Below are 72,089 nucleotides of genomic sequence, written 5' to 3' on the forward strand. Positions count from 1 at the left end.
CTAGTGAAAGAAAATTCCAGTGTCACAGTTCGTGGAATGAAAATTCCATGAGGGGTTCGAAAGCATACAAACAATAAATTTAATGTAATCATTTCAAAGAGACTTCTCATTTTGTTTTCAAAAAGGAGTTTGTTGTGGTTTTGGTTTGGTTTGGTTTTTTGTTAAGACATTTGATATAGTGGAATCGATCATGTTAGAGCCAAAACTATGAGGTAAATGACAGAGAAAATATTCACCAAAGCCTATGGACGTGGATTGACTGCTTTCCTTTCATGTTAGGACTCAAAAAGCTTCACAGGAGGGGTCAAGTGGCTGGACTGTTCTCGAGCATCAGTGAGGGGGCAGGGGCACAAAAGAGGAAGCAGAGGATGCAGCAGCGTCCAGTCCAGTGCTTCTCCTTGCCCTGGAGGGCGCAGGGTCCACATGGACCCAGGCTCTGTGGGCCGCAGCAGCAGGGAGGGGTAGGGCAAAGCAGCGCTCTCACAATAAAGAGCCCTGACTCAAACGACTGACCTGGTGGTAGTTAACAGAATTCCCTCCATGTGTCCATACAGTTCAAGTCCTCAGACTTTTTAAACCAGTGAGTCTCATGAGAACTGTTGGCCGTTCCTTCGACAAGTTCTGTTTGGCCAGAGTGGTTTCCCCTGTTTTTATCGTTTGCCTACAGTGATAGATGGATGGCCCTGGACACTCGAGTTCCTTCTTACCCGGTTCCCGCTGCAGAGGGCACCCAAGGAAAAAGAAGACTGGGATGACCTCTCAAGCTATCACATTTTGCCTCAAAAATTGTATTCAATGTGGTAGCAACACATTCCAAAAGGAAGGTGAAAGAAATGGAGGACCATCTCCCACACGCTGACATTATCGTCCATAAGCGTATGCGACAGAGCAAGCCAGTTTTCCCCCCAAAAGCTTAGTTGCTGTCATTTAAGAGCATCCTAATTATGCCGATTTAAAAATCAGTTTCCTGTTTTAAACTCCGGTTGTCCTTTGACGTAAAAATAAATGTAACTTGACAGGAACATTAACCAGCTCTTTCGTTGGCAAGGGAGGAGAGCCGGCTGGCCTGCCGCACTGGTCCCCCAATCTCGGCCTGGGTGAGACTCAACGAAAACACTGAACAAACGCTGATTATCAGGTCCATCCATAGAAGCTCCGATTCAGTAGGTTTGGACTGTGGCTCAGGAATCTTTTCAACAGCGAAATACAGGTAATTTTAACGTAGGTGGGCCGCGAATCTCTCAAAAACACTGGCCTTAGAGAATGTATTCTCAGAGGGTAGCTGTGTAATTATAGCTCTATCAGTGTATAACCTTGGCAGACCGTATGTATATATGAGCCAAAAAACCTCAAGTGCCTTGCTTATGAATCCTCACAGAGCAACACTGAGGTGGGCAGGGGACAGGAAATAATATTCTATAGACAAGCCTGAGTAATTCACCCAAAGTGACTTAATAAGTCGGTGTTTGAACAGCTGCTGGGACCAGAGCCTCCAGCCTCTTGAGCCGTGTGTGTGCTCTGCTGCCACAGTCATGAAACACGTGCTGCATTCCATGCTCTCAGTCCCTCTGAAGTAGTAAATGATTCTTCTCGTACATCTATCATGGCTACACCTCACGTCAAGTACCATCATCTAATTTGGAAATGTTGCTCTATTGTACAGGCACTTGTCTGTACTTGCTGCTGTGCCCTCTGCATCCACTCCTCACCCTTCACCCCTCCAAAACCTGCCTCCCTTCCACCACCCCGTTAAACAGGCTTCCACCAAGGTCGCTCACGATTTCCTTGTTGCAAATTCCTAAGGACAGCCTTTGGGTCAAGGCTATGGAAGAACTGGAACTTTCTATCTCACTTCCCACAACATAATTCTTGAGAAGACATGAAGACTTCTAACAAAGGATAAAAATCTACCACTTCATTAAGAAATGAGGAAGCATGGAGTAAGTAAAGCAGAAAATTTGAGGAACTCTTGAAAGGTTAACAGCAAATGGATAGGCTTGAGGGAGGATAGGAATGGAGAAACAGGGGCTGAAACACCACACAGAAGAAAAGATATAGAGGTTTTGGATACTTCGAAGTAGAAAAACAGTAGTTTAAGAGCTTTGCCTCTCTTGTTCCCGTCCATTCTTTCACTCAGCTGCACAGCCTCGCATTTATACAGGCTAATACTTGAGAACTGTTTTCCAAAACAAAGCGGAAATTTTAGGGGAGTTTTCTTTTAAGAATAATGGGGCCTAAATTATGTTACTACTGAGATAACATAAATACCAATTTATGTCATTATTGAAATAAAAACATAAATAGCAAGAACTACTAAAGCTAATAGAGTGCCTACTAGGTGCCAGGCCCTGTTCTAAGCAGCTTACATGTATTGACTCACTTATTCTTCACAATAACTCTACAAGGTTAATCCTGCTACTTTTTCCATTTTGATAAAAAACAGAGACATCAAGTGGCCTGCCTAAGGTCACACAGCTAATGTCATGGTGGAGTTGCAGTAGAAGTTCACATTGCTCCAGAGGTCTGTGTGTTTAGACAGAGGCACTCCAGATCTCAATAACAATCACTGATGGGGACAAAACGCAAAACAGATGGACCCAGGAGGGAAGCACATGAGATGCTATACTGTGTGGACCTTTTTATTCTGGAATTTGGGTGGGGTGCTGTTTGGGCCAGTTATACATCCCAAACAGTTGACAGAATTCATGCTCACCACCTATCCCAATCAGCCCAGTCCTTCATGCAGAAATACAGACAATAAAAGACAACACATTTTTGAGGAAAAAAAAAAAAACAAAGAAAAAAAAAAAAGATCAACACACTGTATACCCGACCCCGAAGAAAAGGAAAAAATACAGAGAATAGAGAGAACTTTAAAAGATGTAAAAGCACCCACAGGGATACAAAATAATGTTTAATTCATAAAAGAAGAAAAGTCTACTAATTAAAAAAAAAAAGCAATCAGAGGAGAGTTCTTAGAAATTAAATACATGATTTACTGAAATTGAAATATTCAGTACACAGGACAAATTTTAGAATAAACATCCCTGAAGAGTAGATTCATAATCTGAAAGATAATTTTAGGTAATTTTCATAAAACATAGAGCTAAAAGACAAAGAACTTGAAGAACTTTCTGTGTCTAAGGGACACAGAAACCTAATAAAAGCTCAGTGTCTGTTTTAAAAAACTTTGTAATGATAAAACCAAAACAATAAAATCAAAAGTAATATGCAAATTTTTCTAGGCTACCTAAAGGCATAGGACTCAGATTGAAAAGGGCTTATCGAGTACTGAACAGTAAATAAATTCTGTAATATTTTATTGTATCTCTAAGCATAATGGATGTTATATTATTCACTGTACTTTTATATCTGTTTATAACATTTAATCAGGAATTTAGCTATTTAGACAAAAGACATTGTACTTATTAAAATGAGTAATATGTTTTCTCATAGCAAACCAGTCAACTTCTCTAGCACCTGGGAATGTCTCAGCAGGAAATGTCTAATAGTAATTGCTCACACGATGCTTTAATATGCCTGGAACGAGAATATAACCTCCTATAATGATTATGAGTAAGCACTTTATATTCCAAGGGCCTCCTGAGACCAACAAAGGAAATTCAAGTGGAAAGCCCCATCCAACTGTCAGGCCCCTGTCCTCCCGGGCTACCTGCTCCTCTGAGTAGTGGGGGACAATTACATACACTCTCACAAAGGGCTCAGACCATCTTTGCTCCTGTACTTGGATTAATGAATAGAACCATTTACTGAAAACCTCTCCCAGGCACCGGCGCTAGAGGTCAGTCAATGGTGGGAAAGTGGGAGTTGGGGAGAGCAGTGTTCTCCTTTGAGGTCTGATACATTTCCCTTCTACCAATAGTAAATGCGACAGAGTCACTATCATGCATAGATGTAGACAGTGCTGAGAGCACACAACTAAGGTGTCAGATGAGGGGTACGTACCAAGATGGGGTTCTGAGACCCAATGAAACCCAGGCCAGCTCAGGATTAGTTCTGTATATCTAGTTACAGGACTGAGGTTCTGTGCAGCCATGGAAAAGGGACCCCAAGAACCTCATGGTTAATCATCTTTAGAGCTGACTTCCATAGAACAGTCCTGGTCTTATCGAGTGGGTGATCACATTATGGGTTCCAGAGAAAGTGAAGTGTCAACTCACAAATACACATCTAGGGAGAGACATTTGCTGCTGTTCTTGTATATCAGTTTGGATTTGAAACATTGCTTTGTTCTCTTTATCTGTAAAATAGCCTTTAATATATCTGTAAATAAGCCTCCCAGTATGGCTGATTGTGCACTTGGGGAAAAAATCATAAAGGCTGGTGGGGGACAAGAAAGGGGTTTCCAGGTTAAGGTGCAGAAACAGAATTTTCAAGGGCTGCAATACTTCCAAGGGACATTCCTGGGTTTCTGGTCAAGATCTCAGGCACTACCGTTCCTTTCTAAAGTCATCCCAGAAAGTGGCCTGTCTTGTTTCCCCATCCATAACCAAAGGTTGCTTCAAAACTTAATTCAGGAATGGGGCACCTGGGTGGCTCAGTTGGTTAAGTGTCTGACTTCAGCTCCGGCCATGATCTCGCGGTCCATGAGTCTATCCCCGCATTGGGCTCTGTGCTGACAGCTCGGAGCCTGGAGCTGCTTCAGATTCTATATCTCCCTCTCTGTCTGCCCCTCCCCTGCTCACACTCAGTCTCTCTCTCTCTCAAAAAATAAACATTACACATAATTTACAAAATAAACTTAACTCAGGAATTAATTATTCATTTAATACAGAAGAAAATAGTCTCACAACTTTCCCCAGGCTCTCTAGTAAAAGAAACACATAGTCAGCCCTGCTGAGGTTTTTTAATTGTTTTACATTAAAAGAGTTAGAGAAGACATCTATCTCAATGCCTGTTTTCCTTATTTTGATCCTATAGGCCAGGATTTCCCAGTGCGGCAGGAGCGCTGGGCCGCCCTCCTCAGGGTCATCTGTGTCACCTGCCGAAATAAAGATGGATGGACCATATCACTAGGGATTCTCATTCACTAAGTAGGAGGTGGGGCCCTAAAATCTAAGTTTCTTTCAAAGTTCCACTGTTAATTTTTAGGTATATATAATTTGGGGAATGATCATAGAAGAAATAGACAATATCTCTGTACATACTTAAAGTAGGGGCTCAGGGTGCACGTAGGACTGAAGATGCACCTACACTTCAAAAAAATATATCATAAAAATTTCAGCAAGGCTTCCAAATGAAGGGATTTGAAAATGATATAGCCTTCGCACATTTGTATTTTGACACTCAGCGTTATGTTAGAAACAGTGTGCTGGAACTGGCTTGTACAGCTTTGTTAAGTTTTCAGGAATTTTGCCATTCTGTTGTTAAACTGTTGATAGCTTGAAGTCAACGATGGTGGAAATACTTACACCATGGAAATCAGGAAATGCTACAAACCAGAGGATCTGCCCCCTGGGGTACTTCTTACAAATTTACCATCCACCCCCGCTGGTTTAAGAGGCTGTAAGGAATAGTGTGTTATAAATATAAACATTTATACAGTACTATTTCATTGCTCTTTTAAATATATCCAGTTGAATTTAATACCAAAAATATTTGATACTCACTAGCCATTACCCATGTAGAAAACACAGGACATTCTCTTTTTTAACAGACCACAATTTCACACTATCCCATTTTCTCACTGAACTTTTGTTCCTTTCCACATGTACCAGAAAATGTTATTTAAAGATTATTTTTTAAGCTTGAGACTCTTTTTCATCCTGTCACCTTTCTCTGTATAGAATATGTACAGAAATTGAAATCGGAGATTTTTAAACTTTTCTATGATCAAAAGGCTCTAAGTTTTAAATGATTTTTCTTCTGGATTGAGTTATCAGTACTATTAATAGTAGTAGACAATTAATTTAAACAATATACATATAAATAATGAATAAATAATTGTTAATTGTAAAAAGCATTTTTTTGGAAATGCATCTTTTCATGAAATGGATGGGGCTGTTGTGATTAGTCTACATGTTCAAAGATAAATATTATCTATTGCTAGAAGGCCTGTAGCCTAAACTTTATTACCCTTTTTCCTTATTTAATAAAAATACTGGGAGAAAATACTCATTTAAAAATAGATAAGAATGAAAAGGATTCAGTAGCATTCCTTAATTCCCTAAATTCCTTCTCAGTTACAGACCAAAAATCACATGGTGCCCTAGCTATAAAAAATAATTCTTTGATGTAATATGATGACCTCATTAAGTTATCTTTCAGTTGTGTTGTAAGCAAATACAGTAAAACCTTGGTTTGCGAGCATAATTCGTTCTGGAAACATGCTTGTAATCCAAAGCACTTGTATATCAAAGTGAATTTTCCCATAAAAAAATAATGGAAACTCAGATGATTTGTTCCACAAAATGTCCATATAAAAATGATTACACCACTGTAATATAATACAACATAATAAATAAAATACAAAACATAAAGAAAAATGAACAAATTAACCTTTGTGGCTGGTGTGAAGGAGACAAGAGAGAGGAGGGTTATTGTGTAGGATGACTTTCACTATCACTAATGGAATCACTGCTATCTATTGGCTCAATGGAATCTTTTTCCTTCCATGCAACTTTAACAAGGAACCCGTCCAATGATAGAATGAAGCAAAGCATTCCTAAGCTTACTCTTGTATGGAAAAGCAAAGAACTGTCCATAGGTGCTTTGAAGTGACAAAAAATACACTAATGCCAGTTGTGGGCATCTTCCAAAGTTCTGAAAATTCACTGATTTCTGCCAAACACTGGAGCCAGAGACTGAGCATCAGAGCATGGGAGACTATCACGCACAATCCCCAGTGAGAAAGAGAAAAGAACCATTGGCTCAGTTGTGATCATGCAATATTCGGCATCATGCACTACTAGTATTGCACGACATTGCTCATTTATCAAGTTAAAATTTAGAAATGTTTGCTCATCTTGTGGAACACTCACAGAACAAGTTACTCCCTATCCAAGGTTTTGCTGTACTTGGAAAACTGTTACATTTCAAAGGGTTTGTCTATATAAATTCGTCATTCCCTTTCTCACTACCAACTGCATTATTTTTGTTCCTTCATCCCTTCCTTTCCTTCTGGAGCTTCTCTCAGTCTGGACAGTGCTCCATGGTGAGAATAGGAATGGGCGAGGACTATGCCCCCCTTTCCATTTTTTAATAAAGTACAAACTGGGTGACTTTGGAAAGATAGGCAAGGAAGGGGAATTCTCAGACTGGCTCACATTAGTAACGAATAATGAAAATTGAAGATTTAGAAATAGATTTCCATAAAACTATCGATGTGGTCTCATGGCCCTGAGATAATCATCATATACATCCAGGAATTTGTGAACCCCACTTTGAGGACTGTGGCTCTGCAGCCTACCAAGGGTTCAGTCATGCAGCCAAAATCCATTTGACCTCAATAACTAGGTGGCCTGAGCCAGCCACCCTCCCAGCTCTCTCTTTTCGGAGGCACTGAGTAACCTCACTTCTCCTGACTTCTTGAGAGTTGCACGCAGCACTTTTATACTTAAGTGTTAGCAGCTAACCCAGGTCTGGCCCTATATAAATTACAGAACTAACTTGCAAATGAACAATTATAGACAAGTTTAACTTTATTGGCTGCAGAGATAAAGCGTAATTTCCGGGATGAGTAGTGACTACTCAAATTGGGTGGTTCTAACACCCCATTGCAATCTTAAAAATTCGTCAATGTCTTTCACCAGTTTTTCTTTCCTCCTTTCCCAAATTTCCATCTATTCCAACAGGGAAAGGAGTAGGAAAATGTTGCTGTAAGTTCTCTGAAGTAGTGGAAATCTTTCTAAAATATGCCCCTTTATTTTTAAGCACGAAATTTTCCAACTATTTAGAGTAATGATGCTTAAACTTCCCGTGCCCTAAGGAATATGATGAGAGACCGGACATTTGGCCTCCTTAAAAATGCATTTTTGCAAATACGCATGAAATGGGCCTTCAACTTCAAAGGGTGTTGTTGATTCCATGAAGCTCATGCCTGGGCCCTAGTTAAGAAATTCTTTGGGCAGTATAATAAGAAATCTAGAATCAGATCATCTCTTATAATATATAGTGTACAACATTTCAAAAAAATAAAATATGTTTCAACAACAACATCAAAACAAAGTTTTGGTAATTACCCCCCAAGAAATTGGGTAGGATTTCTTTAAAAGTCAATTTCCATAGTACATATGAAATTTTTCAATACATAGTGGCTGCTTGCTATAGAAGATAAAGCATGGGACTTGGAATCAAATATACAGAGATCCTGATTTTTGTGCCTCATTTTATTGCCTCTATGCCTTTATATGCCTCTTTATGACTTTGACTTGTATCTGTAGTTTCTGAGCCTTTCACATTACTTAATGGCTAAATGTGGATAATATCCCCATCTTGCAGGGCTCCTGAGAAGATAAAGTAAAGCAATAAAATAAATGTCTAGTGCCATTTCTTGAATGTGAGAGTACTCAATAAGTGGTAACTCTTGCTTTTTAATTTAAATTAACTATTTTAGAAACTTTTTCATTTCATAAAGTGAGGTGCACAAGTAGTCTGTTCTTATCAAATGCAAGGTAGTAGAAAAAGGGGGATTTGTGGAGTCTTCAACGAGGCCCAGATACTCCTTGGTGGATATTTGGAATCTGGGCTACCTATTTTTGGATCTTATATTCTTGTTGTGGAACTAAAGCCACACTGGTGAGCTTAGATGAAAATGAGCATGCCAGGATTTACTCTGACACTCATGCAGTAGGATACCTCTGCCAAATTCCTGTAGTATTTAATGAGAAATATTGATATCATCTTTTTTCAGATCAACGAGGATAGTAAGCCTCCTCAAAGTCCTGGTCCTTAGGCAACAGAATGGATCTGTTATCAGTTTAGTGTTATGTAGTCAAGATTATAAACAAGGGTGTAGTTAAAAACCCTCAGCCAGCAGAGTGGCTTTGGTATAAATTTTTAAGAAGATTGACCTTCTCCTTCAGGTAACTACTCATTCCCTCCAAGTGACACATCACAGAAGGTTTATGCACTTAATAATTTGAATCACACAGAAGAGAAATATGAAGACTAAGTAGATCTTATTTCTTTCCCCGCCCCCTGAAACCAGTGAAGAATTATTCACCAAATGGTATTTCTGAAAGTTTTGACTAACCTCGATTTTAACAGAAAAGCCAAATATCTCTGATGGCAAATTTTAAGCCAGTGGAAAATTGAAAAGATCAAACTTCAAACCTCTCAGCAAGACAGTTTTGAAAGGAAATGCTAACAGACCTACCGCTGGGTGCTGCTATGATAAACAGATGAACCCTTCCGAATTTGCCTCAATTCCAGTTACACCCATTGGCCAGAGCCATTATTGGCTAAATCCTGCTGCTGCAACCACTAGGCACTGATGAGAAAGATGCCAGAAATAATAAGTTTGGGCTTAGGCAAAACCCGGGAGGAAACACTTGATGTCAGATATGAGCTTGCCATTGTTTTGAAGGAACTTAGATGGAGGAAGGAGTAAATTCCTGTGTGTTTCAGACTCGATGTACATATGCTGACTTATTTTCCCTGGCTATTCACAACTGCCACAAGACCATTTTTTCTGGTATTTAATGGTGACATTCATTTTCTAGGCTGCTATCCAGGGCTATTCTAGTATTAAGGCTGCTTTTTAAAATGATAAATATATGAAATAATAAAACATCACACAGATGTTTATGAACATTAGCCAACTCATTTCATATCATTGTGACACTATAGCCACTCATGGGAAATTCAGTTTGCTGGAGAGGACAAATAACCTCCTATACCTCTCATGCTTACACTCCATTTTTATCAAGGACAGGAGTAGGGAGGTAGCAAGAGAAGAAGTCTCACAAAATACATGTACACTCACTGTCTGCCTGTGTCCCCATGGTGTCTTCGCAAAAAGTATAGCTGCATGCTACAAAGAATGAAGAGACCAGTAGCTATATAGACTGTGGAAAGCCAATAAATATTAAACTTACCTAGAAACATGCAGTTTCTGGACTGGGATTTTTCTATTTAGCAGCCACCAGCAATTTAACTTGCCATTTATTAAGGCTTTGTTCAGTGGAGCAATTCTATCTGAACTGTATAATAATATTTATATCACTATAGTGCCAGTGAGAACCATGGACATTCAGAGCCAGAAGGGATGAAGAAATGATAATATTGAACAAATACAACTAAAAATGTATTCAAAAATTACTTAGCATATATCTGCTATGTACCAGACTCTGAAACTACAAAATAAATATCATTGTCCCTACTCTTAGGGAGCTCACAGTCTAGAAGGAAGAAAGATTCACATAGAACAAAATTATATTACATTATGACCATACTCACCAATAGAGGCACAGACATAGGAACACAAAGGAGGTAATAACTAATTTTTTTTAACATCAGTTACAGCTTTCCCGGAGAAGGTGGACTTTTGTTCAGTTGGGAAGGATAAAAGATGTCATCCAGCAGAGAGGTAGAGGAGAAAGATGCAGGGAATAAAGCCAGACGGAAAAAACATTCCAAGAATAAAAAACAGCATGAGCAAAACAAACAAACACAGAGGTGTCAACCTACAGGTTGTATTTATGTAATGTGAGTAAAATCTGAGTACGCAAAGTATAAGACACGTGACAGAGAAATACCACTTACTACTTTGCTAAGAAGCAAATAGTGAAGAACCACAGATGATTATGTAGCAAAGGAGCTACATAATTGTATCTGGCCTTTAAAACATGAACTCTGACGATAGCATTAATGGTTGAACTGAATAGGGAAAAGTAAGGAAGAAGCTCTAAGCTTACCCAATGAGAATGCAAACTATACTGAAATCAGTTCTAAATTGAAGCAATGAATGAAATCAATTAACAAGGGACAAATGAAGCCTTACCCTCAACAGGATCCCATAGCTCCTGTTTTCTGTCCGATCCTACATACTGATAATCAGGAGCCATGTACGGTGTTTGAGGAAAGGTGTATCATAGACAGCCATAAGAAGACATGATGCAGAGCTGCAGGTGGGAAGTGTGCCCAGCAGGACTTCACTATTGTGAAATGTTTGAATAAAAACTCAGTTGTATGAATTCCAGGTATTAAACAATTTGTCAAATACCTGGCAGCCAGCACAGCTGGCGCAGTGATATACCTGTGATACCAGGGCAATTGCCACAGGGCTGTTGCACTTCCTGCATCCACTTGTAGGCCCCAACAAGGACCTTTCTTCCAGGGACAAAGGATTGCTTCATGATTGAAGGACTCTCCAGCTATCTCCTTGTACTTACCTTCTAATGGTTTTGGTCAGCATTGTGCTTGCCTGCCCGGCTCCTGACTATTCCTAATCTGACACCCAGTCAAGCCCCCTGCCTTGCCCACATCTGGCTCTCTCATTTGGAACTTCTTAACCCAGACCCCAATCTAGAATTGTCCACGGTTGTGATATAAAAAAAACTAAAATGACTTAGAGATTAAAAATATGGCTCTATAAATTTTTAGTGGTATGATTTGAATTAAAGGCAGTTAAAGACACAATTATGGTTGGCTTTTACCTCCATTTTCCCAGAATCATACTCAGAAATATTTCTAGTTGTTCTGAATGTTTTGCTAAGTATTCACTGCCTCTATTATGAAAGACATCTGTCTACATTTTTTTCTTTTCCTTAGCTTAATAAAATGAATGAAAGAGATTTATCTGAAATAAATAATTTTAAAAAGCCTATTAAAGAATCTAACAGAAAGAATCTTAAATTGGGAGATTAGAGGCCATCAAGGATGATCTATCTCCTAAGATATAAATATTATCTATAAAATCACTGGTAGGTAATTCCTCAGTTTCCTCCTGGACACCATCATTGACAGCAATTCACTTCTACTTAAAAATCCCCTTTCCATTTATTACCTCTGATGGTCAAAGAGATCTCACTCAATGGAGCTGAAACATCTGTCTCCCAACCATTGATCCTGTTCTGCCTGTTGAAGCCATATAGAGTAAGTCTACTCTCCCATTAATAAGACATAGATGTAGATATTGGTGTATATATAGAAATATATGTATAGGTATATATTTGAAGAGTATAAGTATAATCACCTAAATTTATATTTTTCTGAGCTCTATATGCCCCATTCCATCAACCATTCTTCAGATGATGAGGCTTTCAAATCCCCCCACCATCTTGGTCACCCCTCCTGCGGAAACTCATCATCTTGTCAATGTCCTTTTAGTATTTCCAGAGTATTGTGAGAACATCTGGAGATGATACTTCTGTTAATTCTGTGTAAGATCTATTTTTTTGCCATCTGTGTCACACTGTTGACTCATTTTAAGCTTGGGGCCAAAGGAAACCCTTAGGTCAACTATTTACCAAACTATCTACTCTTAAACCATATGCTAAATATTTTTCCTACTAACAAACTAATGGGAAAGACTTAGGACTTGGAATTAACTCATCAAAGCAAGACTCACAAATTTCAGAGAAGTATATTTCCACTTGAAATTCTCTATTTTTAAGGCAATTTACTTTTTTCCATTTGGCAATATCATAAAATTGAGTAAAATGGTATTTGGTAGGGTAGTTTGCGTTCTGACATTACAGTAGATATCATAAATATATAGCTAAAAGGACTAAAATTATTTAATTTTTGAATAAACTTTATCAGAATTTTTTTTTTGAAGGACAGAGAGCATGAACAGGAGAGGGTCAGAGAGAGAGGAAGACAAGTAGGCTCCAGGCTCTGAGCTGTCAGCACAGAGCCCAACGCCGGGCTCAAACCCATGAACCATGAATTCATGACCTGAGCTGAAGTCAGATGCATAACCAACTGAGCCACTCAGACACCTCAACTTTATCAGAAATTTCTATTGAAAATTGTTACCCAAATATTTACTGGGTAAAACTGAAAGGTGTGAAGCACTCTGATATCTTCCATTCACTAATATACTATTTATTTTGCTTGGTTCAAAATTGCTATCCTGGGACCAAGGTCAAGGCTGTGTGATTTGCTGAATGAGTTTAAGAGAGTGCTTTCTCCATTGTATGTTAAAACCCCATTAGCATACACTAAAAACTATTCACATCTGACCATCCTTGGAGTGTGCATTTTGTGGGACAAATACACATTTCACTCTGGCTCTGTCTGATAAGTACAAACACTTTGATGATATGTGTGGGAAAAGAAACTCTTTTCTGCAATGGGCCAAAAGAAGTCATCTTTTCACCATCAAAAGAAATTGCATATTACATTTATCATATGTATTATATACATATATGTACATATATACATAAGGTATATATGTATACCTTAAAGGAATAGTTCTAAAAGACAGTGCAGAGGCAGTTTCCCACTTTCATTTTCTAGAATTGTATTGCATCATTATGCATGAAAGAGTTGTAGCTACCGAATGCTGTGATTTCCATCCTGACAAATACCCCATGGTGAAGGATAGATATCTCCTTCCCATATCCAATTCCCAAAACATGTGCTTTGAAAAGATTCATTAATTTAAGTGTTGAGAAAACATTAAGATTTACTATTTGGCTCCGTAATGTTCAGCACTTTGTTAAAAACATTTGGCCCATTTTTGAAACAGAATCTCTTTGAAGAAATTGACTTACTTTCTCCAGGAAAAAAAAAAAGTCCCTTCCCAATATTACTTTGCTTTTTCTGAAAAAAAAATTCTTTCCTTTGAGAACATGGGATCTCTGATGCTCTCATGCCCCTGGTAAGTTCCCTGTCCAATTACCTATCATCGCCCAGCTGTGATTCACACCCTGAACTTAGATTTAATGGCTAAAAAAAAATCACATCCAGAATAGTTCAGATGAAACAGGTCAAAGGGACAGAGCACGGATAATTTCCAAGCACACAGATGTTCAACAGAGACAGTTCAGAAACTAGCATGGAAATGTCATTGCATTGGTAATCCCAGCGCGCTGCAGCCATTAACAACAGAGCAGTCATTAAACAATGTGTGTTCACCTGTTTACTCTGGCCTGTGACATTGACATTCACCGTGTGGTTGTTTTTTCTAATTACACCACAAATTTGCCAATTCATAACTGCTACAGATTGCTTTCTAGACACTGAAAAATCCATCTGGAAAGGAGATTTGTTGAAGATTTAATAATAGAAAGGAATGTAATGGTGGTTCCTCTGATGGTTCCTAGTAGTTTACCATAACACTCTATAAAAATATAAACTTGAAGACAACAGCCCTCCTACCAAAAGTATTCCCACCAACAATAACTTTGGAGGCAAAAATGGCAAAAGGAGGAAATGGAACAAAGCAGAGGAAATATTCAAACTGGTTACAAAAGAAGGCTGTGTCAAATGAGTGTGAAGTCAGAGTTCACCAGAGCAACTTGTGAGCAGAAATCAAAGGTAACCTTTCCAGGCTGAGGTCACACATCTTACTTAAGCTCTGGCCACATAGTGGAGATTCTGAGAGACCTCCACCTGGTCACCTTCTGATTGTTAGCATCCACAGGGCGACAGACATTTCATACATCAAGCCACTGTCCAATATTGATTGTATAGGGTTGTCATTCTAGGTGCTCCGAGAAATACAAAGATCAGCCAGATTTCTGTTCTGGGTCCTACACTACTCAAGGGGTCTAGAAGGGGGACATAAAACAGGTGCGTAAGTAACAGTAATGCAGGGTAAAATCAGCCAAGAACTATGAAAGAGGCATACATTACTGTGGGAATTTTAAAAGGGGTAGGGACCACTAAAGCAAGGAAAAGGGGAGAGAAATCTGGAAAAGGCCAGTGTCAGCTTCAGGGAGGAGATGGCATTTTCTAAATCTGGTAATTCACTGGTTGACCTATTTGTAAATCTTTTAACATTCTTCTCTGTATTGTTTTGGTGGTCTCTTCAGATTATAGTGAGTAAACGCAGAATATGGTCTGTGTCAATATAGTGCATTGTCAGGTAATATGGTCAATGCTTCTTGATGGAGGTATAATTAAACTTAGCTAGTACAACGTGTAAGTCCTTGCTAATCATCTTAGCTGCACTGTCCAGTGTGATAGCCCATAGCTGTTCATATTCAAATTAATTCAATTAAATTGAGTCCTTCAGTTGCATTAGCTGAATTTCAGTGCTCGGTAGCTCTCGGTGGCCAGAGGTTACCATATCACACAGAGAAGGTTTACAGAGTTCCATCGTGGCACAGGGTTCTACTGGGAAGTACTGAAGGATTCGTACTTTGTCTTTGTGCACTTTGTCTCAATGATTTTCAGGCATCTCCACATGAATAGGTACAAAATGTCGTAAAGTATATTCAAGTTAGATATAAATACCATGAAAAAGATCATGGAGGCCTAGAAAAATAAAGTGACTGGATATATTATGTAATACGATTTAAAATGATGAAGAGTGGAATTCTTTGAGTTTTCGAAAAATACCTTAGGACATTTACCTTTGGCAACATTTTAAGGCAGGAAAATGAATATATCAGTATCCAAGAAGAAAAGGAGTCTACGATAAGAGTTTAGGAGTAGAGGGAAAGGCGACTAAAGAAAAAGCAAGGTCAGAAAGCTGAGTACTATGAATTAGTGAAGAGAAGAAAAGGGGCAATAAGAAACACACTTTAGTTAAATGTCAGAAGTGCTTTTTTTTTTAGTGGAAATGATAGAAACAGAAATGCTCTGGAGGTAGAGAAGAAATATTTTCTGTGTCCATTATTCACATTATCTAATTCTCTGGATGTATCTAAATCATCTACAGGAAGACCACTTCTGCAAAATAATTTCTCTTGTATGCAAAAAGTGCTTGTTATAAATTTGTCTGCTTATTTGTTTTAATTAAAAGGATATCTATACGTACTTTTAATGCTGTATTGAAATTAATCTTTTAACCTCAACATTATAAATTACAGTTTTAAAGCCCCATGGGATTAAAATATTATGTCACAGATCAGTGGAAGTTTTCTTAATGATTCATAGCAAAACATAACCACCTGAAACTAAGCAAAAGTTTTCTAATGGGAATTCAAAGAAGACATAATAGTTTGCCCCATTTATATCTCTATCCTAATTAAAACAAACTTTGAAGGAACAGTTTAGGATTAAAATACATTTTAGGCAAGAAATAATTTTGTTTCTCTTGTTTGTGAAGCTGAGGAATGTGTATTTAACATTTCTTTAGAAACCAGTAAATTATCTATTTAAAAGAACCAACTAATGCTCATTCTTATTGATGAATTGAGGTTAAAGAAATGTGTTCATTTAGAAGAGAAAACCCAGGACACATAAACTCTAGGGATATATTTCATGTTTGTTAATCAATGGAAGTGAGATTTATTTAAAATCCGTGTTTACAAAGAAGCTCACAATTTTAAGTTGTTTGAGTGAGAAATAAAAACGTATTTTGAGGGTGCCTGGGTGGCTCAGTCTGTTAGGCGTTCAACCGGCTCAGGTCATGATCTCGTGGTTTGTGAGTTCCAGCTCCACGTTGGGCTCTGTGCTCATGGCTCCGAGCCTGAAGCCTGCTTTGGATTCTGTGTCTCCCTTTCTCTGTCCCTCCCCTGCTTGCTCTCTCTCTCAAAAATAAATAAACATTTAAACTTTTTTACTATATTCATATAAAGGATCATAAATAATGAAGAAAGTTTATGGTCTTAAGTATTATTGAAGGTCATTTATTTCTTAATGTATGTTCTCTTATAACAGGATATTTTCATATTTAAACATAGCATCATATGAATAGTCAATAGGAAAATGGTACTTCATGAAAAATTGAGGGACTAAAGACCAAATATTACCACTATTATGTATTCTATATTTAAATAGCACTGCCAAGTTTTCAAACCTCTTTTTATATACTATTGCTTGCATTTAATCCTCACAAAAATAACATCTGGGAATTATTAGGTACTTTCTATAGATGGAGAAACTAGACTTACAGAAGCTTGGGAAGTAGTAGGATCCCCCCAAATCAACAGAAAACTTTCCTAGTGGGAAGCCCAGTGGATTGAGCTAAAATGGAACATTGGGATTCTGATGAACCTGGGGTTCCAGATTTTCTGTTCATAATTCTATTGTGGTAAATATTTAATTGCCACTCAAAAGGATGTCCAGTTTATCTTTTTCAGAGACATGGAAGGATTATACTTTGTATCCACCTTTCAAACCCTGTCACAGCCACATAAACTAGTTAAACCAATGATATGGGAGTGGAAGTGATATCACATCCTGGCAAAAGCATTTAATTGCCAACACAGGCTTTGTTCCATGGAGCACAACTCCTGGATCCGTAGCAAGAACAACTTACTCATTGTGTGGAGTCTCTGAGATATTTTAATTGTATAACACCATAGCCTAACATAGCTCATCCTGGCTGAAATATTTTTCATGATTTAAAACCTAACTGGGCCCCAATACTGTCACATATCCAAAATACAGTTTTTTCTTTCAATTACTATTAAAAATATTTGATGGATGTTTTGGTTCACTCAAAATAAATCCTCTCTAAATCTTTTCATTCCCCTCTACTTTTCATAACAAATCCAATTATCCCCCATTCGATTTTAAGAGACTTCTTAGCATCAAACTACAAAGCAGCCATCTTTGGTTTTGTCCCTGTAAACAAGGACTATTTGTGGGGGTTCTTTCCTTCTCTTAATTTCTCCTCCTTCCACTTTTCACTAGAATGTAGACTTAGCTATTCTGTAGCTACCAGCCTACTGTGACAAAAACGAAAAAATAACAAACAGCCTTCACTACTAAACTGTCTTACAGTGGGTTTTTTTCTTAAGTTTATTTCTTATTTTGAGAGAGAGAGAGAGTGCACACATGTGGGTCCAAGCAGAAGAAGGGCAGAGAGAGGGAGAGACACAGAACCCTAGCAGGTTCCATGCTCAGCACAAAGTTCAATGTGGGGCTGCATCCCACCAACCATGAGATCATGACCTGAAGAGAAATCAAGACTCAGATGCTTAAATGACTGAGCCACCCAGGTGCCCCTATACTGCATATTTTTTAAACAGAACAAACTGCAGCTGAGATCATAAGGATGCTTCACCCATCAGGACTCTAACTCAAGCTAGCTTGGGCAAAAGGAGGGACTTCCCTGGAAAAGTGAGATCAAGAAAGAGCTAGATCAGGAGAAGGTGGCAAAGACAGGGAGACCATTGTTCTTCAAGAAAACCTGAACCAGTGATAAAATGCTGGCAGATTTTCTCCTCCCCTTTGTTTCTATTTCTCTCCCTGTTCCAGCTTCTTTCTCTATCCTTATAGACAACTGTGTTCGCATGATGGTGGTGGCTCACACATTTTATATCTTACACATTTCTCCTTCTGGAGGATATTCTTTCTCAATTACAGTAGAGCTCCCAAGGAAGACCTCACGTTGGCTTAGTTTGGGTCATACATCTGTACTTGAACAAAACAACAGTGACAAAGAGGAGATGGTACCTAGGATGCAGGTGTCCCTTGAACTATGTGAAAGACATTGGGGGGTGGCCCCACCGATGAGAAGACAGCCACCTGGGTAGACAATACCGTAGATTCATAAAACAACCTAACTTTTTTGCAAACAGTTGAATTTGATTTTAGTCTATATAATTAAGAACTTAAGTGTAACTGTTGTACAGCTTAGTCAAGTTGTGGATTACAGTGACTTACATACAGCGACACTTGTACTATACCTATGAATCCACTCTAACTTGTAGGTATCTATATACTAGCTCACAATTACTGTATTTACCTTTGAAATAGAAGTTAACAGTGATCTGGAAACTATAATACCCACTTCGTATGAATGTTAAATGAAAAAAAAAAAACAGTTTGGGATCTGAGACAAAAATAACACTGATTCTACCTACAGGTCAGATCTGTTAGAGGAACGCTTTTATTCTCACCTCTTGTACTGACTGTTCTCCTCTCCTATTGCAGCCACCTCTGTATTTCCTGGGGTTGAAAAGAACTGCTTATTTCACAGTGAGAATCATATCTTCCAGGAAATTCTCCTATTCTATATATGGATTAAAAAATGCATAGAAGATAATTGACTTGCTCTGCTCTTATATAAAATTTATTTTAACATATCCATTGAAATAATGTATTAACAAAAGGTAAGTATAAGGACACAATAGTTTTTTGGTATATTCTTTTTTTGTTCTTTTTTAAAAATTTTTAAAAAATGTTTTATTTGAGAGAGAGCATGCATCAGCCGGGGAGAGGGACAGAGGGAGAGAGAGAGAGAGAGAGAGAGTATCTCAAGCAGGCTCCATGCTCAGTACAGAGCCCAACATGGGGTTCAATCCCATGACCCTGGGATCATGACCCAAGCTGAAAACAAGGGTCAGATGTTCAACCAACTGAGCCACCCAGGCGCCCCTGGTATATTCCCTATGTTATGAATTAGTTCTGAGAACTGTAGAAGGTCCTGGATGGGCTTCTCTGGGACACTAGAGATGCTCTTCAATTGGTGGGAGGACTTTCAAACAGTTTATTTTTACACCTTCTTCAATCCTAACATATTTTTTGTATAGCACCATTTCAACATATTATGCCTGTCTAAAAATTAAAACATCCTTCATAATTAAAAGTAAAATGACCATACCATTTATTGCTTAAACTTGTATACTTTTCAGGCTCAAAGGACACTACTAATAATTATGCCAGGACAGCAGAGTTAACTGAAACAGTTTTGCCCAAATCAAATCCTTAAAAAAAAAAATTTTAATGTTTATTCATTTTTGAGAAAGAGATAGAGTGTGAGTGGAGGAGAGGCAGAGAGAGAGGGAGATACAGAACCCAAAGCAAGCTCTAGGCTCTGAGGTGTCAGCACAGAGCCTGATGCAAAGCTCAAATTCATGAATTGATCATGACCTAAGCCAAAGTTGGATGCTTAACTGGCTGAGCCACTGAGATGCCCCATGCCCAAATCAAGACATTTAAGATGTCTTAAAGCCGTCTTACCTAAAAATAACAAATGATCAGTTGGACTTTCCATTATCCTCCATTTTCTGCTTATGTTGTGAAAGAAAAAAAAATCCTTCACCTGGCTTTTTTTTTCCCCGCACAATGAGGAATGATACAATTAACTTTTCTCCCATGAAACAGCCACATGTAACTGAAATATTTTAAAGTAAATCTGATTACTTATACAATCTTAAATAGTAGACACACCATTTAGAATCCATCCTTGGTTTCTTAGCCCTGCCAGGGTTAGTAAATAAGGCCCTAACAAACTGTTAACATTTGGATTTGGCCAAAAGCAAAGCAGGCCTTGGAACTCCCCAAGTGCGGTGGACCACAGCCTCTCCCGTCTCCCACAGTTCTGGAGATTTCCAATGGGCTGAGGCCTGTGTCCAACAGCAGAGCCGAAGCCATAAATCAGACTTTCCTTGGGATCATGGTGAGAGGGCTGGGATCATTCTGGCCTATTTTTATTCTCAACAAAGACCTTTCTATCCTGAGTTGTTGAGAGACGATACTTTCAGATTCAAACAGAAAGGAACACGTCCTCTGAGTGCTGTATGTACTTACTGTGAAAAAAGACAAGCAAAAATCATTTTGAAGTAATCTCATTTGCCAGAATTCCATATGGTTTGAACCTCCATTTCAGCTCTCTTTCACTTCCTAGTACTATACCGGCATTACCCAGTCACCATATAGAACAGTATAGATATCCATGCCAGGCATTAATGGCAACATAAATTCTGAGTGCAGTGTCCCTGCCCATTAATTCCAGCATTTCTTTTACTCTCCAAAAAATGTGAAAATCAAATCTCTCTCAGTATTGATCATCACTTAAATTTTTAGAGACGTTGAAAAAATTCTTCTCTTTGCAAATGCCATTTCCCCCCTGTGATCTTCTAAGAAGTTTTTTCCCCACCCACTATACATAAACGAATTTCCTTTAACTATGCAGCACATTTTGTATGAACTCCATGGCCTTGGAGCCCATAATTCTGAATCCCTGAAATAGAGATGTCAGCCTTTAGATATATTTCATTCTCTTCCTGAATGGAAGGTAAGGAGAAACAGGTAACATTTTAGAAACCTGTTTGGAAGAAAATCTCTGGCTGGTAACTGAGTGTTGAAATATTAAGGCCAGTGGTGCAATCACACCTATTAAAACTCTATGAGTGAGTAGGGATTAGACCCTTCTTCAAGATCATCACTGTGCTGGATAAATCCACTTATTTTTTTAATAGTTTATTTATTTTTGAGACAGAGACAGAGCATGAACGGGGGAGGGACAGAGAGAGACGGAGACACAGAATTCGAAACAGGCTCCAAGCTCTGAGCTGCCAGCCCAGAACCCAATGCAGGATTTGAACCCACGAACCGCGAGATCATGACTTGAGCCAAAGTCAGACGCTCAACCAACTGAGCCACCCAGGCGCCCCTGTATAAACCCACTTAAAAGTGAATTTTGCTCAGCATAACACCCTCAAGGTCAGGCAGAGAAGGACAAATATCATATGTTTGCACGTATAGGAGGATTAGGAGGAACTTGATGGAGGAACAAGGGGGAGAAGAAGGGCGGAAATGGTGGGGGAAAGGGAGAGAAGCAAACCATGAGAGACTCTTGAATGCTGACAAAAACTGAGGACTGATGGATGTGGGGGGAGGGGGGGATGGGCATGGAGGAGGACACTTGTGGGGATGAGCACTGAGTGTTATGTGGAAACTAATTTGACAATAAACTATTAAAAAAAAAAAAAGTGAATTTTGTCACCTCGTGAAGACAAGTTCTCCAGTACTCTGTGTCTTTCAAAGTATGATTTATTACCTCTGATAATGCTTAAATATAGGGTGAAAGTATCCAATCATTTTTCAAATAAATTTGTCAGGAAGGAATAAATCATAGCTCAGTGAGAGACAAGGAACCTCATAATATCCTGCTTTGTATCCATTCGGAGTATGAACCAATCGATCATCAGTGTGATGTGCTTCACACTCTTGAAAATAACTTTAGTTTGTGAATCATGTAATTTTCTCATCGGCATGCAATAGTCTTTGGTAAGCTTGTGAAATATGTTAGATGTTAAAGAGTAAGGTGAGCAAACACCTTCACATAAATATGCTTGTATATGTATATATGTTTATGTGTATATATATGTATATATCCATATAGAGAAATACAATGGGTTAGTAGAGATATATAGAATCAATAGATATATATAGAGAGAGGAAATGAATATATAGAGATGCTTGAAGGAATCACAGAAGACAACAACAACAACAAAGGTGTTTAGGACTAAAATAATTATTTACCAATGAATTATATGATACAGTGTTTGGGCATACCAGTTAAGTAAGTGAACCTTTCTCTGCCAAGCCTGTGGGTCTCTACAGTGCTCAGTTTTTGAATACAGTTTTCCACGATTCTGAAGTCTAAACAGGATATGCCCAGTGAATCGTCATGAGCACTTAACTTTATAAAATGTAAAGGGTACTTAGACACCTGACATATGCAACCTAAGTCACCTCTTCAATAATAAGAGTCATTCACTCTTCATTTTAGTTTTAAAGTCTTAGGCTTTGTATGTACTTAGAAAACTTTGCAAGTGATCACAAAACTGAGAGTAGAGACGCCTTCCACAGTTTGTTTCCTCTAAACATCACGACTCCCTCTGACTAATCCTCCAAATTAATTTAACTTCATAGAATGAAGCATCTCAAAATAAAATACAGAGAAGAATCATTTTCTTGAAGATGAGCCAGATCATATATTCCCTGTTCCCGAATGCTGTGAATTCATCTGGGGACATTTCACATTCCATAGTGCAACAACCCTGGCAAATTTTTATTCCCAGGGAGTAGTAAACTTTCACTTTCCTTCTTAGAATATTTTATATCTGAATCTAGTTTATGCCCTAGTTTTTACTTTCTTGCCTTATTAGTAACTCACTTTTCTTTTTTTTTTTTTAATGTTTATTTATTTTGAGATTAGGAGAGAGAGAGAGAGAAAGCCAAGGAGGGAGAGAGAGAGAGAGAGAGCGTTGGAAGGAGAGAATCCCAAGCAGGACCCACACTGTAGCACAGAGACTGATGTGGGGTTCAAATTCACAAACTGTGAGGTCATGACCTGAGCTGAAATCAAGAGTCAAATGCTTAACTGACTGAGCCTCCCAGGCCCCCCAATTAGTAACTCACTTTTAAACTGAAATAGAGAAAAAAGACTTAAATTGGTCTTAATAAAAAGAAATGACAGACAGAGAAATAGAGGCCAAAAAGGCCTCTTTTCTTAATGTTCTATTTTAAGTATTATGGGTTTGGGTTTTTTTTTAAATTTGGGGGGAGTTTTGGGTTTTTTTGTCATTCTAATAATAATTTTACAGAATTTGGTTTTGTTGCCTTGATATTAAAAAATGGATGAGAATTTATATTCTAAAGTATCACATACCCACATAGCAATGAGATTGGAAAATACTTTCTTACTAATCTCTGACTCTCAACAATTCACCCTAAGCTACAAAAGCCGGTAAAATGAATTATGAGTAGCAAAAAAGAAGGTAATAAATTTTCCATAATTTAATTATTATAATTGGGTTACCTACCTACAGAAAAATGTAAGTTTAAATGTACAGTGTTCCAGATGCTGGGTTGATAAAAGTCTGAAAATTAGCTTTTAATAAAAACTGGTAGTAATTTAGCCCAAGGTATGCCAGCGAACTGAATGGACATTATTGAAACTTAGGGGGAAAAGTTTCTTGGAAAAGAACGTCTCGATTTTTCTAAAAAGTATTTTGTGAACATTTCTTTAAAAGTTTTATAATTTGACTCATTATAGAGGCCTTTCAATCACCCCCAAATTACAGCCAAAACTCAAACAACAAAAAAATAACTCTTTTCTGTTGCCAACGTTGAAATTGCCTCTCCTGTTCCAACCTCCTTGCTATCTAAGGGACTCCCCGAGGCAAACATCTGAATGCAGGCAGGGAGGTTTCCCTTGGACGTGATATTGTATTTGCCCAAAATAAAAACTTAATTTCTCCCCAGATTATTTCCTAGGAATCTTATTGTTTATTTTCATAATATAGGCAAGCTTACCTATCTCAATGTAGTTCTCACTCATTGACTTGCTGGTGTCCATTTCCCCAATCCTGTTATGGTATCCTAACCTCTTACTTCCCTGAGGCTCACAATTCACCACCCAGCAATTTGAGAATAGAGTGTATCTAAACTCCTCTGGGTAACCAGCAACCAACCTCCTGCAGAATTCTGTGGAGCCCCGGCCAAGGTTCAGTAATGAAATGCATAATTTGCTAGCTAGTACCATCCAGCTTTAGGAAACAGCATTTTCTTGTTTTCTTATTTCCTTCCTTCCTTCCTTCCCTTCTTCCTTCCTTCTTTTTTCCTTCCTATCTTCCTTCTTTTCTTTTTTTTCTTTTTCTTTTTTTTCCAGTTTACTCCACCATAGGAAACCAGTAGAGAAATATTTCTCCTTTTTCCTGACACTGGAGTGGGTTTCTAGATCCCTTGGACATGGAGAAGGGATTTAGCTTCACTATCTAATAATGGTGATCATTATGTACTTGTGGGATTTTTATTATTACTCAAATTATTCTATTTCTTGGGAGAAAATAGGACCAAAACCTAAGAAGAGGATAACATCATCACTATTAGAACCATTGAAGAATATGAAAAGACAGCTATTTTCAGCTGTTTTCTAATTTTTACTATTCCTACAAACATGTCTAAAGCCCTATATGGATCCCACAACATTGAAATAAATATGTGTATTACAAGAAATAGTTTAAGGAAGGGCCACCTGGGTGGCTTAGTCGGTTGGGCGTCCGACTTTCACTTAGGTCATGATCTCGCAGTTCGTGGGTTCGAGCCCCACGTCGGGCTCTGTGCTGACTGCCAGCTCAGAGCCTGGAGCCTGTTTCAGAGTCTGTCACTCCCTCTCTCTCTGACCCTCCCCTGCTCACGCTGTCTCTCTCTCTCTCTCCTAGAAATAAATAAAACATTTAAAAAAATAAAAAAAAAGAAATAGTTTAAGGAAGAATATGCTATAGGACCATCCTTCTCAACAAAATAAACAAGAGTGAATCTTTTTGTATGTGTTTATCAAAAGCCCTGGGAGAATATGTTGGTTCAGTTTCAAGACTCCCAGGTATGCAAGAGCATAAGAAGCAAGACACATTTGGGTCCACTCCCTAGTGGCTAAACATCCCCACTTGGACATGGGCACCCTTGCATCCTTCCATTGGTTTGGCCACTTCACTGACTGCACCTTGTAGGCCCCATAAAGGGCACAAAGTAGAAAGGCTGCTAGCAGAATTCCTCAGAAGGAGAACTACCTTTTACAAGCAAATCCATTTGACTGCTGATTTGGGTTGTAAAAGGACAGCCCTTAGCCCATTGTCAGGATGGTTGAAGAAAAAAATACTAAATACTGCTACTTAAAAATAGATTTGGATTTCCAACACCAGCTCAAGAGGAAGGGGATGGGGCGAGCAGTGGAGATGAGGGCAGAGGCCTGTAGAGGGGAGTGGGCAGGAGTGAAGCTGGACCAGCCAGAGGGCAAGGGCTGGCCTGGGACACAAGGGGACAGAACAGGCTTTGACCAGTGGCCTCTGGAAAAATGGATGGCTGATGGAATTTTAAGAACAAGGATGCTTACTATTCAGTGTTAAGATTTTATTTTTTTAATGTTAGGCTATGCTGTAAAACTTAAACAACTAAGGAAATAACTGTTCTTAAGCATCACTTCCCCAACCTGTCAAATGACCTACAAATCAATCTATCTCTTACTGTATTACATGAGTGGTGTTTGAGGAAATAAAACGTGGCTGCCTCCCACTGACATGGATTAAAAAGGAGGCCACAGGTAGTGGCAAGACCTAAGGAGAAAGCAACTTCAAAGAGAAAGGAATTTAGAGGAAAAGGTGACTAGGAGAAATTGCCATCAATTTTGTGGGGACGCATTGGGACTTCAAACCATTTTTATTGAAATATGAAGAGATCATATTCCTTCTCATGCTGAGACTTGAGGAATTCCAGGCAGCTGGCATCTGGGCTACAACCTGAAGTAATTAGCTTTGAGGTCCTGAGTCCAGTTAGCGTTCATAAGTCAAAGGAGAGCCACAGAGTGGGTACATGTGGCTATTCTGGGGCTATTTTAACAATGTTTACTTTAAAAGTACACAGCTACATCTTCTTTCAGCCCACCTACAGGTAAAAATCCTGCTTAAAATAGTCACCTCTAGTTTAGTAGAAAATGTGATCATTCAGGAACAACAAGCAAAATAATCCACCTTTGTCTAACTCTAGAAGGTGACATCTCTAAAACCCTTCAGTTGCTAAGCTGATGATAAACCATGCTCATAAATTAATTAATAGGAAGGCAAATTTTTATATATGCATAGCAAAAAAATGTTGGTTCCTTTAGCTGCCTACCCTCTGCTACAAGAACTTGAAAACGAAGGAAATAATACTGTCCTATGGAAAATCAATGGTAAATTCAATCCACAATGATTCAGAGCAGAAGTCATTTAAAGAGATGTAATAACACATCCAAAGAAAGAAGATATTAGCCAGGAAGCAAAGAAAAATAAAAAGGATGTTTTCAAAGGCAAATGCTGTGAGCACTTGCTGATGAAATGGTGCATTTCCCATAAGGTCTCAACTTGTTGAATCAATGGATATCAGGTGCGTTAGGCTTCCTTAGTTGGGCATCTTGAAACGTTCAAATCGTGAACCTAACTCCACAATTACTCAACAAGCAAACTCCTGTGTAGAGTTTGGCTTTCCATGCAGCTCCCTTGGAAGGAGCTAAAATATTACTGTAGGTTAATAAATTGGCCATTCTGTTTATACATCAAGGTTTTGAGGTCATAGTGTAAGTTTCTCCCTGAGAGGAAAAACCACTTTCAGAGAGTTGAAAAACAGGCCTCTGAGTTTAGAAAGCTGAGGACCAGGTTCTGGATCATTACAAACTACTCAAATAATAACCACCCTGAGAAATACCTTGGGAATTAGCAAGAGTATGCCCTTTGGGTGCCACCCTCACGGTTCGAAGGTTTACCTTGAAATTTAACAGGAAAACACCCCACTAATGTTCATCATTCACTTAATCTATGACTCAAACTACTGCTATCAAATATTCTTGTCTCAGATAAAGAAATGGAATATAACAAAGTAGTTGTATTCCATTTTGTGCAGTAAGTTATCAAAAACAACAGAAATAGAATGTCTAGGTTAATGTGTATATCTTAATTTTATATATTTTACATTATATATTATATTACATTATATAATATATATACATTATATATATACATTACAATATATATACATTATATATTATATATATATATATAAAACCATGAGAAACTTAACTCACCATTTTGACTTAGTTTGAAAACTAAGATTTCTTCATCTGTTACTATAAATTTACCTAATTGTAACATAATATAGCAAGGTTAGGTTTTCTGATTTTTTTAATATGTTATTCTCAGAGATTTAGGTAGCACCTTTGTGATGTTTTTTCTATTACTTCCCAAGTAGAGAAAAACTTTGTTATCTGGGAATAACATTATTTTTGGCTTGACCTTGTATGGAAGACTGTAATGACACATGCAGCTGTTGAAATGTAAATGAGAAATAGGTTGACCACATTTGGAAACTGAACTTTTATTCCAGCCTTCTGGTCCTTTCTTATAGCCTGATAAGCTGCACTTAACCTTTGTGTAATATAGAACACTATGAGGTACAAGAGATCTAACTTAATTTCTGATGTGTCATAATAATTACTCTACTTTCAGAGGGGTGAGAATTTAAAGAGATCAGATAATTAAACTAAAATGTACATTAAATGATACTCCACTGAAGGATATATGAGGCCCATTTTATTCTCTTGTCTGGAAAAGTAAATATCTCTCTGTGTAGAATCTGTGTAAACTAATGTAAGATATATTCCCAAGCACAGTTCATGAGACCCACTGACCAAAAAGAATCAAGATAACAGTTACATGCCTTTGAGACCCAAACTCCCAGAATTTACCATATAAAAGTGAAATACAGATTGCAAAACTTCTCTAAAATTTGAAAGCATTTTTTAACTTCCTTAATAAAGATTTATCTTCAAAATGCTAGGCCTTACATTGTTGAGGGAGACACAAAACCTTGGAACTTACATTCTTGTATGGAGATAGACCCTAACCCCAATAAATTAAAGTGAATTGGCCATCAGATATGATAAACAATAAGGAGGAAAACAAGGAAGGGCATAAAAATTTTGGGGTGATGAGTTTTGTAATTTAAGATACGATACCAAGGAAGACTTTACTAAGCAGAAGACATTTGAGTAAAAAACTGAAAAGCATGGTGAGGAAGCCACGTAGATTTGGGGAAGATCACTCTCAGCAGAGAGAACAAGCATGAAATCGGAGGTGGAAGCAAGCCCAGCCATTTGAAGGAATAACAGGCAAGTCCACATGTCTGGAGCAAGACAAAGAAGGGAAGAGTAGGAAGAGATGTGGCAAGAGAAGAGAGAGGCCAGCGTGAGGAGATTCTGTAGGATCTTCTAGGTCACAAAAGGACTTTGGCTTTCCGTGTGAAATGAGAGCCACTGGAAGGTTTTGAGAATGAGCACCATGATCTGAATTATCTTTTAAGAGGATTTCCCGAGCTGCTGTGTCAAGAAGATAATGAAGGAGTCAAGAGACCCAGAGTTGAAAAATGTTGGTATTTGGAAAGCAGCTCATAAAATAACTACTGATTGGGGGGAAAAAAAATGTTTTTGTGTAGCAATAGTATATTATGCGTCTCCAGAGGAGCAGGGCCAATAGGATGTATATATACATGATTATGGAGTCTGAAGTTCCAAGATCTACAGGGTGAGTTGGCAGACGGAGACCCAGGATATTTCAGTTCAAGACTGAAAGCAGGAAGAAAGCCAATGTTCCAGTTCAAAGGCACTCAGGCAGGGAGAATCCTCTCTTCCTCCAGGGAGTGTCAGCCTTTTTGTTCTATTCAGGCTTTCAAATGATTGAATGAAGCCCAATCACATTAGGAAAGGCACTCTGCTTTACTCAGACTGCTAATTTACTTGTTAATCTTATCCAAACCAGTCTCACAGAAACACCCAGAATAACATTTGACTAAATAGCTAGGCACTCCAGGCGCAGGCAAGTTGACACACAAAATTAATCACAAGTGCACCCCTTGTCAACTTGGCCTCAGACACATGTCCAAAATTATTTGGAGATTAAACTATGCTTAATCTCCAAATATATACAATAATAGGTCACAATCCTAACATGATACAACTATCCTGCATACAACCAAGTATGCGTGAACTCCTTCCACAAAAGAAGAGGCAAATCTTTGAGTGATGTTCAGTCTTCTTGTAACTTAATACCATGATACAAATTAACAATACTTAAATACTATGATATCACGTCAATGCATCTTATGTTACACGATAAGGGAATAAGAGAAAACAAAGATGTTCTCTATATATATTGTGAATATTTTGTTGTGAATTATTTTTTGCATGTATATACATAAATATATTCCTTGTAATATAGAATATGTATATATACAAATATATTCACAAAATAAGGGGAAAATACTCATGACAATTATAGTCTTCATTTCTATAACTGATCATATGGTCATACCTGGTTATTATTTATTCTATATTCCTTTTGTCTTAATCAAGTCTTTCAGCTGGGCATGGCTCTTTACCTGTTGGGGTAACTGGAACTTTCATTCCTGAAGGGTCTGGGTCATTGGCAGTCCTGCCTGGAATGTGTTGTAGTTTTTCACGGACCTTAACCACAGGGCATGGTAACATCAAGAAATGTAGTCATACTCTCCCTTACCCCTATTGTGGAGTAGTACACCAATTTCTTCAAGGTGGTCAGGATCAGTCACTCCAGTCAGCACAGTGACTATTCAGAGGCCTGAAGAGTCCAAAATATCCAGGCTTCAGTCTTAACGTTCAGTTCAATGAAACCATTGTGTCTCCTGGTGGAAGCATTCCTCCCTCTGGAACTCAGACCTCTAGGCCAGCAGAGCATAATAAGGTCGTGTGAACAGGAAGCAAAACTTTTGCTGTGAATCACCAAGAGTAATGATAAATGATGCCACTCCCGTTTCCACCCGTTGATTCCTGGACCCATGAATCCTGGCTATCGAGAAACAGCACCATATATTGGACAATGATTCAGAGAGCATGCAGCCTTGTGGAAAACTTTGCCCCAGCTCTAGGAGATATAGCCATCAAGCTGGCACTGCAATTGAGTCTTCAATGGCCATTCCAACCTTCTGTCAAGTCAGCTTCTTTGAGGATGGTGGGAATATGGTAAGACCAGTGAATTTTATGAGCATAGGCTCATTTTCTGTGAGGCGAGTTCTTTGATCAGAGGCAATGCAGTGTGGAACACCATGGCAGTAGATAAGGCATTCTGTAAGTCCATTCTGAGAAGTCTTTCCACATATCTCTTCACCAGGTTTCCCCGTCACTAATTTTCTAATCATGTTCCTTCCAAGTCTCTGACCATTCAACTGAACCATTGGCAACAGCTCATGCATTGGTATATAATCACATGTCTAACCATTTCTCCTTTCAAGTAAGGTGGGCAGCCAGGCGCACTACTTGGAGTTCCACCCACTGGGAGGATTTCACTTCACTGCTGTCCTTCAGGATGTCCCAGAAAGGGAAGAGACAGTAGTGCTATAACTATCCACTTTCATGTGGTGACTACATATCATGCTGAACTATCTGTAAACTAGGCCTGAGTCCCCTCTTCCTGTTCAGCTGATCACAGGGAAAGCCCCATGAGGCCATGCATGAAGGCTTAGAAGAGAGAAGGTAGTATAGTTGGAGTGGGGACCATGGATATTTGGGCCACTTCTTCATGTAACTTTATTGTGCCTTCAGAACCCAATAAATCTTAATCATGTATGTATCACTTCTATGAGATGATGAAGTGCTGCTGTGCACCAACTTTATGGCTTGGTGGATCATAATACACAGTTCATGATGATCACATGACAACTTGGTGGTGGACAGTAAAGCATTCAATCTCTACCAAGTCCTAAGAGCAGTCTAAGAGGTGTTTCTCAAAAGAAGAGTAATTAGCTGTGAAAGATGACAGGGCTTTGCTCCAAAATCCTAAGGACCCATGATGCAATTCACCTACAGGGACTCCAAACAGCATCTCTATGAAGTGGCAAAGCAGCTTGTACAATAGCCTGATCTGTTGCAGAACCTTCCCTTATTCTTGGCTTCACTCAAAACTAGCATCTTTATGGATCACCAAATAAATGAGCCAGAGTAACAGACCCAAATGAACACCATGTTGCTTCTGAAACCCAAAGAGGCCACTAGGCCTTGAATCTTTTCTTGCCGTAGAAGAGACCAGAAGCAACAACTTATTCTTGATCTTAAAAGGGATATATTTAGGGTCGCCTGGGTTGCTCAATTGGTTAAGTGTCTGACTCATAAATTCAGCTCAAGTCATGATCACACAATTATGAGATCCAGCCCCGTGTTGGGCTCTGCACTGGGCATGGAACCTGCTTGAGATCCACTCTCTCCCTTGCTCTCTGCCTCCCCTCCGCTCACACACATGTGCACACTCTCTCTCTAAAACAAAACAAATGAAAAGGGATATCCCAACTGCCTCACACCACTGGATCCCCAGAAATTTCACTGAGGTAGAACATTCCTGTATTTTTTGTGGGATTCACTTTCTACACTCTGACATGCAAATATTTTACCAATAAGACTAGAGTAGTTGTTATTTCTTGCTCAGTAGGTCCAAGCAGCATGATGCCATTTAATATCTTATGGGAAAAAAAGGCTATCAAGTTTCTTGTGAGCTAAATTATAATGCAGGGCTAGAGAATGATATACCTCTATGATAGGACAGTGAAGAGGTAGTGTTGACCTTGACAACTGAAACCAAATTGCTGCTGGTGGACCTCATGGACAGGTATGGAGAGAAAGCATTTGCCGGATTAATAGTTGCATATCCAGTACCAGGAGGTGTGCTAATTTGATCAAGCAATGAAACCACACTTGGTACGGCAGCTGCAATTGGAGTCACCACCTGGTTAAGCTTATGAAAATCCACTGTCATTCTCCAAGATTCACCTGTCTTCTGCACAGGCCAAACAGGCAAGTTGAAGGTAGATGTGGTAGGCATTACCACTCCTGCGTCTTTCAAGTCCTTGATTATGGCACTAATCTCTGCAATCCCTCCGGGGGGGCGGTGTTGCTTTTGATTTACTATTTTCCATGGTAGAGACAGTTCTAATGGATTCCACTTGGTCTGTCCCACCAGGATAGCCTTTACTCCACAGGTCAGAAAACGAATATGGAGTTTATGTCAGCTAAGTATGTCTATTCTAATGATGCATTATGGAACAGGAAAAATAATCACAGGATGAGTTTGGGGACCCACTAGACCTACTGTGAGATGGACAGGAGTTAAAATTCCATGCATCACCTGACCTCCATAAGCCCCTACTAGTAGACCACAGTGATGTTTTGTCTCTTGGAATCAAATCAGAATCAGTATCTAGTAGTTCCTGAAATGTCTGGTTATTTCCTTTTCCTCAGTATACAGTTACCCTGGAAAAAGGCTGTAGGTCCCCTTGGAGAAGGCTGGAGAAAAATTAATAGTGTAAATTTTTGGCAGTGTTCTAGGGTCCTTCCTCAAGGGGATTTGGTCTTCTCTTCATTCAAGGGGTTTTGGGTCTGGCTCAAGTCTGATAATTTGTTGAAGGACCATACTCTGTTTTCATGAGTCAGATTAGACTTGTTCACTTAAACTAGAATTTTTCTGCTCATAAATATCAGGTAAAAATTTCATAAGCTTTCTATCTATTTTACTTCTAGGAACACCATGCCCGACTAGGTCCTTAGATCTGTGTGAATCAGACTATTCTGGTTGCTCTTTTCATTCTTCCCTCCATTACACTAACCACAATCATCTTGCCTTGGTGATTAAGTGCTGCCGCTTGACCCCTATGACACAGGGATCCAGTACTGTGCATTTAGGTTTCCCAGTTCGGTGTCCTCCATTCACACCATGAGATGTGTCTTACAGAGAAGAATGGTCACAGAGCTCTTCAAGGATGATGGGACTCCCCTCACAAATATATTACTCACAGAAGTGGTGAAAGGTATGACTTCTGGACCCTCCCAGAGTGGGTGAATGGGTCTTAATTCCCTAGAATTTGAATTTCTCCTCTATATTCAACAAAGGCAGTTCAGGTATTTCTAACTCACTCACTGTGGTCCACCTTTTAGTCCATGTTTCAGCAACAAGCTGTTTGACCCCATTTACCTCCTTGAGCTACAATATTAAATGCAGAATGTCTGCTTGTCAGACATCTGATGAATGTCAATAAATTCAGCCTGATCCAACTTAACAGTTCTTCGGCCATTATCCCAGACCCTTAATATCCATTCCCACAAATGTTCTGCACATTTGTCTGTAGAAATTAGAAAGCTCAAACAGTTCTTTGAAAGTATGGCACACCTCTGTGTGACTCACACTTTGTACCTCATCCTTAGAAGCCTTGCTGGGACTTGAGTCTAATTATGGGTCTAGAAACAAAGATGGTTGGTGGGGGTTGTCCTGAGGAGAATCAGCAATGTCTTGCATGGAAACTACTTCAGAGAAAGCCACTACAGTTTCTTCAGGTAACGCAGAGTTAATCCCCTCAGTCAAGGTGTAGAGGCCTTTTTAATTAACAAAGAAGGCTCATCAAACTTTAGGGGATCAACTTCCTCAGTTTCATCAGAGTCTTCCTGAATGTTTCTATTCCAACTTTTGGGATCCCACTCTTTTTCCATCAGTATTCTTACTTTACAAGTAAACACACTGAAAAAATTGGGATTTAAACTTGGATTGTAATTCAACCAGTAGCCAGGTGAGATTCTGGGTTGGAATCATCAGTCTCACCCTGCGGCTCTACGAGGTAAGGGTCTCCTTAAGAGGAATAAACAGAAACTTTAAGGTCACTTATGCAACTAAGCTGGGAATTTGTGTCTCTGAGCTCATCCTTTTCTTTCACTATTCTGACCAGAGACATTAGCCAACCTCATTATATTCATTTGTTTGATAAAAATATCCAACAATAATTACACATAGTCACCCAGATACTTGCTTCTTATAAGTGTCTGATTACAGTATCAAATGATAATATTTTGCATATCTCTATTGCCAGATCATACCATAGACTATTTGTGATCTCTTTACTATTAGAAAGAGAGTCATTAGCATTTTTAAATCTAACCACATTAGAGAGTCAATCCCAGAAACCCCAGAACCAATTCAGAAAACTCATCCTTAAAGTTCTGTTTCTCTAGAATCATTTTTGGTGCCAAAAATGTATATTAGTGGGGGTTCTTCATAGAAATAGAGCTAATAATACATAATACATATATGAAATATTAGATTACATATATATCTTAGAAAGGGACAGAAAGAGAATTATTATAAGGAATTGGCTCACACAGCTGTGGAATCTGGCACAAGTCCTAAGACCTGAAGGGCGAGTCGGTGAGCAGGAGACCGAGGAAAGCCAGTGATACAATTCCGCTCTGAAGGCTGGCAGGCTTCATATTCAGGAAGAGTTGATGTTTCAATTTGAGTCCAAAGCCTGGAAAAAGCTGATATCCCAGTTCAAAGGCAGTCAGGCAGAAAGAATTCTCTCTTGCTCAGGGAAAGGTCAGCCTTTTTGTGCTCTTCAGGTCTTCAACTGATGGGTTGTGGTTCATCCATATTGGGGAAGAAAATCTACTTTATTTAGTCTGTCAACCTAAATGTTAATATTCGAAAACACTCTGATAAGCATACAATAATGTATGACTGTAACGTACACCCAATCAAGTTGACCCATAAAATTAACCATCACAAAGAGGTTTTAATGATTAAAAAAATTATTAAACTTCTCTCCTTCATATACATGCTACATGCATATGGACCTACCTCATTCTATTGTGCTTCACTGTATTGTACTTCACAGATTCGGCTTTTTTTTTTTTTTAACAAATCTAAGATTTGTGTTAATCCTGCATCAAGGAAGTCTGTTAGTGCCATTTTTCCAACGATGTATGCTCACTTCATGTCTCTGTCACATTTTGGTAATTTCACAATATTTCAAACTTTTTCATTATTATTATATTTGTTAAAGTGATCTGTGATCAATGAATGATCTTTGATGTTACTATTTCACTTGTTTTGGGGCTCCACAAATTTAGTGGATGGCAAATTTAATAAATGTGTGTATATTCTGGCTGATCCACTGACCAGCCTTCCCCCCATCTCTCTCATTCTCCTTGGACCTCCCTACTCCGTTAGATAGAAAGATGTTGATATTAGGTCAATTAATAAGTCCACCATGGCTTCTAAGTGTTGAAGTAAAAGGAAGCATCATACATCTCTCATTTCAAACCAAAAGCTAAAAATGTTTCAGCTTAGGGAGGAAGGTACGTCAAAAGCCAAGATAGGCTGAAAGCTAGGCCCCTTGCACCAGTTAGCCAACTTGTGAATGCAAAGGAAAAGTTCTTGAAGGAAATTAAAACTTCTACTCCAGTGAACACACAAATGATAAGAAAATGAAACATTCTTATTGCTGATACAGACAAAGTTTCAGTGGTCTGGATAGAAGATCAAAGCAAAGCAATCACAACATTTCTTCAAGCCACAGGCTGATCGAGAGGAAGGTCCTAAATCTTCAATTCTAGGAAGACTAAGAGAGGTGAGGAAGCTGCAGAAGAAAAGTTGGAAGCCAGCAGAGGTTGGTTCCTGAGGTTTCAGGAAAGAAGCTATCTCCATAACATCGAAGTTCAGGGTAAGGCAGTAAGTGCTGATATAGAAGCCACAGCAAGTTATCCAGAAGATCTAGCTCAGATAATTAATAAGGGTGGCTACACTAACCAACAGATTTACAATGCACACAACTTTCTATAGGAAGAAGTTGACATCTTGCACAAGAAAGGAGAAGTCAGTGTGTGATTTTAAGTCTTCAAAGAACAAGCTGACTCTTTTCTTAGAAGCTAATGCAGCTAGTGACTTTTAGTTGAAGACAGTGCTCATTTGCCATTCTGAAAATCCCAGGGCCTTTAAGAATTATGATGAATCTATTCCACCTGTGCTCTGTAAATGGAACAGCAAAACCTGGATGATAGTACATCTGTTTACAACATAATTACTGAATATTTTAAGCTCACTGTTGAGACCAACTGCTTAGGAAAAAAGATTCTTTTCAAAATATAACAGCTCATTGACAATACATCTGGTTACCCAAGAGCTCTGATGGAGACGGATAGTGAGATTAATGTTGTTTTCATGCCTGCTAACACAACATCCATTGTTCAGTCCATGGATAAAAGAGTCATTTAAACTTTAAACTCTTTTTAAAAATATAATTTATTGTCAAATTGGCTAAGATACAGTGTGTAAAGTGTGCTCTTGGTTTTTAGGGTAGATTCCCATAGTTCATCACTTACCTACAACACCAGTGCTCATCCCAACAAGTGCCCTCCTCAGTGCCCATCACCCATTTTCCCCTCTTCCCTGCCCCTTCATCCACCTTCAATTTGTTATAGCAGCACTTTCAATAACAGCTAGATTATGGAAAGTGCCTAAGTGTCCATCTACTGATGAATGGATAAAATGTGGTTTATATATACAATAGAATACTACTTGGCAATGAAAAGGAATGAAATTATGCCATTCGCAGCAACATGGACAGAACTGGAAGGTATTATGCTGAGTGAAATAAGTCAATCAAAGAAGAAGAGATATCCTATGTTTTCACTCATATGTGGATCTTGAGAAACTTAATAAAAGACTATGGGGAAGGGTAGGGGAAATAATAGTTACAAACAGAGAGGGAGGGAGGCAAACCATAAGAGACTCTTAAATTCAAGTGTTTTTTTTAAAGAAATACATTTTGTAAGGCTATATAGCTGCCATAGATAGTAATTCCTCTAACAGATCTGGGAAAGTCCACCAAAAACCTTCTGGAAAGGATTCACCCATCCCAGATGTCATTTAGAGTATTTGTGATTCATGAAAGAGATCAAAATATCAACATTAACAGGACTTTGGAAGAAGTTGATTCCAATCCTCATGGATGATTTTGCGGGGTTCAAGACTTCAGTGGAGGAATCAACTGCAGATGTGGTGGGAATAGTAAGAGAACTAGACTTAGAAGTGGAGCCTGGAGATGGGCCTGGATTGCTGCGATCTCACGATCAAACTTGAACGGATGAGGAGTTGTCTCTCATGGCTGAGCAAAGAAAGTAGTTTCTTGACATGAAATCTACTCCTGGAAAAATGCCGTGATGATTGTTGAAATGACATCAAAGTATTCAGAATATTATATATAGTTGATAAAGCAGCAGCAGGATTTGAAAGGATTGACTCCAATTTGTAAAGAAGTTCTACTGTCGATAAAATGCTACCAAACAGCATCGCATGCTGCAGAGAAAGGGAGACTCAATCAATGAAAAAATCTACATTATTGTCTTATTTGAAGAAATTGCCGCAGTCATCCCAACCTTCAGCAGCCACCACCCTGATGTGTCACCAGCCATCAGCATCAACCCCTCTACCAGCAAAAAGATTACATCTCTATGAAAGTTCAGATGATGTTAGCATTTTTTTAGCAATAAACTATTTCTAATTAAGGTATGCACATTTTTGTTAGGCATAATGCTATTACACACTTAATAGACTACAGTGTATTATGAAAATAACTTTTGTAGGTACTGGAAACCAAGAAATTTATTTGACTCACTTTACTGTGGTGGTGAGGGACCAAATATTTCCAGGGCATGCTTGTGCTCAAAACTGATTCATAATCTGCATATTAATTATGGTACCCAATTTAAAACAAATGCCTGCTTTTACGGACATATTATATTAATTTCTCTCTCAGAGTATGCCACTTACATTTTGTGATAAAATAGTTCCGGAAAGTGTTTATTATGATTTCTCTCCAAGTCTGAGGATGATTTCAGAAACTTTTCAGCTAACAAATATCTTATACATGTTTTTAACACATGAACTAAATTTTGAATCTACTTTTAGCCTATTCTTCATTCTGCTGATGATGCATTTATTTTTTTTTTATTTTTTCCTTTTTATGGAAACAATTCACTTGTCAGAGATTTCACTGAATAGCTTTCAAAATCATATAAAATTGTGGGTTCCTTCAACGATTTGAAAAATTTCTGTAACAGGGGCACCTGGGTGGCTCAGATGGTTAAGCGTCTGATTCTAGATCTCCACTCAGGTCATGATTCCACAGTTCGTGAGTTCGAGCCCCACATCGAGCTCTACACTGACAGTGAGGAACCTGTTTGGGATTCTGTCTCTCCCGCTCTGACTGTCCCTCCTTCGCTCATGCTTGCGCGCATGTGCTCGCTCGCTCTCTCTCCCAAAATAAATAAATAATTTTTAAAAAGAAAAAGGTCTATAGCAGACAACACGCTAGAGACCAAGATCAACTGGTGCATTGATCTAATAAAGGCTGATTTTCTAAAATTCATGACCATGTCTCCAAGTTAGCTTTCCTCTTTGGTTATTTTTAGAAATCATTATGATTGTAATTTCACTTGTCCCAGTAGCAACAGATTCACATTCCATAACGAAACTATAGTTTTCTTCATTCTTGATGACTATAAATACTTTTAATTGCAGCAATGGTACCATTATTCTGTCATTAATTTAATACTTCAGAAAAGCATTTTTAAATTGTTGATCAATTTTGCAAATTCAGCATATATCCAGCACTATGGTCTGGTCTCAACAATAAGAAAATAGGATTATTAATAAGCAAAGAATAATACAGAAATGATGTGAATATAAGTCATTTAAACAAATTGACTAATTCAGAGGCTGTGGAACATATACTATCTTTGAAAAAAATAGTGATTATTCAGAACATAAAGACATTTCTGTTACAAAAATCATCATTTATTGCTTTGTTTCAAATTTATGACATGTATGTGGGCAAATATTTCATGTTCTCATCCTACATCACCTAAATTCCTATGAGTCACCCATGGGCCATTAGGGACCACCTGTGTTCCATGGACGGCGCTTTGAGAATCATTGCCCTAGAGGCTCATTGCAGACACCATCGGGAATGTACCAAAAGGCAGGAGGAAGGAGAGGCTGGCAGAACAGGAAGACCTCTACTTTCAATAAGAGGATTCAGCTTTGCATATTGGGTTGATGAGAAACTTTTTTACTTCCAGAAATGTTTCTACTGATTAAAACAAAAAGTTTTTAAAGCGTCATCACTAAGTTTGTCCAGAAGAAGAAATATGAAACAATTGAAGATACATTACTTGAACATATTCATATTATAGCTAATTGTATAGTAGTGTCTTCATTATGTCGTGTTTTCTTCAGATGAGAAAAAAATGAAAAAAAGGAGTAGGATCCTCTGAGAGCAAAAAGCTCTTAAAACTGTCTTAAAAAGAACCAGAGATATGACTAAAGTAAATAACATGAAGCATATCGAGTAATACACCTGACATGAACAATATAAAGGGGAGAAAAATATAGGTAATAACTTTTATGTTATTTCACACTCTGAGAAGAGAAAGAAAATTAAAGTCACTCATATTATACAGTTTCAGAAGTTAAAACGAGATCTATTTAAGACATTGTCTAATGGGTTAGCAGGTTTTGATACACCAAATTGACTGTTCAGTCAACTTAACAGATCTGTCACCTTTTTCATCCATTTGACATTTGGGCTCTGATTTTTTTTTTTTTTTTTTTTTNAGAATTGACTTGTCAGAGTTCCAGTCTCTGAACATGCCATTTCCCAGCCAGAACGACACTAAAAACAAGCATCAACTGCTGACCTTTTAAATTCATCACTCTTTGTAACTCCAATCACAGAAAAATACTTAGGAAAATGTGGCTCTTTCATCTCTGTGTGGTAGTGGCTACACAGCTCTTCCTACAGAAGCTGGCAACCCTCAGTTCCTCTTCTCACTTGTGAGAAATGCTTTGAAAAAGCCATTTCCAGCCAAAGTTCTCAGCCTTCTATTTCCTTCTTTACTTAAAATGAGGAAATGATTTGTAGAAAGGGGAATAAAACAATAAAAGGATTCATTTATTGTCTACTTAGCTGGTCCGAATTATCTCTTGATCCACATCTTTGCTGACTTTGGGAACTCCTCGAATCCCTTCTCAGCACTTGACAGAGCCAGCCAGCTATTTTGCAAATTCTCATTCTCATAGCCAACCTGGGAGTTTGTGAAACAAAATGCTAAACTTGCTTCAACATAAGCCAGACACTTAGGCTAAAATTACGATGTAGAAAGGAGCCAGGGAACTGATAAAAATCAAAATTGTGTGTGTATGTGTTTAAAACCATGCCTTCAAGACCGCACTGCTTCGCATTATTTATTCTTACATCAAATTACCTTTGTAACCCCAGTTATTTGAGCTCCCATTGAAGTGTCTTTGCATTCCCCACGTAACCACAGATTAAGAAGATCTAAAAGGTATAGAGCACTTTTCTTGTGCCAGTTGTTGTGCTGGGCATTTTATTTACGTTGCCTTATTTACCCCTCACCTCAGCCGATGAGGTGGACACACTTTACAAATGCTAAATGTGGAAGTTAAATAAGTTTCCTGTGGCCACATAGCTAGCCAGGGCTATGTACAGAGGCTGGATTCAACTCTAGACAAGTAGAGGCAGCCACATCTATACCGTGTCCATACCAGATAAGGATGCTGCAAGGATTTTGCTCATTAAATTGCATTTCTTCTTTAGGAAGACTCATGGGAGATGTCACTGCCAGTCTTAGCATCGAGAGTAATTGAACTTCTTCTAAGCAAATGATTATTCTTATCCTCTAATTACCTACTGAAAAATGCAGGGCCCAACTCAGGGCCCTCTTGAAGCAGTGAAAAAAAATCTTAAGGAATTCACTCAGTAGCATCTTCCTGATGTCTGCATTTTGTCCCTATTCTCATTTTCTTTGAATCCATTTTCTTCATTGGCATAATGTGTTTGTCATTTCATCTTGTTTTATTTTCAGTGTCCATAGTAGCAATGTGAAAGGTTTTCTAGAACAGAAAGGAGATAAATGTATAGTCACGTAAACAAAACTGGGATGATAAAAGTCTAGAAATATAAACAAGTCTAGAAATGTCGGACACCTGGGTGGTTCAGTTGGTCAAGTGTCTGACTTCAGCTCAGGTCATGATTTTGAGATTCATGAGTTTGAGCCCCACATCAGGCTCTGTGCCTGCTTCAGATTCTGTGTCTCCTGCTCTCTCTGCCCTTCTCCTACTCTCTCTCTCCAAAAATAAACATTAAAAAAATTATATAATTGTGAACAACATTATGACAGAAAAGCTATCACTCTATGATGAAAACATTCCAGATAACTGACCCGTGGATAATTGACAAGTGTCAACACAAAAATTTATTTCAAGAGACGAGCGTGTTGTTGGTAGGATTCCTTTCCCAGAAAGTTAAACTTCAATTTTTCACAAAAGAGCTTTGCCATCTCAACAGAAAATTGGAAATTTTAACCTTAGATTTTCATCCAAAGCTGTCTGGAAAGCATAGAAATGGAGATCAGTGGTGAGAATGAAGGAAAGCTGATAAGACAACATGTTGCTTTTGCTATTTTCTGAGTTTTTCCTTCAATGGGCAAAACAGGTGAACCACGTTTTTTTTCTCTTTCTCTCTCTCTAAAACTTTATGTTGGAGTATATTTCTTAGCATATAAGTGGACACCTGCATTCCCCTACTTTTCAAAAAATTAAAATAAAGGGGTGCCTGGGTGGCTAAGTAAAGCTCAGGTCATGATCTCACAGTTCATGAGTTCAAGCTCCGCATGGGGCTCTGTGCTGACAGCTCAGAGCCTGGATCCTGCTTCAGTTTCTGTGTCTCCCTCTCTCTGCCCCTCCCCCAGTCATGCTCTGCCCCCCCCCCCTTCTCTGTCTCTCTCTTTCTCTGAAAAATGAATAAACATTAAAAAAATTTTCAATTAAAATAAAATGGCAGAAAACTCCAAAACAAAGAAGCTCTTCTCTTTCTCCTTCCTTAGCAGGAAACCAAAACAAGGCACTGTTTCTCCAGTATAAACAATTATTTATTTACTGACCATTTCAACAGTGATAGTATTCTGTAATTACCTTGAATTCATCAATAATATACCACATATTATAAGAATCGCTGTGATTGTCAATATTGTCCTCATTACAATAAAAAACGGACCACACAAATTCCCAATGATTAAAGGCTTTCTCTTTCAATATGCCCTATAGAATGAGTATTAAAATCATTAAAGGATAGTGTACCTAGGTGAAAGTGTGCAGAAAGAAGCTCCAAAATATATCAGATTTTTCTCTCTTCTCCAAATATAATGTCTTTTTAAATAGGTAAAATTATAAAAATTTAATATTCTGCTTTTTTGGCATTCACAATATCCTCTCTGTAACTTTAATTTATAAAAAGTTGACATTTTCAACATATTGTTGAATAATATTTATATTGCACTGATCATAATATATCCCCCCAAAAGAACTCATTCTATTTATTATAGATTAAAGAATACAAACGTGACTTTTTATTTTTTATTAGAAATTGTATTTTTCTAATCTATTTTTTATTTTTTAACATTTATTCACTTTTGAGAGACAGAGACAGAACATGAGCAGGGGAGAGGGTGGGAAGAGAGAGAGAAGGAGACACAGAATCCGAAACAGGCTCCAAGCTCCGAGCTGTCAACTCAGAGCCTGATGCCCAGCTCGAACTCATGAACTAAAAGATTATGACCTGAGTCGATGTTGAACGTTTAACCAACTGAGCCACCCAGGCACCCCATTCTTATTAGAAATTTTCTAAGGTAGAATTGAATCCATAGAAAAAAATCATATTTGAATCTATTTAAAAGAACAATCAAAGTTCTGAGATGAGATAATTAGCCTTCAGTTCAGTATTTTCCTTGGGTGGTTTACATCTGGATTCTAAACTTTATTTTCATCTAATTTAATTAAAGTGTTCAGCTGAGAATATTTTCAGTGAATGTAAAATAAAGAAAATGTGTCTGAGGATCCACTGACCATTTAATCATCCAATTTCTCCCAAATCCTTGGAATGAAGGTTAATGAATCGCCTGAGCCCTTCCCATCATTCACATTTTCCATCAAAACGAATTGATCTCAAGATTCTTATAAAAGGAAGTAAGCAGACACAGCCCAGACCAAATTCCTCCGCTGGAATAGGTACTAAGTAGGCCATCTAGAAATTCAACCTCCTACAACACATTCCCCAAACCCAACATGTCTTCTTTCCTTTCTACACTCATCTTTCTTTCTTAAAGACTGACTTGTTTTCTTTACTGAGGCTCTTAGATTAGAAACTTCCCCGGAGAGAATTCAAGCCTGAGCTGAGTACGGCTGGCGTGGGCCTGTAGAGAGATCACTTCGCTGACCACTGAAACAAACACTACCTGTGGACTACCACAGCAGTTGTTTAATTAAGCACAGCATCACACGCAGAGCAGTTTCTGATGGGAGATGAAGATTCCACTTGAAATGGCTAGGGGCTTTCGACCAGCAAAATGTAATTATCTGAACTGAAATCCAGCTGACATTTCAAACAAATACCAGGGGATCGTTAAGGATCAGATGCTTCATTTTACGTCAGTGCTTCTGCCTTCAGCATCCTCTACTCCCTGCCCCCCAACGTGGAAGGAACACCTCACACTGAGCCGTGAGCACTGCTTAGTTTCTCTGCCAATTCCTGCCAGCACCGAGGCCGGGTTTATACTAACAGAGTAACTGAGACAAGTATCCAAATATTTTAGGCCAAATGAATTTTGATTCCTTCCAAATTAAAAGCTTTATATAATATTTATAGAAGCTAGAATTCTGCTTTGCCGCCCTTCCCATTCCCGATAAAACCAGTTTCCCTTGCTTTTTAAAGTATACAGTTAGAGATAGGATATCTCCGATTGGTCTTTCTCTGGCGCCCGATGAAGACACTTTCATTTAATTTATGTCTTTTGTAAGTTGATATTTTCAGAAAGAATTCTTGGGAATTTTAGCCATAGACCCTGCATTTTTTAAGGCAGAAACAAAGTGAACAGAGGAAGAGTAGGATATGATCAGAGCTGTGCCAGTGTTTGGTCTCAGGATTTTCAGTGCCTTGAGTTAGTGACCACAATCACTAAGATGCANTTTTCAAGAATATTAAGAAGTAAAGGTAGAAAAGATCTCTCAGGGGGCGGGTGGCTGGATCATTCGGTTGAGCATCCAACTTCGGCTCAAGTCATGATCGCCTGGCTCAACTTGTGAGTTCGAGCCCCACATCCATCTGGCTGCTGTCAGCAGTCTTCTTTGGATCTTCTAGCCCCCTCTCTCTCTACCCCTTCCCCACTTGTGCTCTCTCTCTCTCCAAAATAAATGAATCTTAGAAAAGAAAAAGATCTCCCAGTTTAACTGTCTTTTCATGGTAAGGGCATATTTCTTAGAATATATATATCATGCATATTCCCCGTTTTAATTTTCAATATTACAGCTCATGTTGGCTAAAACACCTTTCCCTAGGAGTATCTTTTATAATCATTCTTGGCTGTTAGAAATTTTTCCTTGCTACTTAGCTTGAGTTTTCCTTTGTTTAGCTCCATGCTATTAGTTTTCATCGCACCCCATCAGACTTCTCTAAATAACTCTTTCCTTTACCTCTTGATTTGTCACAGGAAAAACACTGTTTACTTGCCAGACAAATTTGTCATTCTCCTTCTCATCACTTGTCTACTTTGAATCCTCTCTCTGTTGCCCCTTTAAAGATAGTGACCGGTGGTCCTTTTTGGTACTCATTGCCCCAGCATAATTATTAACACCAGGAAATTGGTTGAATGATAAATAATACAGTTACCTTAATTTTATAGCAGACAATGTACTTGAGGTCACTCTCACACTGTGCAGAAAAGGTTATGAAACTGAACATAATGGTCACCCTTTTATGCTCTACTTATTTTTTTAAATGTTTATTTTTTATTTTTGAGAAAGAAAGAGAGAGAACATGAGCGGGTAAGGTGTAGGGAAGGGGGTGGGACAGAGGATCCGAAGTGGGCTCTGCCCTGATTTGTGCTCTACTTTATAATATTTATCACAATGTTAATATAGTTAGTATTAATTATATACCTATTTCTTTAGTGTCTGCTTTCTGCTTTAGACTGAAGCTTCATGACAGCAGGGGCACATTTCTCTGATCCTTTCTACCATCCTCAGGACCAGCGCAGTGGCCATCACCTAATAGGTGTTTAACAAATATTTGCTGAGTAAAGAAATGAATGACTTTGGATCTCAGAAACTTACAGAGCCTTGCATCACTGCAGTCTCCTTCATCGTCTCTATTTAACCCCAGCCTCACCAACCTCATGTCTGGTTTGGTTTGATTTGTCTTTATAAAATTATTTGACCTCTGACTATACGTGGGAATCTGGCTAATTATCAACAAACTTCATTCCAACCTTCCTGTGTTCTGAAATTACACTCAAAGGAATTTGTGGTCTTGGATTATTATTTGTCAGCTATTCAGTAGGATGATCACATCTAGAAATCCCAATCCTATAAGGAGTATTAATCTTACTTAAAATCCTTATTTATAATCCACCCATTCAGAGCACAGAATCCTAGATTTTATTCTTCCCCAACTGCCAAAAGACACTTCTCTGAATATAGCCAGCCATCTCTAATAGCTCTTCTCTTTACACGTTTTTTGATATCCTTTGTTGATTCTGTCCCAACCTGAGAAATGTATTTGTTTAATCTGACTGCCTTACCTAAGTAATGTGCTCTTTCTTTCTTCCATTCATTGCCAGACTCTTTAAATTAGAGACAGCTGGGTGGCTCAGCCAGTTGAATGCCGGACTCTTGATTTGGGTTTTAGGTCCTGATCTCACAGTGGGATCGAGCCCTGAGTCAGGCTCTGTGCTGACAGCATGGAGCCTGCTTGGGATTCTCTCTCTCTGTCCCTACCTTGCTCACACACTTTCTCTCAAAATAAATGAATAAACACTTTTAAAAATAAAAATAGATTAATGGTCTAACCTCTAACTGAAACTTTCCACTGAGATATTCTGCTACCAGCTCACCTGGAGCATATTGGACCCTGATGCCCATTGTCTCCGGTTTCCCACTAGCTTTCTTCTCCGTCAGTACTACCACCAGAGTTCATCCAATCAACAAGACTCAAGACTCTAAGATGGTCTTTGGGTCAGCCCTCTCCTTCACCCACTCCGTCCAATTTACCAAGCCTTTCATTCTCTTTCTGAAGAGTTTCAGATCCATTACTTTAACTTCATCCCCACTGATGACATCCCAGTGCTAACCCTTATCTTCTAACACCTAACACCTTATCTTCTAACTCCTTTCTAAAGGAAACTATAGTGTAAGAGTCCTTAGAGAAGCCTCATAGATTTTAGTTCACCCTGCTTATTTAAATGTTACCTTCATCATGTACACAACATCATTTCTGACTTCAGCTTCTGTTGCTATTCTCATTTTTCCTTTCCTTTTTTTCTAGTTTATTTATTTTAGAGAGAGAGAGAGAGAAAGAGAAAGAGCATGCCAGTGGGAGCAGAGAGAGAGAAGAGAGAGAGAATCCCAAGCAGGCTTCACATTGTCAGTGCAGAGTCTTACTCAGGGCTCAGTTCTCCAAACCGCGAGATCATGACCTGAGCCAAAGTAGAGTCTGACACTTAACCGACTGAGTCACCCAGGCACAGCTCTCATTTTTCCTCTTCTTTCTCAGCTACGCTAAGTTGCCCCTTTGAACTCATTTCCTCCATGCCCCAGCATCTTGCTCCCTTCAGCCCCACTGGCATAATTCTACCCCAGAATGTGGGTAGTTACTCTTTCTTCTGCCTAAAATGTACTCAGAGCTTGCTCCTACAATGCTCAGTTTTCTGCTTGCCTTACCAAAAAAGACTCTGTCTCATTCTCTGTCACTTTTTATCCCCAACATTGCAGCTACTGCCTAACTATGATGTATTTGTGTTTACTGTTTCTGCACCTTACTCTCTAGGATGCAAACTTTATGAAAAAATTTCTTCTTTCATTTTTTGTCTTTGTTTTCTGAATCATCTCCAGAAACTACAAGAGAACAGGAGCTCCATAAATATTTGTTGGATGGCAAAATTGCCATTTTGTTCTTTATATAAAACAATAAATTTTAATATTCTCATGTTCTCCATTATTCTGGGATTGCCATTTCCTTTCCCTCACTGTAGTATAAACTAACTGCTGAATGTTTTTACAAAATTCAGAAAGTTAATGCATTAGAGGATGGGGGAATTAGTTAGCTTCTTGTCAATGGATTTCCCCTCTTGCATCAAATTATTATAGCAGATTTCCCTTCAATACCTCTGGCTTCATATAAGCCACAACCCTCACTCATTCTCATTCTTTCAAATCTACTTTTTTAGAAAAGGCGGACCAGACTCTCAGACTTCCTTTGCCTAAACAAAGGGAATTTTAATAGGGTCTCCCAAATAAGCAAATGAATCTTGCTACCATCCTTGTATACTGTTAATGTCTGACAATTTTCTTACTGCTACAATGGGTGATTGAAAACTAATAACTTGTAACAGTGATTAACATGAATTATTTACTAATTTCCCAAAACATGCTCAGATCTGACAACAACTCAAGGACATAGGTGCCATTATTAAAGTTCCCAGTAACAGATGAAAATAATTAGTCTTAGAAATTTAACTAACCAGCTTAATGTCATGACACAAGTTTGAGAAAGAGGAATCGAACTGGGATCTGTCTGACTGCAAAGCCATACACTACTTCCATCATAAAGTGTACTAAATCTCTTTTGTATCAAGTGGACAGTGAATTAGTGAATTAATGAATTGCATCCTCTTTCCATCTTATTAATGATGTTTAATAACCTACTTTCAAGCTAAACCAGTGGAAAGGCTGGTGGTCAACCATGGAGAACAGCCTGTGAACAGTTCCCATTAACCAGACAGAACATGAGTGACTTTGCCAAAGATTTAGCAGAGGATGTTTCTGAACTGTGTGGGAGGCATAACTCCATACCCTCTAAAGTCTCTTCAAGATCAAGTTATGCATTCTGTGACTCCAAGAGGTTCTTATAAAGTGGAAAATTTGGAATCATGAATGATTGGCTATAGTTTACATAAAAGGAAGTAAAATTTATCTAACTTGGTCTTTCTTTTATGCTCTTCTAAAAATGAAAAAAATTATTTTGGGATGAACCCAGAAGATAACAATCAGAACGTCAACATTTTGAACTCTATCAGCTTTAATTCATGTTTTCCTTTAAGTTTGCACTTTTGTGGTATTGACTTTTCTCAAGAGTCAGAGAAAATAACAATGGTAAATATCGAGCACTTCATGTTCCTGGAACAAACTACCCAGTGCTAGAAACACCAGCTTCAGCCTGTGCTGAGAAAGCACCCAGATGTTAGCCAGCTGAAACAATATATCCCAGTGCATCTAAGTAAAAAATTCATTTTCATTTAAAAATTGGAAGTTCAGAGTTTCTGATAGGAGTCAAGAAACTGCAAATATTAATGAATCTATGACCTTGCTTTTGCCAGAAGTAGCCATATAGCTCCTAGAACACTAAAAATGAAAAAGTAAATACAATTCTGGATATGATAGCTTACCTTCTGATTTCTGAACACTGAGCTAATAATAGTAGAGATGCCTAATATTTCTTTAGTTACTTATTTGTGATTTTCACGTACCAAATCCTGACCATGGGTTGCTTGGAAGAGCAAGATCATATGTCTCCAGCACCAGGAGATGCAGGAAAGAGGAGTAGAGATGAGAGAGGGACTGTGCAGACCACTAGTAAAGCTGGAATGGTGAGGGAGATACCCCTCACTCCTCACAAAACTCTCTAAGAGGAAAAATTAATAAAACCATCAAACAAATATAAGAAAATGCTGAAGAACCCTGAAAACTTTAAAAGTAGGCATTGGTGGAGCACCTGGGTGGCTCAATAGAGTTAAGTATATGACTCCTGACTTTGGCTCAGGTCCCCACCTCACAGTTGGTGAGACCGAGCCCTGAGTTGGGCTCTGTGCTGACAGTGCAGAGCCTACATGGGATTTTCTCTCTCTATCTCTCTCTGCCCCTCCCCAAACATGAGCATGTGTATATGAACTCTCTCTCTCTCTCAAAATAAATAAATAAACGTTAAAAAAAGAAATTAGCATTTGTTCACATAATCACAGAAAAATATAGGCTTGATCTCATACAAATTAGTCTAAGAAAAAAATGGAATTTGAATTATAAATTGAAACATAAAGCCTGACTACTTTGGTTTTTCACTAGAGCTTTCTGGCTATCAGATGAGCTACAACAGACTACAGCATGTTTTCAAAGTGTAGCTCATGGACCCCCAATATTAAAATTACAGGGAAGTTTTTTAAAAGAATAAAAATAAGTGTCAATTTCTGAGCCTCACATCAGACCCAGTGAATAAATATTCCTAGAGATAGGGCTTAAACAGTTTGTATTTTATAATAATACACCAGTGATTTTTGTTTACACTACAGTTTGAAAATTTTGAGAACTTGAATAACATGTTTAGGTAACAAAAATTTTTTAGAGAAATCTGAAGTGCAAGGCTGTGATTAGTTTTGAGTCTAATGCAAGAAAGAGCCAGCTTAGCTTTTAGAAAACAGCAACTTCAGCCAAAAAGAAAAAAAAGTTGGAATATAAAGAAAGGAGCTAGAACCAAGTTTCTCTTTTCTAATTTCCATTTCTTTATTCTTAGAACAAAAAAGATAGATATTACAGTAAAAGAAGTTGACTAGTTTGGTTATAGGACATTAATATGTCTTTAAAAGGCCTTTGTTTTTTAGCTAATGATGTTTCTTCTACACCCATGGTCACTCCTTATCTGTCCTTTCTGTCTTTGCATGTTGGGACATGTGTAAAACAAGACAGTAATCCAGAGCTAGTCTTAGGCAAAATTGTGAGATGGTAAGTTTTTTTAAATAGTAAGTGAGACATTGCATTAGTTTCTTTTGGCTGCCATAAAAAATCTCCACAAACTGGGTGGTTTTTTTTTTTTTTTTGCAACAGAAATATACTACTTCAGTATTATAGAGGCCAGGAGTTCAAAATCAAGATGTTGGCAGAGCAATGCCCTCTTCAAAGGCTCTGGAGAAATATTCATCCCAAGTCTTCCTCCCAGCTTCTAGTAGTTGCCAACAATCCTTGGTATTCCTTGGTTTATAGATACATCATTTCAGTCTTTGCCTCCATCCTCACCTGGTGCATCTTTGTCTTCACATGGCAGTCTCCCCTCTCTTAGTCTGTGTTTAAATTTCCCTTCTTGTAAGGACATTCATCATTGGATTAGGCCTACCCCAATCCATATGACCTCTTCTTAATTCCATCCACAAAGATCTTATTTCCAAATAAAGTCACATTCACAGGTTCTAAGGATTAGGACTTGTATATATCCTTTTGAGAGTCACCATTTAACCCCCTACACAGGTTATGGAATTTTATAACAGAGAAGATTTTCACCTCTCCAAAATGATTTGGGTATAGCCTTGCCTGAAGAGGAATAGACTAAAATTATTCTTCAAGACCATTCCCAATTATTTTAATCCTATAATTTTATAATTATAACAGAGTTTGTGTTTCCAAGACCATGGTTAAAGAGGAGAAAGAAAAATTCTAGGCAAACGTAATAGGTCAGACTCAAGGGATTCTATTTTTGATAGATTTAAATTCACAAAAATGTTTTATTCTACAGGACAACAGTATATTTTCATGCTCAACTTTGGAAGGATGAACTTCTTACCAGTTGGAAATTTATTAAATGATATAAATCTCAAAGATGGGTCAATTTCTAGTCTGAATTGATATTCATTTAAGTTCAATATTCTCAAATGGTTTATGTTATATGGGTCAGACTTGAAGAGAAAATTTTAAAGACATATGTCTTTAAAACAAAGTCTTGGAGTGGATATTTTGTCCTTTCTGTGTCCATGCCAACTCCTTCCATTACCCTATCACTCAAAGTGTGAAAAATTCCCACATGTTTTCAAGAACTTAATTCTAGTGGATATTTAAGGCAAAGCATCACAGAAAGTTGTGATGAAATATACCAACTCCCAACATCATTGTTTTTAAACCTTGAAGTGACCTCGGGGTTCTAAAGTTCATATTTTAAATGCATGTAACCAAGAAGGTAAATTCTATTCCCTAACTATTTTAACTAATAAAAAACTGACTGAAAACACCAATGGTAACAAGATACAGATGAGAAACACAATTGAGGAAGAGAAGAAAGATGCCAAAATCTAAGAAATTGAAATTAACTTCTACCTCACAACATTTCCAACGTCCATTTTGGAACTTGTTCTTTAATATTTGGAGTATTCAGAAATATTACTGATGGTCACTATTCAAAAGATCACCTCACAAAATTCTCAAATTTTGGGGTTAAAATGAGGAAGACGCAAGATTTTTAAAAAGAAAAAAAGTACCAGCACATATATGCACACACAGTGGCATACCCTGTATTCACAAGTCTTTGAAGGTCAATTCCATGAAGTAGCCATACTGACCTGAAACCAAATCAGCCCATGGATATCTATAATTTGACAAGTCAAAGAGAATGTACTGTATGACCAATTTAATAGAATTTTAAGTAGTTAAAGTACATAGCATCTATTTCTTTTCTTATTTTTTTCTTGCATAGCAAGAAACTGAGGTGAAAAAAATAACATCTATTGACACTTATTTTTTTTGTTTTTTTTTTAATAGTTTATTCTCAAGTTGGTTTCCATATAACACCCAGTGCTTATCCCCACAAGTGCCTTCCTCCATGCCCATCACCACCCTTCCCCTCCCCCACATCTGCCCTCAGTTTGTTCTCTGCATTCAAGAGTCTCTCATGGTTTGCCTCCCTCCCTCTCCCCCACTATTTTTCCCTTTCTTCTCCCCCACGGTCCTCCGTTAAGTTCCTCCTAATCCTCCTATATGTGCAAACGTATCGTATCTGTCCTTCTCTGCCTGACTTATTTCACTCAGCATAACACCCTCAAAGTCCACCCATGTTGCTACACATGGCCAGATTTCATTCTTTTTCATTGCCATGTAGTATTCCATCGTACAGATAAACCACATCTTCTTGATCCATTCGTCCGTTGATGGACACTTAGGCTCTTTTCATGTTTTGGCTACTGTTGAGAGTGCTGCTATGAACATTGGGGTACATGTGCCCCTATGCATCAGCACTCCTGTGTCCTTTGGGTAAATTCCTAGCAGTGTTATTGCTGGGTCATAGGGGAGTTCTATTGTTAAGTTTTTTGAGGAACCTCCACACTATTTCCAGAAGGGCTGCACCAGTTTACATTCCCACCAACAGTGTAGGAAGGTGCCCGTTTCTCCACATCCTTGCCAGCATCTAGAGTCCTCTGATTTGCTCATTTTAGCCACTGTGACCAGCGTGAGGTGATATCTCAGTGTGGTTTTGATTTGTATTTCCCTGATGAGGAGGGATGCTGAGCATCATTTCATGTGTCTGTTGGCCATCTGGATGTCCTCTTTGGAGAAGTGTCTGTTCATATCTTCTGCCCATTTCTTCACTGGATTGTTTGTTCTTTGGGTGTGTAGTTTGGTGACTTCCTTATAGGTTTTGGATACTAGTCCTTTATCTGATATATCATTTGCAATTATCTTTTCCCATTCCGTCCGTTGCCTATTAGTTTTATGGATTGTTTCCTTTGCCGTGCAGAAGTTTTAATCTTGATGAGGTCCCAATAGTTCATTTTTGCTCTAGATTCCCTTGCCTTTGGGGATGTGTCAAGTAAGAAATTGCNTATTGCATTGAATTATTGACACTTATTTTGAATCCTAAAACATAAGAAAGAAATCAAGCTTTCCTTATATTTAAAATACAGATTAGTGTCTCTATAATTTATAAATTAAAAATGTTTATATTGAGATATATGCTCGTGATATTTTTACTTATATAGATGCATGATCAGAATAATATGATTTATTCAAACTTGTAATAACTTAATCACTTTATTCTTTCTCATAAAAGCAAAGGTCTTTAAGTTTACAGTTTTCAGATATCTGAATTTTATATGAATATAAATTACATGGTATATATATTATGTCCTTTTAAATATGGGTATAAATTATATAAAAGGACTTGGGATACTTCTTTTGGGTCTTGTAGATAAATTCTGGTTCACATGCTCAAGAAGCAAACAATTCAATACTATGATATTTCCAGAGAAAACTTCTAACAAGTCACATCTCTAATAAAGTGTCTTCCAACAAAACCATACTCTAACCACGTAATAGTTTAGAAAGTAGAGACAAAGGGTCAAATTCAGTTATTTCTTCAACTCTCATAAAATGTCAATATTTGCTAATGTTACATACAAGACATCTCAGAATTTAAATATTGCAGTCTGAAACACAGGATCATTGGATTTTGTGTATGATCTAAAATCTCTTCCTTCCTTGATATTTCTAAATCGCCAGAGAAGCATGTGAATAATCTAAAGACTTGCTTCAAGAATTGACCGATTACTTTATGGACAAGAGCCATCTTTCACTTACTTTAAATCTCACTAAAATTACTATCCTCAGAGATAGTGTCAAGACAAATTGATGTGTCACGGTCATATCGTTGAAGAAACAATCTGTGCTTTCTGCCTTCACCACCCCTCTCACTCTCCTAGTGCAAAATCCTTCCTCTCATTTTATAAACTACCTCCTGCTTTGCGTGGGTGGGCTGTTCTCTCCTTCCAGGGGTGGGTGCCGGATTTGAGCTCCTCAGAGTACTCGAAATGCCTGGACGTGTTAGTTAGTCCAGGGACGGACAATTGCTTACACAAGTTCAACAAGAAGCATTTTCAGGATTGAAATAAATGCTGGGGTTTGAAAGAGGATTTCTTTTCCTTCCAAGATCATTGCTGAGAAGGACTATTCAAGCTTGGTGATACCAGAGCCATTGTTTGCCACCAAAAGGAAAAAAAATCTGCTTGAGTGTAAATCAACACAGAGGAAAACAGAGCTGAGAGATGGAGGAAAGAGTGCCAGTTTCACACTTGTACTTTTCCATTACATAGAAGCAATAAAGTTCCATTTGGATTTCCATCGACTAAAAAATTACTATTAACACAAGGATGATACCCTAGAATATATTCAGGTTATTACTATAATAATGTCCTTCCTACCTTCTAGATATATTTTCTTGCATGGGAAAAAAGCAAACTTCCAAATAATCAGTCACATGACTGAGGCTGCATTTATTGAGTCTGTGAAACATATAACCATCATCCATTACATGTCTCAATTCGCACACACACACACACACACACACTACAGAGTATTGATCACAGAGAGCACTACATAGAGTTGTTTATCCACCAAGTGTGACCGACTTACCTACAATAATTTGACTTACTACAATAATTAATGCTTGACTTTCCTCCAATAATACCTACCCATTGGGTCCCTGTTAATTTCTCCTTTGGCATTCTTTTATTTTTCTTCCCTTCTAACTTTTTATTGTCCAATATAGCTTATTCTAGGCTATACAGCAGTTGTAAAACAATGAATCCAAAATTTTACAATATCTTGAAATTTGACAGCATTTACGTGCTGAAGCTTGCAGATTGGAAATAATAATTGATCCAAAAAAAAAAAATACCCTCAAACATTTGTTCAAGCCCTTAGTCAATTGAAATATTTTGCTATGTCAACTAAATAAATACTTTTCTTTGAAGAAAGCCAGCAAATGATTTCACTTTTTTAATATTATCTATTACTGGCATTTCTTAAAGAATAGGGCCTAAGGGGAGCATTCCTTTAAAAGCGAAATAGAGTAAAATCTCTTTTAGATCTTTTTCAGTAGTAAAAGCTGATTCTTCTATTAACCTATTTCTTTCTGCTATGATGTATTATTAAAAATGGAAAGACACTGTTGATGGCATGTATTGTATCAATAGCATTGTGGGATACCATTTATTTTACTTTAAGGAGAGTTTATTTCATCATGAGCCAACTTGGAAAGCCTTTCAGAAGCCATCAGCACACTGGCTTTCTTCATATTAGATAAAAGCAAGGATACCGTGTATACACATTGATCTGGAGTTATTCAAAGACTGGGTTAGGGAAGAGAGAATTTCCTTCCTTGGTACAGAGTAACTTTCATATCATATCAATACCTTTGAAAATCTGCAAAGCCCTTTTTAAATCGAAAATGTCAGTGGGCAAATTTCACCTTTTCTGAGGTAAACTGAAAATGTGTAGACAAAGTCTTATCAGAACCAAAATGGAATAAAGTAAATTTCAAAGAAAATAAAAATAAACATTAACTTTAAATATCAACATATTCTAGGAGTTCCTGGATGGCTCAGTTGGTTAAGCATACGATTTTGGCTCAAGTCATGCTCACATGATTTGTGAGTTCGAGCCCCATGTTTGGCTCTGTGCTGACAGCTCAGAGCCTGTAGTCTGCCTCAGATTCTGTGTCTCCTTCTCTTTCTGCCCCTCTCTTGTTCATGCTCTGTCTCTCTCTGTCTCTCAACAATAAATAAAATTGCTAAAATTTTTTAAAAAATTAATAATAAATAAATAAATGTCAACATATTCTAAAATATGAGTAGCGAAAAACTGAATTTAAACCATACCAATTACTTGAGTATTTTTAATTAGTTATTTGTAATTCATAAGTTGTAGATTAATATATACTGTTTATCTACAGAGAGCTAAGCGTGTGGTTCCCAAAGGATATTTATCTGGCAAACTTTTTATTTAAATGGCCAGATAACAAATACTTTAGGCTCTGTGAGGCACCCAGTATAATCTCTACTATGTAACATGAAAGCATCCATAGACAATACACAAACAAATATGTATGTTCCAATAAAACTTTATTTATAAAATTAGGTAATGGGCCAGATCTGGCCCACAGGTTGTAGTTCGTCAACTCCTTCTCTATGCTAAACTAAATTGTTCTGTATGTTGCAAAGAGTAGTAAGAGTAGTTTATATGTATAATAAATAGAAATATGTTTCTTAGAATCAGATGAGCTTTCTTTCTAAATTTACCAATAACATATTTTAACCTATTTTTTCCAGAAGGTGCTCCCCGAAGGCTTTGGTTTCTTAGCAAGAGAAGAAAAGAGAATATTTTGAGTGAAGAAAATGAGCATGATTGGTCATGCTCTGATCTGAAGCAGACCAATTCTGCTATTTGCCACTTAAGATCGTATACTGTTGACCCTTGAACAGCATAGGTTTGAACTGCATGGATCCACTTATACACGATTTTTTACAGTATGGTACTATAAATGTATGTTGTCTTTCTTATGATTTTCTTAAAAACATTTTCCTTTCTCTATATTATCTATTGTAAGAATTGAATATAGAATACAAAAAACATACAAACTATGTTACATCACATTAATCAAATGTTTATGTTATCAGTAAGGCTTCTAGTCAACAGTAGGCTATTCGTAGTTAAGATTTGGGGGAGTCAAAAACTATATGTGAATTTTTCAACTGCATGTGGTGTCATCGTCCCTAATTCCCACATTGTTCAGGGGTCAACTGTGTATGTCTTAGGATCAAAGGGACAGGTGCCTCAAGTGTAAAGTGAATCTTGAGTCCTGGAAACTTTAAAAGACCATTAACTGAGATGGAAAGAAGACCTGTACACTTGTCCAGTGTCCTACTAAGGAAGCCTAGAAAGCTGAGAAATAACAACAGGAGACAGATGTCAGCAGTGTCAAGACAAGGACACAGTCACCCTAGTGCTTGCACTTGCTGGCTTGTGAGGAGCATGCCACCTTGAGCTTTTCAGACACAGGTTTTAATAAGCATCATGGAGCAAAGGCTGCAGCCTTTCAGCAGTGCTCAGATCACATGTGACAGCCGTAATTGAGTCAGCAAAGGGGATGCTGAGAAGAGGGTAATGGGCCACGCAGACAGAGGGAGAGCTGAGCAAGTACTCAGAGATGATTCTCATTGACAGTGATGTGAAACTGGTAGGTGTATATTGAGTTTCAAACATCCTCTGATCCAGAGACAGAAGCCACAATTATCACATTGACAGGTCTGCAAAAGGTGACTATTGTCCAAAGGCCATAACGCATCAAGAACTAGAATTTAGGATACAAATTCTTCTTTTTAGAAGAAGGAATTGATATATTTGGTAGAATTTGAGACAAACAAGATACTTTTAATTAGATTACAATATATAAAATTGTTCAGTCCCAGACTAACTCTAGAACTCAGGAGTTTTGGAAAAGAATTATAACACTGATACCCTACTGTGTAAAACAGTATGGAGTTTCCTCAAAAAAATTAAAAACAGAAAGACCATATGACCCAGTAATTTCACTCCTAAAAGAGAATGAAAACACTAATTCAAAAAGATATATTACCCCTATGTTTATTGCAGCATTATTTACAATGGCTAAAATAATGGAAGTAACCCAAGCATCCACTGATAGGCAAATAAATAAAGAAGATGTGGTATAATATATACATATACACAACTATACCAAATGTTAACTAACTTGAGTTTAAAATAAAATATTGGAAGAAAATATATAGATATACATATATATTGGATATATATAATGGATATGTATATATAATGGTTAAAGAAGATGTGGTACATATATTCCATGGTATATTCCATTATATGTATTTGTTATATATGTATATAATGGAATATATATGTGTAGAATGTTTGTGTATATATATAATCTATGTGAATAATTGAATATATATACATAATGGAATGTTTGTATATGTGTACGTGTGTGTGTGTGTGTGTGTGTGTGTACTTAGCCATAAAAAAGAATGAAATCTTGTCATTTACAACAACATGGATGAGCCTTCAGGGTATGACACTACATGAAATAAATAAGACAGAAAAAGACAAATACTATCCGATTTCAATTATATGTGTAATCGAAAAACCAATATGAACAAACAAACAAATCAGAAACAGACTCATGAATACAGAGAACAAATTCGTGGTTGTCTGAGGGGAGATGGTTGGAGGAATGAGTGAAATAGGTAAAAAGAATTAGGAGCTTCCAGTTGTAAAATAAGTAAGTCATGGAGATGAGAAGTACAGCATAGAGAATATAGTCAATAATACTTTAGTAACATTGTATGGTGACAGATGGACATTGTAGTTATTGTGGTGAACATTAAGTAATGTATAGAATTGTTGAATCACTATGCTGTATATCTGAAGCTAATATAACATTGTATGTCAACTATACCTCAATAATACATTTTTTACAGCATTTTTTAAAAAAACTGATACCCAGAGTAAACACAATTTTATGATCTCCCTAACTTTCACTTTCAGGCTCTCTGTTGATCTTTGCTTTGTACTTCACGCATTAACCTAACATTCATCTACCTCATATAATAGAAATATAAGATCTAGAGATAGACCAGTCTCCAAATGTGACTCCCTGAAAACAGAGAGAATTCTACTCAACTGGACAAGTTTAAGCTTCTTGGAATCTCGAGAACTGAATGAGAAAAATCAAAGAAATACAGGTATAATTTTACCTCTGAACCATGAAAGTAGACAATGCTCCACAACTTTCATCCAAAACACTAGGCATGTACTTGGGTGAAGGTGCCACTCAGTGAATGGTAATGCTTAGTCTAAGTTTTTAAAATCTAAATAAAATGGCTTTCTGTAAACATGATTTATGGATTCAAGGAGAATATAGGCTAATACCCCAGTTAACAGTAATGTCTTATAAAACTATGTATTAAAATAAATACAAATATTAACTGGCATTGTATATAGAATATATCTGTATTGTATATATCACGTATCATATATTATCTAATATTATATATACATTATATATATTACATACATAGAGAGTACATAGAGAGTACTCTCTAGTATATACATACATAGAGAGTTGAGAGCAAAGGTTCCAAAACTTTATTCATGGCATCCTTAGTGTTTCAGGAGCATTTTCATGGCATCTCGAGGCCAAAAGAAATGGCTAATAATTCCATGTTTTATCTAATCAAGAATCACTAGAAGCCTATCTTCATGAAGGTATGACATCAGCAAGTGGAAGTAGCATGGTCCAAAGTTGACACTGTAAACTACCTCAAGATTCATGTGGTGATCAACTCTTTCCTTTGAAATTTTAAAATATCCCAATGGCATTCCTCTGAGTTTGATCCAACTCTGGAATGCCTGAGCACGTAGTTTAGAAAACACTGGTTTAGAGCAAATCTAGGAATGATTTTTGTACCTAATCTCTCATCTAATTTAGTAACACAACGCTAGAGGCTAGCAATTTCACTGTCTCACTCTGCTCCATCTTAAATTGACCATCCCTTCAGGTTTAAAATATTAAATAAACTTGAAATTGACTTTGCTTTGAGGCTCCAAGGAGAACCTGTGGATTCTCTTAGACACTACCTCTTTCTTCTTCAATGAGTGAGTCTCAACTGACCACACACAATTTATCTAGGAAAAAAGCTTTCAACAATGAAAGTCACAATAGTTCTCATTTTTGTCCAGAAACAAAGCTGATGAAACAGACGCAGAATTACTTTCTCCATTCTGAATACATTCCTTCACTGAAAAATCTCAATGATCAGCCTTAATTGATCAAGATACTTCCAAATTAATAATCCCTCACCATACAAGTAGCTTGTCATTCGCATGTGGTTTCTTTGTATGTTCTAACGCATGTTGTAAGATTTCAACAACCCTGACTGACATAAAGACATTATAGTTTCCTCTAGCTGTATGTTCCTCATCAAGTTAGACTCTTGAAAGTTAAATATTTTTAAAGGATAATGATTCTTCATAAAATATAAGGAAAGGCATCAAATAATAAAATTTAACTAAAGAAGAATCCTGGATGCCTATGAAGAAGATGCCTAAGACTGGGCATTTGTGTGTGTGTGTGTGTGCATGCGCACACACCTGCATGAATGCATGTGCAAGAGAGAATTGAGAGAGAACAGAGAAAGATATTTATATTCCTTACAGGTATGTGAACAGGAACTCATGGCAATGTGAAGATGACAGAATGAGTGTAGGCACGCAGCGAGGATGTAGGAGTCTACACACAACAGTATGGGCCAAACAATCACAGTAGGCGAAAGATTCTCTCCAAATACAGGCAGTTTTCAGATGGATCTACAGCAATTCAATCAAAATATGTTAAGTAACAATGATAAGCAGGGGCAAATTGCAACATTCTGAAAGCAATCTGAATTAAACTACACTCTTCCCTCCACACATTCCTGGGAGGCTTTTCATAACAGCAACCACGTGCATTATAAACAGTATCACCTCTCCAATGGACAATTGGCTTCTTCCCATGCAGTAGTGTGATTTGAGACTACCATCTGCTCCAACAGTTGGTAAAATGTTTTGCATTACCTTTTGCATGGATATCCTCTGAAGACAAAAACAGAATCCTATTGCATTCACAATTAGCAAGAGTGTCAAAGGCAACAGGTTTAACAAGGTATTGATAGTTTCTCTTCAATTCAGTTATAACTATACTGCCAGCCATATATGTTTCATATATGTCTATGAAACATAACCGGATCAACAAATTATGTAACAAATCATGAAAGCAACTGGCAGAACTGTCAAATAAGGTGTTCATTACATGTAGAAAGATGTTTGAAATTGATGTAAAAAGATGACTACATTGCATTTTACACATAAATCTCCATAAATATCCATATTTTACAGCCCATAGTAATTACTGATGTGTAACCCTAAATGAGACCAATACTGTATTCATGCATTGAGTAAATGCTACTATAATACTATACATTTAGCAAACACTAGTTGTCAAAAACAGTTTTTCTTAACCTTTTCACGGTGCAGGAAGATACGTGTAATGCATATTGCATACAGTGACTGAGGGTGAGGTCTGGAAGATGCAACAAGCAAAAATAAAGCCAGATGTCAGTGAAATGATCCCAGTGTGAGCTGTCTATCTCTTCCTTTGTTATTTCTCTATTACTATATTATGAAATTCCACATGGCAGACAGCCATTGTACTTTAGTAGTAGGAACCACCCAAAAGAACAGATTTCTAAATTTTTTCTAATCTCTTTGGAACATCCTAGAAATAGTAGCAGTAATATAAATCCCAGAAGATTTAACATGTAAGTGTTCATGGTAGTCCCCTTTTCCTCTAGTAAATCTAAAAAGTGTCATGAAGACGGATAATACTTAAAAAATTTTTTGTCAAAAAATTCATAACCAGACAGTTGCAGACTTTGAAACAGACACTATTGGTAAATATTCTTTTAATGATCTCTTTTTTTCAGTGTCTTTCTCTATAAAATGGAGATAGTAGTGCCAACTTCATAAGGTTATTGTGAAGACTATATGAATTAGTATATGACTATAAATTCTTACGGATAAATATGTCTCAGAATTGAGAGTTATAACCTTCCTTTTGGTGAGAGAACACAGTATATATGCCATGTGTTATGTAACACTGTAATCAATCACAAGGTTTCTGCAGAGTGTATAGTATTTACCTTCATGGGATGGAGATTGTAAATTAAGAAATTGTCCATTCGTGACAGTTCTTGCCACCAGATGAGTTCAGATCATGTCTGGTCTTGCTGCCAATTGAGCTTAAAACAAACTTTTTGAATTTTAGATTCACAGACAAAAAAAATTGCAGTCCTGAATATGCAGAACATTTAGACACTTAGCACATATATAGTGAGCACTAAGCATATGTTTTTCAATTTTTATTATTTTTATTATAATAATAATAGTATTATTATTATCCAATGTGGGGCTCAAGATGTTACCTCCCTTCTTTTCTTCCTCCTTTACTTTTTCTTCTCTCTCTTTCAACAAATAAATATCCAGGGCATTTTCTTATACAGCACAAATCTACATGATGAAATAATCTGCCAAGGGTAGCACTTAGATACAATGCAATTTATTTCCCAGGACCAAGGACCAGTAAGATTCCCAAAATACTACTTTTTATTGCTGCATAAGTTATCACCAAAAACAAAGTTTACACTTTCTATAGCCATACTCAGCAGCTATCACCCACACATTTATAAAGTCAATAATGGAGTCAAATTAGCAACTAAATGGCAGCCATGTTAAAGTTTATTTGTTTATTTTAAGGGGGGAGGGGCAAGGTGGGCAGAGAGAGAGGGAGAGAGAGAGAATCCTAAGCAGGATCTGTGCTATCAGCACAGAGTGCCATGTGGGGCTTGATCTCAGACACCTTGAGGTCATGACCTAAGCCAAAATCAAGAGTCAAGTGCTTAATTAACTGAGCCACCCAGGATCCCCTAAATGGTAGCCATTCTAATGTTATTACTATAATTATGGACATACTTTGATTACCAAGATTTTCTCTGATCACCACTTATAACAGAAAAAATGAAAAACCCTGGAAGATTCTTCATAATTAAAGTTATTAAAATGAATAACTAAATAACACATATTTAAGGCTTACTTTGGTATTTTCCAAAAAATTTCCCCTCTTCCCACAAATGAGATTCCCAAACAAATTTCTAATTCAGTAATGGGGCTAGTTTTTAAAAAAAAGGGACTTTAGGGCAATAGTCCATACTTATCTACAGAGTATTGATCAAAACCAAATCCTTATTGAATAACATTTTAGGAACTAAAAAGTACAAACTCCTGTATAAAATAAATATCATGGGGACATAATGTACAGATAGGAACTATAGTGAATAATACCACACTGTATATTTGAACATTGCTAAGAGAATAGATCTTAAAAGTTTTCATTAGGAGAAAAAAATCTGTTCCTATGTGTGATGATAGATGCAAATTAGATTTATTGTGGTGATCATTTCACAATATGTACAAATATCAAATCATTATGTTGTACACCTGAAATTAATATAATGTTATATGTCAATTATATCTAAATTTAAAAAAAAAACAAATCCTTATTAAATAACATTTTATACTCAGGAGATGAAAATCTTCAAAGCATTCCCCATTAATTCCATAAGAGAGTTACTTATGTTTGGTCCAAATCTGTATAGAAAAAACTCTTGGGGCAAAATGCTAAGTATGTCTTTCCACATAATAACAACCAATCATAGCTCACATTCTCTCTAAATCCAGTTCTCACTTCTAAACAGGACAGACCCTTCTACTGAAAATGTTTTCACCATTTTCCCCAGTTATTCAACTGCTGTACTAACACAGCTGAGACCTAATTAAATGACTAATTTGGGGCTTTTTGCATTTATAACTAATTTTGCCTATTTTGAATACAATACTGTATGAATGAGGGTAATAAATCTTACCTCCTAGAGTTACTATGTGGGTCCAATCCAATCTCAGCACACATTTAATTTCAACTAACTATTACTTGCCCAAAGATACGTCAAAGTTTGTGTAACATGTTAAACATCACAAAATGGTAACATGTTTTATTCTTAATCTATTGCAAACAGTGAAAAAAAACTGATGTAAAAAATCACATTTATACATTTCCATTAGGTAGGGCCCCGTGGAAGATTCATCTCAAAATTCTTTAATTTGTGAGCCATTTGTGATTTCCTAAACAGCTAGATATAGGCTGTTTTGCATGCATTATCTTATTTTATTCCCCTTAGAAACACTTAAGAAGAAAGTTCCTAAAGAAGTCTAAATATCATCCTTGGACTCCAGAGTTATTGATAGGCCAAATAATCTCTCATTAATGGGGTCTTAGGTCCAGATATGAGGGTATTATGTGACTTCCCAAGGTTGTTCATAGTGGAAGCAATGCGCCTTCCTAAAGAGACCCAAATTCCCTTCAGGGTCCAAGTTATCTCTAGAGCAAGCAACTGAGCCTGTCACTGAAGCTGAATCAGATTTTATTCTCAGGTAAGCTTAGATTCACCCAGTCCACCCAGTTTTATGATTGAACTATTACTGCATTACACTTTTATACAATGACACAGTGTGAATAGAAATGCAATAGAAATAAACAGGACAAAGCAACATGATATGGCACATGTGATAAATTCAACACAAAAACATTGAACAAAATGACAAGTTGTAGAATATAGACAGTATATTATGTATATGTCATTTAAAATATGCAGAACAATATTTTATATTACATATATACATATATAATAAAAGTATAAAATATAGATAAGAATGATCAAAAGCAAATTCAGTATGGTTTATTTCTGGAAAAGGAAAGGGATGAAAGACATAACAGAAGGGACACAGATGGCTTTAGCCAAATCTACAATACTTAATTTCTTTACCAAAAAAAGACCTGATGTAATTATAGCAAAATGCTAATATTTGTTCAAATTAAATTAAATTTAAATTAAATCAAATTAAAGTATGGAGGATCATATGCATATATTTGTTTCATAATCATTATACTTTTATATTAAAATATTTCATGATTTTAATTTTTAAAAAAATGAATGAATAAGGGGAGTAAAATGTGCATGATGGGGGGAGGGGAGAAAGAAAGCAAGTTACCCCTAATACATATTCTCTTGGAAACTGACAACTTACAGACATCACTCTGATTTTCTAGTAATCTCTTTATCAGCAAACAATGCCAGACTTTTCTGAAAACTGAAAAAAATACTATAAGATTGAACAGTTAGTATGAGTCCAATGCTATACTGCATGATCTCATTCAATCATTCAAAAAATGTTATGATGTAGTCATTATCATCCCCAGTTTTCAGGGAAGGAAATTCAGAAGCAAAGCAATCTGTTCAAGGTCATACAGCTGTGGTAGAACTGAGCATCAGCCACCCACAGATGTAAACCCAAGGCCCATTCTCTTTTGTCGATACTACATTCGGAAACCATAAAAATCAGACAAGAAGAAGGAAGCCACTCAGGCAGGTAGATTAAAATGGGAAGAACTGGAGATATCACTGGACTTGAGTCAGTTAGAAGTCAGCTTAGGTAGAGAAATGCTTTTAAAAGATGAGATCTGAATCATGCTTTAAATAAGACAACATCTTTACTGACTTAAAAGAATAAATCACAACACAGGCAGTGAAGTTAAAAAAGGGAGTGTGAACTCATGGGAGGGAAGGTTCCTTTTCTCAGAACGAGAATGGGGAGTGCAATTTACACAAAAAAAGCTAACAGACAAAAGAGAGAATAGGCTTAATGGAAATTTTAAAAAGAAGGGATCCAAATCAAAAAAGAAATTAAGTGATAGAAAACATATGAAGACTATTAAGACAGAAAAATATGGGAGATTGAAGAGTCAAATGTTAGCTTCTGAAATTTGAATCAAACCAAACTTTTAAGGCAGAAAGGAGAGCTGAATCATCTGATTTCAAAGGTAGGAAAATTGGAACAAATGATTAAATTGAGGAAAAAATGGGGAGCAGAATTGTGGTTTGTTTATTTTTAGAGGTTAAATGAAATACTCTTTTGAAACATGTATTAAAAGCATCTGATTCCACATAAGGAACTTTAAAAAGTGGAACAGGGAAAAGAATTCTGCTTCTGTTTCCTGAGACTTCTGAAAGTACTTAGGTGGGTGTGTTTGGGTGGAAACATGAGCTTTTTTTTTTTTTGAACACCCTCTGATTCTCCCCCACCTCAACCTGAAACCCTAAAGCTGTGTTCATGACAACACAATCATTTCTACAGTAACTAAAGAGCTGTCAGCAAAAGAGGATTATTACTTAAGTTGAGAAATAAGCAACTAAAAAAAAAAAAAACCCTGTAAACCACAAAGAACAGGTTCCCATGCCAATATTGAAAGTGACAAAGCCAAAGCAATGCAAATATGGAAAATGCTGTGTGCTGGGCAGCCCCAACTGACCTTCTAGTGATTGGTTTCCAAACTTTGGGGAAAGATTTCTACAATTTAACCCAATATACTCAGACTTTGATATATCTTGCTGACTCTTCAGACACAAATTTATTAATGGGTATTCAAATTCAATAGAAGGCATTTGGTTTGTATCCTACTTCCCACCTACCTATGATATATTGAATTCAAACTGAGTCATTTGGGTGGTCTATGATAAGAATTATGAATTCTTTGTGAAGGTTTGAGATGGTCCAAACTCCATCAGCATAAATAAATAAATTATACTGTTTAATGAATGTTGCCTAGGAGTTCTAGGGAAAATAGCGATGTATTACTATTCCAGGAAAGTGATCAGACCAACACGGTAGTAGAAAAGCTACCACATGGTTTTCTGCAGTGAGCTCACTTTCCTTCTCTTTGTTAATTCAGAGTGTCTCACTCCTCTTTTTCCAAATTTTTGCTACAAATAGAGAATAGTTTTAATGTTATTTGCAACAAATTATTTACATGCTCAAGAGATTTTGGATTAAGAAAAAAAATCCAGGTATACTATCTCATGTCAAAGAAGACAATAACTGGAAAAGAAATGATTATCTACATAACCAAAGTACTTATTCTAAATTAAAGAAGCTACCAGTTGCCCACTTTAAATTTTTTAGTCTTGAAAACATGTCTAAAACCCTGTTTCAATCTACCACAGACCAAGGGATAAATTGATACAAGACATACTGAAATCATGAAAGCAATCTACTTTTGTCAACAGTAACTATGCTACTGGAGAAGTACAGTCTTCAAGGAATTTTTTCAAGACTTTCTATACCATGGTTTATATAATTATAAAATAAATGTAAAATTTAGGATTTTTCTGATGCTGAATAGATGAAAATATAATGTGAACCACAAAATGTTGGAATTTTCCATTCCTCAGATTTTGGCAATTTAGGGGGCTGGATTAACTCTGTGAAACCAGTAGGGTCCATTTTACAACAGAGAAGCATGCTAGTCATCTGAAAAAGTTAGGAGCTTCATTGGATGGTTCCTTGGAAAAAAGTGGCAGAAAAAGGTAGAATCATCATTTCAAAAATTTGCAACAATGTGGATGGAACTGGAGGGTATGATATTAAGTGAAATAAGTCAGTCAGAGAAATATATCATATGATATCACATAATTTCACTCATACGTGGAATTTGAGAAACTTGACAGAAGACCATAGGGGAAGGGAATGAAAAATAAGTTACAGAGGAAGAGGCAAACCATAAATAAGAGACTCTTAAATACAGAGAACAAACTGAGGGTTAATGAGAGTAGGGGGTTTGGAGGGATGAGGGAGGTGAGAGAGGGGCATTGAGGAAGAAACTTGGGATGAGCATTAAGTGTTGTATGTAAGCAACGAATCACAGGAATCTCTTCTGAAGCCAAGACTACACTGTATGTTAGCTAACTTGACAACGAATTTTTTTAAAAAGTGACCCAAAAATAAATATGGAATTGAAGTCAGAAGATCTAGAACCTATTCTAACCCTGGCTACTTTTACCAACCAGGTGACCTTGGTTAAATAACCAAGTACTCAGTTCCCTTATCAACAAATCAGGGACAATACCAACCACACTTTTCTCACAGAATTGTGAGAATCAAGTAAAAAACACTATGTTTTAGACATATCAATGTGCATATGCATGTACTCCCTCCCTTGAATGGATTTCTGTGTATATGTGTGGGCAACAAAATGTAGAAATTCAAACAAAATGTGAGTACCACAGTCAGAAAAAGCCAGCAGATCAGCATGTGAAAATGCACGCAAAAAAATATGCAATGTTAGATTCCAAGACACCAAAGTCAAGGCAGGAAAATGAAAGAGACTGCAGGATTTGTGATTTACATCCATGAAAACAAATCATGGTTTCATGATGACCAAGTGACGTCAAATTTTTTTATGATACTAAAACAGAGAAATGTCACGAGTGGGACCTCAAAAAAGTGTGCACTATATGAATAAAAATCACCAATGTGCTCCCCACTATTTCCTTGGATCCATAAGGGGATGAGTTTCCCAGGGCTATTTGTTGTCATGAACCTTAGCATAGGCCTACATAAGGATTCTAATGTCAAACCATAGTTTAATAAAAACTGTGAGGGATTCCATTAACCCACATGATCAACTTAGGAACATTTCTGTACTAAAATTAAGGAACAGAACCAAAATTAAAACAGATCTTGCTTCCATTGGAAGACAGGCCAAAACAATGTCTCACAAAATTAGTTGGGATATTATGACCATATGTTCTCCAATGGAAAAAACCATACACATACAATTCTAGTAGTTATTACTAGTCACTCATCATAGCCATTAACAACACATTTAACTAAAGCACTTGGAGAATATTTGACATTAAGCAATGCATCTCCCTAGTAAGTCCTAGATACACAAATTGTCAAATGTCGCCCCAGATAATTGAATGAATGAACCTGATAGACAGAACTACTCAAAATATGCTCAGTAAATGTTCAAAGATTTTTCTTGAAAATCATAATTTTGATTTTAGAATAGTTGAACAAATTTTTTTTGTTCTTTTTTTTTTTTTTGGCAAATACTAAATTGTCCTTGAGCCACTCTTAAGTGTGTAGTGATACAATGATATCATCGTGACCTGAAGGAAACCTTTTAATTCTGTAGAATGGACTGGTCATAGAGCTGGAGGTGTGCCTCATTTGTGATATTGTGTCTTTATAATATAAACCTAACAGTTCTGATTCAGAATATCTTCAAATAACATTTTCTCTTGTTTATAGATCAGCTTTACTAGATAAAGGACCATTTCCAGGATTCAGGGTGGTGGGGAGGGTGAGAAGGGGAAGCAGCAAAGGGATTTCACAGCTGAGCAGTGAAATGCTTGCTTTATATTCAAGTCTTTAATACATTTTGAGTTAACCTTTGAGAGTGGTGTAAGACAGAGATCCAGTTTCATTCTTCTGCATGTGCCTATCCAGTTTCCCAAACACCATGTACTAAAGAAACTATCCTATCCCCATTGAGTATTGAGAATACTTGTCAAATATTAGTTGACCATATAAGCATGGGTTTATTTCTGAGCTCTCTAGTCTGTTCCATTTTATGATTTTTAAAATTTCCATTAAAAAACTTTAAAATTCTGTTGGAAATTTGATAGAGATTACATTGAATCTGTAGATTACCTTGGGAGTTATGAACATTTTAATAATATTAATGCTTTCAGTTCATGAACATAGGATAGCCTTCCATATATTTGTTTCTTTTTCTTTTTAATTTTTTAATGTTTATTTATCCTTGAGAGAGTGAGAGAGACAGAGAATGAGCAGGGAAGGAGCAGAGCGAGAGAGGGACACAGAATCTGAAACAGGCTCCAGGCTCTGAGCTGTCAGCACAGAGCCCAACGCGGGGCTCAAACCCATGAACCGTGAGATCATGACTTGAGCCGAAGTCGGACGCTCAACCGACTGAGCCACACAGGCGCCCCATATATTTGTTTCTTTGATGTCTTTCTCAAATCATCTCTGAAAGAGGCAGTCTCGCAGGCTGTTCCCCTGGCAGGGAGTGCCACTGGTTGAACTTTGCAATGCTGCAGGACTGCCACCAGCTTCTGCAGTTACTCCTGGTTGCGTGGGACATCAGGCTGTTTCCCAACCAGGTGATGTCTGTAGCTGTACTGCATGTTCAGGCAAGGTGCGGGTAGGGTGCAGGCAGAGCTTTGTGGTTGGATGGGACCTCAAATTGTGCACTGGAATCAGGCCACAGGCTATACCCCAAAACTGGGTAGGACTGCAGTCCGGTAGGACTTTGCAATCAGGTAGACTGTAGGATGTATTCCATGATGCTGGTCATCTGTGGCCACACTTCCCAGAGGGCAAGACTAGATTTTATGCTAAGAAGTTGGATGTGGCTTTGAATTTGCTTCTTAGTGTGAGCCATAAAATGGACTCCATGGCCAGTGTGGCCCATTTGCTGGGGACCAAACCATGCAGTATGGCTCGCTGAGCTCTGGCTAGATGGGGCCACCAGTCCAGCTCTGCAGATGGCTTGAGCCGCCGGGTGGGATCTCTGCTCAGACATGATTGTAACCAGGAACTGATTCTGCCAAGATCTGAGTGCTGGTTGCTGAAAGTCTGCTCCCCTTCATCTCTATGTGATCCTCAGTGGTAGAACCCTGTAGATTCCCCTTGTGATCCCTGTGAGGTGAGACTCAAGTGGGCATCCCAGGAAGCATGCACCAGTATTGAGGAAGCTGGATGTCCACACTGGGCTCTCTTTTCCTACTGGAGAAACTACAGACCTGGGGCAGCCCTCTCAATGTAATGCTATGCTGGCCCAGGCAAGGGACAATACAGTCAAAGTGAAATTGGTCCCCTTATCCTTCTAATGAGGTCCTTGTCCATCTCTGAGCTCTGGGAGGCCACTTCAGCCTTACTCATGGGTTCTGGGATTTTCACAATGGAGTCTTGTCTATGGAGAGTTGCTAACTGTTCTTCTGGTGAGAGGGACTGAAATTAGAAATGACCTATGTCACCATCTTAGTGGTATCACCTAATTTCTTTATTTCCACAGTGGGACTTTCTTCTGTCCCCTCTTCCGGTTCTCTGTGTGTGATGGGTATCATCATATATCTTACTGCTTAGCTCAAATGTATCCTACTCACGTACCCAATCTCCTGACTTGGCGGAAGATGCCTCAAGACTCCTTTACTCTTCTCAACTATTAAATTAGATAAGTACAAGGGTGAAATAATCAACACCTTATAAATTAAATATTTGTTGATTATAAGAAATGAAAAATTTAGAAAACTATGAAAAATAAAAACTGTACCAAGATTTAATATTTAATATTTTAAACTATGTTCTTTTAGACTATATAAGTTTATTTATGGAAAGAAATAAATGTATATACATAAAAACTAGGATAAGATGATAGCAGATATATTCACATATATAATTAGCATTAAGCATTAAGCTAATTATATATTATGTTAGCATCATACCTATTATATTTTAGCTGTACTAATTTTTCATTAAAATTCCGTAAGAAGCATTTTTTCTATCAATAAGCATCTTTAGAAATAATTTTAACCAAGAATGATAATTTTAAATATTTTCCTTTATTTTTAGCCATTTGGGTTATTTGAGGCTGCATTGCAACTGTAGATCACTCACAAGTATATAAATAAAAATTAACCTGATTACCATTGTAATAGCCCCAGGAAGATTATAGTACAACTTGAGTGTTATCCTTTGCTCTGAAAAGATGGCTATGTTGTTATACATTGATAAATGAACAAATTAACTTACTGGAAAGAATAATTTATTTGAAAATAAGTGCTTTGACACCTGAACAAGTCAGCTAAGTTTTCCATAGAATAACAGATTGACTGTAGAATAACTACCCATTTTTTTCTTAGTGTTGTTTTCTAATGAATTTTTCTAAGTGGTTTGTCTTGTCTAATTTTATCAGTCTAATAAGAATCCATGCTTCAACATTCTCACTGCTTCAGGCAGAAATTCCTGCAAACATGTCAAATGCATGAGTGAATGGACAAATTGGCATAGTGGGAGAGCACACACACAAAAGTGAGATGATGGCTGACCGATTTCCCTAATTACTGGAGTTTTAATGAGACGATAAAGCCCTTACTAAGGATTTCCTAAGTTTTATTAGAAGGCAATACTCTTTTTCTATTTGCAAAACAAGGGCAGCTCAAACCAACTCACAAAAGGACAGTGTCATATTCAGTTTACGGTTGATGGTCATAGTTAGTGCCAAATGAAGGACTAATGCACAGCATTGCCGAACATGCAAACCAAGCAAAACACAACAAAACAAAATTTAAAAGGGGGAAATGATCTCACATGGTAAGCATGACAAAATAGTGAGGCCAAAATGACTGGATCTCACCTCTTCTTTAAAAGTATAGCCCTGAGTCTTTGCTCATCTGAGCATCTGATCCTACAAAAACAACTGAATGGTGTTAATTCCCTTCTAATTCTGCCAAAGCACATCCCTCCAACCAGTAAGGATCTGAAGAATGTTCCCTTTTCTCATCTAAAGGACTTGTGTTTCACTTAAGTTAATCCAGCTGATGTCCTTTGTTCATTATGTCCACCTTCCTATTATTAGTTACTTAAATATCTACATATCATCTCTAAACTCTAGTTCTTATGATTTCTTCTTAG

General features: G+C 37.4%; 1 pseudogene; it reads right to left on the reverse strand.

Moving 5' to 3' along the window:
- Positions 1-30,487: 30,487 nt before the first annotated feature.
- LOC144222238 (uncharacterized) lies at positions 30,488-40,849 on the reverse strand (annotated as a pseudogene).
- Between the last annotated feature and the right edge of the window lie 31,240 nt (positions 40,850-72,089).

This window comes from Crocuta crocuta, unplaced genomic scaffold (genome assembly GCF_008692635.1).
Source record: "Crocuta crocuta isolate KB4526 unplaced genomic scaffold, BGI_CrCroc_1.0 scaffold346, whole genome shotgun sequence".
Lineage (NCBI taxonomy): Eukaryota > Metazoa > Chordata > Mammalia > Carnivora > Hyaenidae > Crocuta > Crocuta crocuta.